At 49.2% G+C, this 70,441-nt stretch overlaps 3 protein-coding genes across 3 annotated transcripts; 2 read left to right on the forward strand and 1 right to left on the reverse strand.

Annotated features, from left to right (window-relative positions):
* Window positions 1–12,269: 12,269 nt before the first annotated feature.
* COG1 (component of oligomeric golgi complex 1) lies at window positions 12,270–22,162 on the forward strand. Its single transcript, XM_006872301.1, has 14 exons — window positions 12,270–12,593; window positions 13,588–13,823; window positions 13,961–14,142; window positions 14,256–14,426; window positions 15,195–15,351; window positions 15,715–15,925; window positions 16,226–16,984; window positions 17,502–17,648; window positions 18,442–18,603; window positions 19,431–19,558; window positions 20,324–20,432; window positions 20,789–20,898; window positions 20,977–21,055; window positions 22,025–22,162. The coding sequence occupies exons 1-14, from the start codon at window positions 12,270–12,272 to the stop codon at window positions 22,160–22,162; spliced, it is 2,913 nt and encodes a 970-aa protein (XP_006872363.1).
* A 929-nt stretch (window positions 22,163–23,091) lies between these two features.
* FAM104A (family with sequence similarity 104, member A) lies at window positions 23,092–50,157 on the reverse strand. Its single transcript, XM_006872302.1, has 3 exons — window positions 49,937–50,157; window positions 41,910–42,009; window positions 23,092–23,328 (listed from the first exon to the last, which is right to left on the reverse strand). The coding sequence occupies exons 1-3, from the start codon at window positions 50,155–50,157 to the stop codon at window positions 23,092–23,094; spliced, it is 558 nt and encodes a 185-aa protein (XP_006872364.1).
* Window positions 50,158–55,549: 5,392 nt separating this feature from the next.
* Window positions 55,550–63,145, forward strand: LOC102817444 (chromosome unknown open reading frame, human C17orf80). Its single transcript, XM_006872307.1, has 4 exons — window positions 55,550–57,086; window positions 60,535–60,642; window positions 61,626–61,730; window positions 63,123–63,145. Exons 1-4 carry the CDS (start codon window positions 55,550–55,552, stop codon window positions 63,143–63,145), a joined length of 1,773 nt encoding a protein of 590 aa, XP_006872369.1.
* The last annotated feature ends 7,296 nt before the right edge of the window (window positions 63,146–70,441 follow it).

Genomic DNA, 70,441 nt, shown 5'->3' on the forward strand with positions numbered 1-70,441 from the left:
CAAAATTTTATAAACTGGTCCAAGGAAACATCTTTTTATCATCTAATCTTCAATCAAAATCAAAGCATAGGAAACATCCAGCTCTTTAAAGCTAAGTTTTTTGTTTTTTAATTTAAGTTTTTATTGTGAATTGAGTGATAGTTTACATGGGAGAACATTGGTTTTACACTCATCATTTCATTACAATGATTACAGTCTCCTCTGTGCATCCTCGTTCATGTAGCTGAGTTTTAACTATACATTGGACTGCTAACATGAAAAAACATTATTAGCTACTACTTCAAGCACTCATTCTGTGCCAGCTCCTATTCCTAGCATCTTATTATCATCATCTCGTTCTGGTCCTACAAGGACCCTCTGCAGAAGGCTCTGTTGTGACCCAATTCTGCCAGGGAGGGGGGCGGGGGGGGACTGAAATACAGAGTGCTCATGTTTGCACCCAGAACTTGCACGCCCAAGCCTCCCTCCAGTGATGAGTGGCCTTGGGCAAGTTCCTAACATTCTGGAAACAAAAAGCTAGCACCCCATACTCCACCGTATTCTTAAAATTTTGTAAAGATGAGGTGAAAGAAAATAATGTATGACAATGGGGTTCTGGTACGGACTGTGGGTTAATGTGCTGGACGGCAAAGTCAGTTTGAACCTCAAGGTTGGTGGTTCATGCTTACCAGCCATTCCTCGGAAATCCTCTACAGGGTCACTGTAGGTCGGAACCCACTCAATGGCACTTAATAACAAGGACAACAATGTATCACAGTACTAGGCATAAGACCATTGCTGTCAAATTTATTTGGGCTCACAGCGCCCCCTGGTGTGACAGAGCAGAACTGCCCCATAGGGTTTCCTAGACTGTGGTCTTTATAGAAACAGGCTGCCCACAGCCTTCTCCCAGGGAGTGGCTGATGAGTTTGAACCACTGACTTTTGGGTTAGCAGCCAAGCACTTAATCACTGCGCCACCAAGGGATCCTTAGTGGGTATTTGTTCTTGTTGTTAAGTGCTGATTCATAGAGATCAGTTCTGGCACATAGAGATCCTGTATAGGATTTCTGAGGAGCAGCTGGTGGGTTTGAACCACTGATCCTGTAGTGAGTGGTCCAGTGCTGATCCTACAGCGCCACACCAGGACCCCAGCAGACATAGGGTGCTGGTGTGTTGTGGAGTCAGTTCCCAGTCATAGTGACCCTGCACAGGGTTTATGAGGCTGGAAATGTTTACAAGAGCACAAAGCCTCATCTTTCTCCCATGGATCAGTGGGTAGTTTTGAACTGCTGACCTTGGGAGAGGTACCCAGTAACTCCTAGGAGTCCTGGTGTGGTGCTGTAGGGTCAGCCCTGGACTGCACACCACAGTAGTTTAAACCCACCAGATGCTCCTCAGAAACCCTAAACAGAGTCGCTATGAGTTAGAACCGAGTTGACGGCACTTAACAATAATAATTACTAGACATCCTGGTGTGGCGCTATAGGGCAAGCACTGGACTGCTAATCACAAAGTTAGTGTTTCAAACCCACCAGCTGCTTCTCGGAAACCCTATACAGAGTCACTATGAGTCAGAACTAACTCAGTGGCACTTAACAACAACAACTATAACTATTAGGTTCCCCTCACCTTTAACTGGAATATAAGAAGACCAGAAATTGTTTGATTGTTAAACAACTGACCACTTTACAAATTGGCTAATGGTAAACCCTGGTGCCTAATCCTGGCAGAGTGGGAAGCTTAGCTAGCACTAAGAAAGTTAAGCATGTAATTCAAGATCAAAGCAAACTGGGGTACAGACAAGGGAATGTGTCTGTCTGGTTTTTTTTGTAGCTAACCTTTGGTCTCCTTCAGAATGGGCCACGAGTAACCTCTCACCTTCCTAAACAGAGCCTCAGCTTTCCAAAGCCACCTAGAAATGAAGCCCTTCACAGCACCACTGCCAAGTGTTGAGTTCTATTTTGTTCTCCTCCAGTATGAGACCATGGTTGGCTTGGGTCCTGGTGCTAACCAGAGGGAGAAGATGGTGCCATTGATGCTGGGGGTACAACCATCCGCATCACTCTGGTACGTGGCTGGGAACCATTGGCACACTCCGGAGAGTTTTTCCAGAAACAAATGCAATGAAGGGGTCTCTGTACAGAGGTATGGGCAGGTCTTGAGGGAACCAACAGGAGCTGGGTAAGGTGCCTGGAGACTAGGGGAGGGTTTCTAGTCCAATGTGAGTCTAAAGCTAAGAGGTGCAAGTGAGGGATGATGTGTTGAATGTAAAACTGATGATCTGCTCTGTAAACCTTCATTCAATAAAAAGTTGGGCGAAAAAAACAAAAGTGTCATAGATTTCAGCATTGCAGCCACCTGCAGATTACCACAGTAGGACAGATTGACCAACAAGTGATCTGGGCTTTAGGGTCTAATCTGAAACACCCACTGTTTCAGTTTAAGAGACTGTATGTAAAGCACCCGGGCTCCTGAAATCACACCTAGGCTGTCTGTCAACCAGAGCAAGCTGTCAAGGTGAGATCCGAATCGGACTTTCCATCTGTTATCTTGAATTCTCACAACCATACCCAGGGCAAAAGTGCTATGGTGTTCATTTCAGAGGTCAAAATGATGCTCAGCAAGACCAAGTAACTTGTCTGAAGTCAGAGATTGTCAATGGCTGACCTGGTCTTCAGAGCCCAGTCAGTCTGACTCTAGTGTTCTGACCTTTCTGCTTTGTTGCATTATTAGCTTCTAAGAAAATTCCAGAACATTAAGAGACAGATGGGGTCAAGCAATTCTAAGCAACATTTAGATGATGTTTATGCTGCTCCCTGTCTTCTACCCAAAGTGGTGGTGGTGATGTGCTGTAGAGCCGGTTCTGACCCATAGCGACCCTGTACAAAGCTGTAAATCTTTATGGGAGCAGAAAGCTTCACCTTTCTCCCATGGAGCGGCTGGTAGATTTGAACTGCTGACCTTGTGGTTAGCAGCCCACCTTGTAATCCACTATGCTCCCAGGGTTCCTTCTGCCTAAGGTTGTTGTTAAGTGTCGTCAAGTCAGTTCCAACTCATAGCGACCCTATATAGGGTTTCTGAGGAGTGGCTGGTGGGTTTGGACTCTGCAATTGTGAAGGCAGTAGAGGCCCAAACTGGAAGGCTCTCCAGGGGTATGGGAGGGGATGAGCATCCATGTCTGGTAGCCAAGTGTCTGTACACTGGTGTCCGTCCTTCAAAACAGTCCTGTAAGCTCACCTCCGCTTTGTCTTCACTCATTAGCATTCCCTTATGTCATTCAGAACACCAAAGAGGCAAGGTTCTCCCTTCTTTCCAAGGAAACAGAAAGCAAGCCAGCATAAGACTACTATCCCCCTGCCAGCAAGCTCAATTCCAACTCATAGCGACCCCATAGGATAGAATTGAACGGCCTCTAGGGCATCCGAGGGTTTCTGCAAATCTTAACAGAAGTAGACTATCTCATCTTCCTCTCATGGAGCAACTGGTGAGTTGAAGCCACCATCCTTTTGCTTAGCAACCCAATGCTTACACACTGAACCCTCAGAGCTCCTAATGCCTATCATACTGAAAACCAAAAACCAAACCAACTGCCATGGCCTCCATTCTCACTCACAGCAACCCTGTGGAGAGTTTGAGACTAAATCTTTACAGAGGTGAGAACATGGCTCCTTCTAGCTGCCCGCTGCCCATTCTCCTCTTCCATCACAACGGAGCGCGGTGGCTTTTGTGAAATTGCTGTCTCTACACATCACTTCCCATGAGAGAGCTTCCTCAACTCCATCCATAAGGGTTTCTCACATTGCCACTCTGTTCACGCAAAGGTTCCCTCCTATCCATTTCAATACTAACTTCCTAGTGACAGGGCATTTCAGCCCCATTCAGCATGGCTGACCGGTCCCTTCTTGACAGACTTGACTTCCAGACACACACCCCGAGCTTTCTTCCTGCCTCACAAGATGCTCTTTCTGCATTGTCTTTGCTGGTGTGTCTTCCTTCACTTGGTGTCTCAGTGGTGGATGCTCCAGGCTTCAGACCCAGCTCTGGTCTCTTCTGGGTCTGCACTCCCTGTCTGGGTGACCTACTCCTGGCCCACAGCCTTCAGAGTTGGAGGCTGGCTTCAGTGGGAATTAGGATGGCAATTGAAGTGGAGGGAAATGAACATACATTGCCAGAGAAGTCTGCATGTATTTCTTCAGCCCTCAGCTCCTGGTCTGCCTGCTTACCATTTCCACCTGCAGATGCTAATATTTCCAAAATTCCTAACTCTTCTTGACAACCCAGTCTATCTATACCTGTCTCTTCTCAAGTCATCTGTCCCTCAGGACATGTTACTCATGGCTAAAGCCCAGAAGTAATCCTTAATCCTTCTTTATCTTATCCTCCATGCCCAACCTATCTGCAAGCCATATAGATTCTTCCAGCAAAACATGAGTTGACAAACTTTTTCTACAGTGGTCTAGATACAAAGGTAACCAAGCAATATTGCTACTAGGGTTGCATACAAGCAGAGGTATATTCCAAATAAAACATCTTTAAACATGTCTCTGTTGTCTTTCAAGTGATATTTTTGTCTTAGTCTCAAAAAAACCTTCCCAAAAAAGGTCCAGTCAAAACTGGCTTCCAATTGTTATCAGGACTGTGAGGGTTGGAAATGTAAAGGTAGACGTTTTGTAGCAAGGAGGGGAGTGATTGACTTTGCAGTCCAGGAGCGGCGGTCCCAGGGACCATTACGGGAGAAGAGCGGAGAGCAGGACCCTCCCAGAGAAGCAGTGATCCCTGAGATGGAGGCAGAGATGATGATGTGGAGAGATGGAGCAGCTGGAGACTTTAGACACAGAGAGGGAGAGGGACTGTCTGCTGATGACAGGGGGCAGGCTTGTAGTGTATACCCTTTGGTTGGGTGATGATGCTTGGAGGGAACTGTAACCATGGTGATGATACAATATACGATAGGATGAATGTAAAACTAATCTTCTCCCATGTAAACTATCACATAATTCACAATAAAACATTTAAAAAAAAAACTGGCTTCCAAGGAATCTGCTGGGTCAGGTAAATTCAAGGCAGAGGGGCCAACTCAGAAGGTTATAGCGACTATCTTTTGAAATCCCAGAGAGGTGATCTTGGTAGATTTTCTAGAAGGAAACAGGACAATCAGAGGGGCTTCTTTAAGAAGAAGTTTTAAGGAAAAATAAAAACTGCATTGTTGAGAAAAAGAAAGAGCAGGAAAATTTCAATGAGACTTTTCCCCCCATCAAGACAATGCATATGTTCATTCTCCCAGGATAGCAAGGGCTATCCTACAAGGATGTCATTGGGTGACCTTGCTCTATCTACCTTTGTTGTTGTCGAGTCCGTTCCAACTCACACCTCCCCTACAGCCTTGATATTGTCCCTTCAGACTTCTATTTGTTTCTAAAACTCATAGAACATTTAAAAGGAACGCAATTTGAGTCTCTGAAGCCAAAGCTCTTGTTTGGATGTGGTGACAATTGAAGAAAACAGGATTCTCTGGGGAAGTGTGAGAGAGACAGGGAAAGACTGACTTCAGAAGCGTACAGCCCTAGCTGGAGGCTATGTCGAGAGACAATAGGTTCATATTTGGATATTTTTGTATTGCAAAGGTTTCCATGATTTTGTAGCAATACTTATTACTCATAGTAAATGCTTTGGTAGGCCTTACTGTCTCCATTAGGGATTGGCAAAGTGGCAGCATCAATGGGCTCAAGTGTGGCGACAATTCTTTGGTTGGCCCAGGACTGGGCAGTGTTTTGTTCTGTTTTGCACAAAGTCACTATGAGTCGGCACCGACTCAATGGCACCTAACAATAACAACAACTGTCTCCATTGGAGTCCTAGTGTGGTGCTGTAGGATAAGCATTGCTAACCACAAAGTTGGAAGCTCAAGCCCACCAGATGCTCCACAGAAATCCTATACAGGGTCGTGGCTTTGAGTTGAAACCAACTTGGTGGCACTTAATTACAACAAATGTCTCCATTGCATTACTGAATTCTGGCATCTCCACCAGACCCAAAGCTGTCGAGTCTATTCCAACTCATGTTGTCCTAGTAGGGTAGAGCAGAACTACCCCACAGGGCTTCCAAAGCTGGACTGAAGGACACTACATCCTTCTTCCACCTGTTGTTATGATTGGGTGCCATCAAGTCATTTTCAACTCACCATGAACCCACGTGACCGAGAACTGCCTGGTAGGGTTTCTTTCCAAGGCTTCAATCTTTATGGAAGCAGATTGCTCCATCTTTCTTCTGCAGAACAGCTGGTGGGTTTGAACCATGGACTTTCCTGTCAATGGCCGAGAGCTTAGCCACTAAACCACCAGGGAGGGCTCCTTGAGTAGAGACCATGAAAGTCAAATACTGTGCCTGTGAAAATGCTAACATAGCAAACAGTTACATATATATTTACCATAATAAAAAGAAAGAATTCTGCGCCTAAAGATGTAAGAAGACCCCCAAGGAAACGGGCTGCCACTGTGGCAGCAACAATGGGCTCAAATGTAGGTTCACTTGTGAGGACGGCGTAGGGTCAGGCAGTGTTTCGTTCTGTTGTACGTCGGGTCGTTATGAGTCAGAACCAACTGGATGACACCTAACAATGAAAAGATTGGAGGTAGAAGGGGAAAAGATCCACAGCAGAAGCTATCATACAATACACACATACACAAACACAGTCACACCTTAGCCAAAATGTAACCCCCTAAGATCGTGAGAAAAGAGACTAGTGTTTCTTATCGTATACCTTCTACCCCAGAGCACTGCCTGGTCCGGATGGTGGAACTGGACTCCCTCCCCACGTCCCTTGGTTTTGAAAGGACCAGACAGCAGGAGGCAGGAAAAGAGGCAGACGCTGCACCAAGGAAGCAGCGGGGAAATGAAAGGATGGAGAGTAAAGCATTGGATACATTTCCTCAGGCCTTCATACCCTGCCTGGTTCAGGATAAGAGCAACATTTCCCACCAACCTCAAAGGACACGCCATCTGCAGACAGAGGGCAAGAGTGGCCTCTGCAGGACAGACCATGAACTTGGCCTGTGTTATGGATTGAATTGTGTCCCCCCCACTCCCCCCAAAGGAGTCCCGGTGTGGTGCTGTGGGTTAATGCGCCAGACTGTGAAGCCGGTTGAACTGCAAGGTTGGCGGTACAAGCTCACCAGCTGCTCCTTGGAAACCCTATACAGGGTCGCTATGGGTTGGAATCGACTCGACGGCACTGAACAACAACAACAACAACAACCCCCCCCCAAACGAGCTCTGGTAGCGTAGTGGTTATGAATCAGGCTGCTAACCTCATGGTCAACAGTTCGAAACTACCAGTGGTTCTGTGGGAGAAAGATAAAGCTTTCTGTTCCCGTAAAGATTTACAGCCTCAGAAACCCTGTACAGGGTCGCTATGAGTCGGAACCGACTCCACGGTAGTTAACAACAACAACAACAACGACAAAGATTGTTGTTATGTTGTTAAATGCTGTCAGGTCGATTCCAACTCATAGCAGCCCTGTGTGGGGATTCTGAGGAGCCACTGGTGAATTTGAACTTCCGACCTTGTGGTTCACACTGACCTTGCAGTCCTGCGCTTACCCTACAGTGTTGTAAACTGTATAACGGCCCTTGGGAATGGGTTTTCTTTGCTATATTAGTGAGGCGGTGTTAGAATTGTTAAGTGCCATCGAGTTGGTTCCGGCTCATGTATAGGGCTTCCGAGGCTGTAAAGCCTTAAGCAAGCAGAAAGCCTCAACTTTCTTCCGTGGAACGGCTGGTGGATTCTAACTGCTCACCTTGCAGTTAGCAGCCCAACATGTAATCCACTGCATTACCAGGGCTCCTTCCCAAAGCACCTTGCTGTTGTTGTTGTTGTTAAGTGCCACTGAGTCAGTTCCAACATATAGGATTTCTGAGACATGGCTGCTGAGTTTGAATCACCGACCTTGCAGGTCAGTGCTGATCCTACAGGACCACACCAGTTAGTTAAGTGCTGTCGAGTTGGTTCCAACTCATAGTGACCCTGTATAGGGTTTCCAAGGAGCGGCTGGTGGGTTTGAACCACCAACCTTGTGATAAGCAGTCCAGAGCTGATCCAATAGTACCATTATTAGAGTAGGATGTGTCTTAAGTTAAACTCTTCAGAGATAGGAGGAAGGCAGATGGCAAGCCACACAAAGACCCCCTAAGGAATCAGGAGTAGTACTGGAAAGAAAGAAGGGCCTTCCCCCCCGAGAATGGACAAAGAGAGAGAGACTTCCCCCAGAGCCGTCACGCTAAATTCACACTTCGAACCCCCTAAACTGGGAGAGGATACATTTCTGGTTGTTAACATCACCCAATTGTGGTCTTGCTGTATAGTAGTAGTATATGAGAAAGCTGAGACAGCCAGGGGCCAGAGGCACAAGGTGGGGCAGGTTCTCCCCGATGTTGGGAAGATTTCCCCCAAACTCAAGAAGTCTCTAGGATGAGATGCAAAGCTACCTTTGAGTTAAAATGAGATGACGTTATCAATGTGACATGGGCAGCTCTCTGGAAAGCTGGAGCAGTGGGCTCAGTGGACAGGCAGGGAGACATTCAGAGCCCAGAAGAAGTCTGGGTAGGACATCACATGGACACACACAACTGCCACCGGTACCTCTCTTGGCTCTGCACCTGTGCTCCCTGGGAAATGGCTATGCCACCAAAGTGGAATCTCCCTTCTTCTTGATATCACGAGCTTGACATCAAAGTCCAAGATGCCTGAGTCTGACTGACCACGGCCTAGCTAGCCACAGGCTTGCACGATAGCTCTGATGGGCCCCAAGAGTGAACCTTTTCTTGCAGAAGCGGATTCCCACACACAGCAAAGACAGCCTGCAGATCCTGGGCAGCCGACCCAGGCCAGTGTCCCCTACAGAAATGGATCACAGACGCAGCAGGCTGCACACCTGCCACCAAGGAGCATTTTGAGTTTGTGGGAAGTTGTGTCACAAAGTAGAAAGAAGTTCCAAAATCTCCATCCAAGGACTGACTCTGCCATTCTTTATGCGGTGCTGTAGGTCAGTGGTTCAAACTCACCTTGCTCCTTGGAAACCCCTAAACAGGATCGCTGTGAGTCAGAACTGACTCCACAGCACTTTAACAGCAACAACAATGCACTTTTGGAACATAGTGGGTTGCACGTTGGTTTGCTAGCAGCAAGGTCAGCAGTTCAAATCCACAAGCTGCTCTAGAGAAGAAAGACGAGGCCTTCAGCTTCCATAAAGATTTGAAGCCTCAGAAAACATAGCCATAAATCGGAACTGACTCGATGACACACCAGCATCGCCACCACCATGCGCTGTGGGCAGTAAGCTTCGTGGGCTTTTGTCATGCACTGAAGAGGAATACGTGTGTCATTTGTGTCCACTTTGCAGAGCTGCCGTGTATATCTAATTAGATTATTTTGTGGACAGACTTTGAAAATTCTATTATTACTGAACAAATCTGTTTGTCTCTCTGATTTCCAAGTGATTCATCTTTAGAATGAGAAGGATATTCCCTACATTGTAGGGTTACCAAGGAAGGAAACTAGAATATAATAAATGATTTCTTAACAGATTAAAAATCTTTGATGCCTGGGATTTGCTTCAAAACACTGGTGGGAGAAAGTAGGAGAAAGAGAAAGCAGAGGATGATGTAATAAAGAGCTTATTATATCATTCTCTACAGTAGTGGGAAAGGAAATTTCCCAGAGTACACTTTAAAACAAACACAACAAAAAAAACAAGTCTTGGAAATTTTAGAAGGAACAGGCCACATTCCTTTCAGTTTGTTGTTGGAGGTTTCCATTGAGTTTTCTCAGACGCCAAAACGTTTCCTCCTGGTACACCACCCGTGTTCCATGAGGAACTACATCTTCAATGGTTAAATGATGGTTTTAAACAAAAGTAAAAGTCCAAAGAACGAATCAACACTAACAAAAGTAAGACCCAAACAAACACGTGTTGCTGGGTGTCAGAGAGTGAACGGACCTTTCCAGTGATGCCCTAGGGTTTTCTAGGCTATCAACTTTATGCAAGAAGATTGCCAGGTCTTTCTGCAGCAGAGCAGGGCTGGTTAGGCTGTAACTACAAAACTTTAGGTCAGCCGCTCAATGCTCAGCTGTTGCACCATCAGAGTGACACCAGACGACCCAATCCACTACCCCTGAGTCGATTCCAAGTTGTAACGACCCTAGAGGACAGGGTACAATTGCTCCTTTGGGTTTGGGGGGGCAGATGGCCTCATCTTTCTCCCACAGAACGGTTGATGTTGTGGTTAGCAGCCCACTGCAGAAGCCACTACGCCACCAGAGCTGCTTCAGAGCTCCGCTAGCATAACCCCCAAACGCCACCACTGTCCAGTGAGTTCTAATCATGGAGACCCAACAGGGACAGAGCAGAACTGCCCCATGGGGACTCGAAGGCTGTAGCCTTTACGGAAGCCAACTGCACATCTCTCTCCGGTAGAGAAACCGGTCGGTCCAAACCATTGATCTTTTGGTTAGCAGCCCAATGCTTACCCACTTGTTGTTGTTAAGTGCTTTCAAGTAGGTTCTGACCCATAGTGACCCTGTATAGGGTTTCCAAGGAGTGGCTGGTGAGGTTGAACCACCAACCTTGTGATTCAGATGGACCTTGCAGTCCAGCGCATTTACCCACAGCACCACACCAGGACTTCCTGTTGTTGTTGTTGTTGTTAGGTGTCATCGAGTCGGTACCGACCCATAATGACCTTATGCACAGCAGAACGAAACACTGCCCGGTCCTAGGACAACCTCACAATTGTTGCCACGCTTGAGTCCATCGATGCTGCCACTTGGCCAATCCATCTCGCTGGGGTTCTTCCTCTTTTTCTCTGACCCTCCACCTATCAAACATGATCTCCTTCTCCAGTGACTGGTTCCTCTTGACATGTCGGAAGTATGAGAGACGAAGCCTGGCCATCCTGGCCTCCAAGGAGCACTCTGGCTGCACTTCTTCCCAGGACTCCTAAAAGCATGTGGATCCCTTCAATGGTCAGCCTGTGCTTATGATTCAATCAGGTTCAGAGCAACCATAAATTAACTTTTTCTCCAATATACAAAAATCCACCTGGCGTAGTCCATTTCCAAAACTGCATTCAGCTCAGACCTTAGTCATGAACACGCCCCATGTCAGGCTGCCTCCCAAAAAGCAAGAGAGGTAGGGAGTAGTGTGCACAGAGTTCGAGTCCTACAACAGCCTGCAGTTTAGCAGCAAAGGGTCGTCACTGTGAGTCCCCAAAATGGGATTGCAGAAGAGGCTTCCTGCAGACCCACCACTTGGGAGCCTTTGTTGTTTGTGGGAAGTTGTGTGTCAGAGTAGGAAGGTAGTTCCAAAAGCTCGGGTTAATTAGGATAATTAACTCCTCTGGACTCTTGATGGTGCAGGGGGGCTAAGCATTGGGCTGCTAAATACAATGTTGGTAGTTCAAATCCACCAGACCCTCCTGGGAAAAAATGAGACTGTCCGTTCCCATGAAGCGTTACAGTCTCAGAAACGCTATAGAGTTGTTATGTGTTGGCATTGACTCCTTGGCGGTGGAAATTTTGGAGAGCAGTCCTAGTGGCGTAATGGGTTAAGCGTTGGGCTGCTAACCCAAGGAATGTTGGTTCAACCCCCCGAGTCATCCATTGGAGAAAGATGAAGCAGACACCTTTATTAGAGCTTTAACGTCTCAGAAGCCTTATAGGGCAGGTCTACTCTGTTTTATAGGGTCACTATATAAAGAGGGACCAGTCGCTGGAGGAGGATATCATGCTTGGTAAGGTGGCGGGTCAGAGAAAAAGAGGAAGACCCCCAACGAGATGCATTGGCCAAGTGGCAGCATTGATGGACTCAAGCGTGGCTGCAATAGTGGGGTTGGCCCAGGATCGGGCAGCGTTTCGTTCTGCTGTGCATAAGGTCACTATGAGTCAGTACCGCCTCGATAGCAAATAACAACAACAACAATGTAATAATCCACTCAGCGGGTTTGGATGCTTGCCCTGGTCCCCAATTCAGGGAAGGCTCCACTTTTTTCAGGAACTTCAGACCACGGTAAGGCTTTGGCTGGCCAGTGTGCAGTCATTCTAAGTGACCTAACTACTTAACAAATGTCATGAAGATTACCAAAGCTTGGCTGTTCCCAAGCGGGCGCTCAGCCCAAAGCAAACATGGCACCCAGCGGGGCGGAAGTGGGCCTGCCCCCAACCAAGATGGCGGCGGGGCGGGGCGTGGAGGCCGGCGGGCGGAAGTGGCTGTCCCAGCGGCTGACGGCTTCACCATGGCGGCCACTGCCGCCTCCTCGGCTTTCAAGCGGCTGGACCTGCGCGACCCCGCGGCGCTCTTCGAGACGCACGGAGCGGAGGAGATCCGCGGCCTGGAGCGCCAGGTTCGGGCCGAGATCGAGCACAAGAAGGAGGAGCTGCGGCAGATGGTGGGCGAGAGGTACCGCGACCTGATCGAGGCGGCCGACACCATCGGCCAGATGCGCCACTCCGCCGAGGGGCTGGTGGGCGCCGTGCGGGCCACCGACCAGTACTGCGCCCGCCTCCGCCAGGCCGAGCCGGCCGGGACCCGGCCGCCGCAGGCCCCGGAGGTCAGTCCCGCCCCACCTGTGCCCTCCCCTGCCCGCGGGAGGAGCCCCGGCCGCCTTTCCCGGGGTCAGCCCGCACTTCCTTTGGGGGCTTCCCCCGATTTCCTAGTGTCCCAACTCGGGAAAGCGCCAGGGGGGCTCTCTTCCCAGTCACTGCCACCCCACTGCCGCCACGTCAACTCGGAGCACTCCTGTAGCTCAGGGGAGAACTGCCCCATGGGGCTTTGCAAGGCTGTAGTCTTTACAGAAACCTACTGCCAGAGCGGGTGGTGGGCTCGAACCGCTGACCTTCCGGTTAGTCAGAGCTTAACTCATAGCCACTATGTATAGGGTTTCCGAGCAGCAGCTAATGGGTTTGAACTGCCGACCTTGTGGTTCACAGTCCAGTGCTGATCCTACAGCACCACGTGGAGTTCTAAATATACTGGATATGGGATGACAGGGAAATATGCAAGGGCCTGTGTTCAACAGCAGCAGAAGAGACTGGAGTAGGCCTCGGGAATGGTGAAGATGGGGTCCTGGCTTAGCGAGTGTGTTTGAGGATAGACTGAGAGGAGAAGGAGCCTGAGGACTGAACCAAGGAAGATGTGGTGGTTGTGGCGGCAGCGGTGGTGGCAGTTGGGGTGGAGGTGTGAGAGTGATGAAGAGAAGCAGCCATCAAAGAAGTCCAAGCCGGAGAACATTAGGAAGGCGGAACAGGAGAGCAGGAAGGAGAAAGCCCTGTGGGGGTTACTGGTCAGCAGCGCCCCATGTTCTCAATATATCCAGAGGATCGCTGGTCACCAGCCTGTGGGATGACCATACTAAGGGTAGGAAGCCCAGTGGATTTTACAGCATCTCCACCTGTAGGAATTGAACGACATCCAATTTCTCTTCCCCACTGGGTGATACTGAATCAGACTTACTGAAAGCTTGGTACCCCAAAATGCCCCACATTTCTCGTCCACTGAGGATGCTGACACGCTTTGTTTGGCCTCCTCACTTGGTTCTGTGCCCTTCCATGCAGCCATCCCGAGAGAAATTCTACAGCATGGCCGCCCAGATCAAGCTGCTCCTGGAAACCCCTGAGAAGATGTGGAGTGCGCTGGAGGCCTCCCACTACCTCCACGCCACCCAGCTCTACCTGCTCTGCTGCCACCTTCACAGACTGCTCCACCTGGACACGTCCACTTCTCCTCACAGCCCTGTCCTCTCCCGATTCCCTATACTCATCCGGCAGGTGACTGCAGCCAGCCACTTCCGGTAAGTTGCATCTGGCTGAGAGACTTCGCGTTCCTGTCACCGTGTTCCACTATGAGTTTGGGTGGGAGTGTCTTCTAACCTGGTGGGCTCCCAAGGTGGGAAAAGCTTGCTGCTGACCAGTGCCACGCCTTCTCCAGGTCCACCATCCTGCATGAAAGCAAGACGTTGCTTCAGAGCCAGGCTGTGTCAGACCAGGCTGTGGCCGAGGCGCTGTGCTCCATAATGCTCCTGGAGGAAAGCTCCCCTCGCCAGGCCCTCACAGACTTCCTGCTGGCCAGAAAGGCCGCCATCCAAAAGCTTCTCCAGCAGCCACAGCAGGGTGCGTGTGCCCTCTCCCCCGGGGCCAGGGAAGGGGAAGCGTCCAGGGCGCCTTCATTCTGTCTGTCACGTCACCACAGGCCACGGCTTAAAGGAGGTGACTTCTGCTCGTAGGTGTCAGCACCAAGACCCAGGTCTGCATGTTAGTGGAGCTGCTGACTGCCACGCTGAGCCAGGCTCACACCCTTTTCTACACTTTGCCTGAAGGGCAGCTGCCAGACCCGTCCCTGCCATGTGGCCTGCTCTTCTCCACTCTGGAGACTGTCACAGGGCAGCACCCTGCCGGTGAGCTCCTAGCCAAGCGTTGGTTTTCCTGGTTCAGTCACGACTGCCTCATGCCACTGGACACACACAGTCTGGGGGTGGGGTGGGGGTGGGGTAGGGTGCCTTTTCTGACTCTGACCCCACGTGAGTGTCCTCGGGTGCTATCTTGATGGAAACAGGTTGCCAGAGCGTTTTGGTTACCAGCTGAGCATTTAACTCCAGGTACTGAGCTCATGACTATGCAGATGTTTAACGTTAGTACTGATCATTGCTATGAAGGCCAAGAATGAGTAGGCGGGGAGAAGTAAGTAAACGGGGCCCTCGCCAGGGAGGTGATAACTTCAGCTGACCCCCGAAGGTTGAGCGGGCGTTAATCGGCCAAGGGCCCAAGTCAGAGGCTGTCAGTCATGGGAGCTGGGTTGCGGGAGGGAAGGGTAGCCGAGGACATGGAGAAGACATGGCCAGCTGAGTAGAGGCCCCAGGAGTGGACTATGGAGGTAGGACCCCATCCTGAACTGGGGAGCCCTATAGGCTTAGTGCAGTCCCTCGGGTAAATGAGGGAGCTTCCAACAACCTTGTGGGGAAATCCCATGGTCTTTTCATGCCGTTTCTCAAAGCCCTCTGGAGTGTGCCCATCTAACCCTAACCCCATATATTATATGGGAGCACTGATCCTAGTTGGAATCACATAAACTGAACTGACTTTTTCTGGGACAGGGGGTCCTGGTGGGGCTCCCACAGGAGAACCATCACCATTATGCAGGTGAGTTCACTGGGACTTCTCCCTAGGAAAAGGCCTCGGGGTTCTACAGGAAGGGATGAAGCTCTGCAGCTGGTTCAAACACTTGCCAGCGTCCGTTGTCGAGTTCCAGCCAGTGCTTCGAACCCTGGCACATCCCATCAGCCAGGAATACCTGAAGGACACGCTGCAGAAATGGATCCACATGTAAGTGGCCAGCACTAGCCCTGCAGGGCGAGCGAGGGGAGGAAGGATGATAGTCCATGTGCTCCCCGACTCTGCCCACCAGCCATTCAACTGCAGCTCTGAAGTTTTCATTGAGTGCATGGTTTTGTAAAGCCATCCCACAGGGCTCTTGAGTTCCTTGTGGGTGTTCCAGGGAAGCAGGGTCAGCCTGGTGAGAGGGCTACAGACCCCACACTCCATCCAAACCCAAGGAGCTCTGTAGTGGGGTGTTCTGGCTATCGGCACCCAGGTATGGGGTTGTCAAGTTAGGCCCTGTTGTTTTCCTTAATGGAAGTGTGACATCCCCAAATCTAAGGGAGCCTGGGGTACCTGGTCTTGTTGCAGTTGTAGTGAAGACATTAGAAACGGGCTCACCGGTCTGCTGATGTTCGTGAAGAACATGAAAGGCCTTGCGGGAGCCCGGGATGCCATCTGGGAGCTGCTCACCAGCGAGTCCACCAATCACAGCTGGGACGTGATCTGCCAGCGGCTTCTGGAGAGGCGGCTGCTGCTATGGGAGGACCTGATGCAACGGCTCTTCCTGGACCGACTGCAAGTGAGCAGGGCCCTTCTTAGTGCAGGCTGCCTTGCTACCTTACCCCAGGGGGATCCTCTGGGTAAAGGAGCCATTGAAATGACTAGAAATCTGGCTCTAGGCTGAAGAAAGAGCAGGACTCCATCCATTGGCAGGCATGTGCCCACATCCGACAGTAACGGCGTCTTTGTTCTCTGCCAGTACCCATGCCCGCTTTCCAAGCACAAAGAACACTCTGCATGCTCGGAAACACTGCTGCTGTAATTCTTATCTTAGTTTCCGTTAGGGAATTGTGATCAGAACTCTCTCATTCTCTTCCAGACTCTGATGCAGGAAGGCTTTGGGGCTATCTCCAGTAGCTCCCAGGAGCTCCTGATACCAGCCTTGCAGGAGCTCGCCTCCAATGCCCACAACTCCACTGCAAGCAAGCACGTCCAGTTTGAGCACAACATGTCTCTGTTTCTCTGGACAGAGAGTCCGAATGACCTGCCCCCTGATGCCGCCTGGGTCAACGTGGCCAACCGAACTCAGTTTTCCAGCAGTGGGCTTGCTATGAAAGCTCACGCCATTAGCCCCTGTGTACAGAGCTTCTGTTCTGCCTTCGACGCCAAACTCAAGGTTCAGCTGGACGACCTCCAGGCTTACCTCCCCGCTGAGGACCCGTCACGGCTGTCCAAGGACATGTCCCCCCAGAGCTCTGCCTTTGACCGGTATGCAGATGCTGCGACTGTGCAGGAGATGCTCCGGACACACGCCGTAGCCTGCGTCGAGCACGTCATGGACTGCATCCGCGCCCAACTGCAGAGCACCCAGGAAGCCATGCGCGGGCAGGGGGAGGTCCTCTTCATGGCCCGGCTCTGCCAGTCCCTGGGCGAACTGTGTCCCTACCTGAAGCAGTGCATCCTGGGGAGATCGGGGAGTTTGGAGAAACCAGCCCGGGAGTCGAGAGCCCTGAAGAAACACGGGAAGGGTAAAGGTCAGGACCTCAGGCCACTGCAGAACAAGTGGCAGGAAGTGCAGAGCCGCCTGCTCCAGCAGAGCGTGATGGCATACCGCGTGTGGAGCTCGGCGGTTGTGGAAGTGAGTGGCTGATACAGCAGGCGACACACAACCCTCCCTGTCGTCCCCACCGTAGCCAGAGCAGGGCCGGCTCCCCACATTGTGCCTCCTCCCCATTCTTGCCCTGCTCACCTGGGGTCCCCTCACTTCATCTTGAGCTCATCATGTGGCGACTTAAGCTACATCCTTTAGTGGAAAGACAATGCCAGTTCCTATTCCCACTGGTTACTTCCACTCTTAGACCGCAGAAAATGAGTATCTTTGTATCGGCCTACACTCCACAGTCTGTATTTTGATGACGTGGAGATTCTCTTTATGTGACAAATGTCTCTGAGTGTCCTCTTCCCTAGGTCAACCTTGTAGGTTCTGGTAGTCTCTTACAAGATGGGAGCAAGGATGCCCTTCACGAATCCCTGGTCCCAGTAATTGGGCAAAAGCAGATATTTGCCTCTCACCACCCCACCCATGCCTATGTCCACTCTAAACATCCTCAACAGAGGCCCTCCGTTGGCTGTCACTGCCTGCCTTTGATACCCAGGTTCTGGTCTGTGGATTCACCCAATCATTACTGCTTGATGAGGCCGGCTTGATCCTGGCCACGGCCACCAGCTGGGATGAGCGAGAGGTCCAGGAGGAGACCGAGTCAGGCAGCAGTGTCACATCCAAGATCCGACTGCCCGCTCAGGTAACAGGGTCCCTGGGCCAGAGACTACAGGCTGGAAAAGAAGGGTGTCCTGTGGGGAGGGAGAAGGCTTGAGACAGCATATCCCAGCGAGCACTGAGGAATGGCAGGTCGACTTGGTCACTTTCTACTTCGGTGCAGGGTGGATGGCCAGCGGCCAAATCCATAGCAAAGCGTTGTCGAGAGGGCATCCGTGAGGGGCTCAGTTACAGAAGTGTTGTTGAGTGCCTGTGATTGGTTCCCACTCATAGCGACCCTGTATAGGGTTTCCAAGGAGCGACTGGTGCATCTGAACCGCCAACCTTGTGGTTCTGCTGACCTTGCAGTCCTGCGCTTATCCTATAGTGAGTGCCACACCAGGAGTCCATTATAGAACTACCTGCCCTGACACAGGAACCCTGGTGGGTCGCTCACTGAGACCTCCAGTCCACCAAAGGCACCTCCGGGGAAAGACATAGCAGTCGGCTTCTGTAAAGATGACAGTCTGCAGCACCCTGTTCTGTCCTGTTCAATAGGGTTGCTGGGAGTCGGAACGGAAGTTTGGTTTTAGTTAGCCTGAAATAAACACAGGGGAGAGCCTAGCTTACGGAGTTGGTCCCTCTCAGGCTAAGGAGGGAAAGACAGCCGACTTCGCTTCACAGAGGAATGTTTGTCTGAACTGGTTTACCTGTCTGGACATCTGCTCTGAGGCGTCAGATGCCAGGGTAGAAGCCTTACGAGGTTCAGTGGATCCACTTTGAACACATCTGGTGTGACTGGGGCCAATTGGCAACCTGACTTTGCTTTGTTCTTTCAGCCGTCCTGGTATGTGCAGTCCTTCTTGTTTAGCTTATGCCAGGAGATCAATCGGGTCGGAGGCCATACCCTCCCAAAGGTGACGTTGCAGGAGATGCTGAAAAGCTGTCTGGCTCAAATAGTAGCTGCCTATGAGAAACTTTCCGAAGAAAAGCAGACTAAGGTAGGTCTTAGGGTTTTTCCCTGAAAACATTAAAAACCTCAGAGTCTAGGGCTGGGCAGCTCCATCAGGGACCGGGATGGTTAAGGTCACCCAGTGACTGCCTGTTCTGTGAGTGATTACACCCACTCTCAGCAGGTAGCAAAGGGTGCACGCTTTCAGCACGTGGGGCACGGGCAGATGGAGGGAGAGCTTGCTGCCTCAGGGTCAGGCATGACCTCAGAGACTGGGGTGGTTGAGGACGTGGGATGGGTTGCATAGAGGTCCCTGTGTTGGGGAGGTAGGCATCTCCCAGCTTTCCCTTCCCACTGGCTCTGCTGTGACCAGATATCCCCACCTCCATGACATTTGTTCACCTCTTGAGTAAACTATCCAGCTCTTGATTTCTAGAAGTATCCAGGTTGGTGTTCTGTGCCCTGTGCACCAGAGTAGCTCTCTTCCTGCTAATAGGTTTTTCTCAGTCCAGTCCAGTTCGCCCTCCTCAGCTCCTGCATGGCCTTTTTGATGGGCTCGGTCCATCTCTTCCTTGCTGTTAGGTTGTGAGTTTCTTAAAGACCACATATACAGCATAAGCTGTTCAATTTCTATTGTGGCCATTATTGTTAAATGCCATCAAGTTGGTTCCAACTCCCGGTGATTCTGTGTAGGGTTTCCCAAGGAGCCAAACTTGGTTGAGTACTAGGCCTGCGGCACCATCCAGGACTCGGCTGTGGCTCTACGTGTGTGGGGAACAGCTGCTCTGACCCTCTGACCGCTTAGAGCAGAAGCTGTCTCGACATCCCCCCTAACCAGTCCTCTCTCTTGGGGCTGGGCTGGGAATCCGTTTGCAGAAAGAAGGCGCGTTTCCTATAACCCAGAACCAGGCGCTCCAGCTCTTGTTTGACCTTCGCTACCTCAGTGTCGTTCTGACCTCCAAGAGTGAGGAGGGCAAAAGTGGCCGCAGCCGACATGACTCCAGGTAGGGTCCCTCCCTCTGCCTGCCTCCAGAACCTTTCTCATTGCACGTGAATCCTGTTTGTCCCAACTAGGGGCCGCAAGCCTCAGTCACAGCCCTTACAAAATAGCAAACTTAAAAATTAGCTTGTTTTATTTGATCAAACGTTTAATTAGCTCACCCCTAATGTGATGGCTGGACTTTGGGGTGTAGCTGTAAAATCAGCACTGGATTGCAAACCACAAGGTCGGAAGTTCAAACCCACCAGCTGCTGCTTGGAAAGCCTACACAGGGTTGCTGTGAGTCAGAATAACTCAACACCAGTTAACAGGATGACTGGAACTACGGTTGCCTTGGCAGGGTGCACATATCTCCCTGTTTTAAACCCTAAAAGCTGTTACCAGCATCTTAAACACCTGCTGGAGAAATCCCAGGTCAGGTGGAGGAGGTGGAGACTCTTTATCTCTTCTCAGTCAGTCTAGCAACTATTGGCTAGCATTTGGGCCCTCAGTCCCCTTCCTCAAAGCAGAACATGGGAAAGGAGTAGTCTTTACGTAGCCGGAAGGTGTCTGCCTCACAAGTGTCTGCCTTTGACAGGGTGCAACTTAACAAACTCTGCTCCCTAGCTCCATTGGAAAAGTATGTGTTCTTTCTCTGGGTGGTTCCGGCTCTCACAGGTTTCACTGTCCGGCTGAGTGAGCCCTGGGCAGCATCACTTAAAGCACAAGTGGTACCAAGCTGGGTTTAATTCTGACAAAAGTGTGGAAACTAAGCCACTCGTCTTTTCAGAACCGAGAAGGTGGTCGACTACTTGGAGGCATTTGTGGATCCCTTTGACCTGGATGTCTTCACACCACACCTCAACAGCAATCTCAACCGCCTGGTCCAGCGAACGTCTGTAAGTGACATCAGGGTGAGCCTGTTGCAGTGCTGGCCGGCGAGGCCCCAACAGCTGACTTCTAAGGGCTGAAGGCGGGATTTGATCAAAGCTCCCACGTTCAGGCACCCATATCTGGCCCCGAAGGCTGTAGGGTAGGTTAGGGTTACCCAGGCCTCAGAACACTGTCAAACAGCTGCCCCTGAGGTTCTATCCGTGACAGCGAGAAACTCATTTTGGAGTATTCGCATTCTCCAAAGAACATTCTCCCAAACACTGGATAGAACCAAAACCGTGACTGTTTAGTAACAGATGTTACTTTGCCTCTCACCAGAGTGAAGGCAGCATTTTTTTGTGCTCCTTTTCTCATCTGCCAGGTTCTGTTTGGACTGATTACTGGTACAGAGAACCATTTCACTCCAAGGAGCAGTACATTCAACTCCCAAGAACCCCACAATATCCTGCCCTTGGCTGCCAGTCCCATCAGGTAATGGTCTAAGAGGCTTTGGCTGGGCCCCAACACTTCCTGTTCACACCGCTGAAATGCCTCCATCTTGTCTTGGAGGTTTGGACTACTTCCGCTGAGCATGACGAGCACGCGCAAGGCCAGGTTAACCAGCAGAACCACTGCACCCAAAGCCCTGGTGAGTGCAAAGAACAGAGGTTCCTGCCCATCCAAGCCGCCCTGCCCCTTTAAATAAGCGATAAAAGAACTGAGGGACAAAATGCACTAATGCTGCTTTTAATGGTGGCGCGAAAGAGAATTACAAGGTCTTCCTAGGTGGAGCTATGAGAAGTTTCAGGGGTGCTCACTGGCACTACCAAGGTAGCCTCAGGCTGCCACGAGACTGCACAGGCCCTTAGACACGGGCAAAGGGGACCTCTTCCTCTGAGAGGGGAAGTGAGTAACTGGCCAATCTAGTGCTGAGCCAGCGTATTGGGGAGGGAGGCAGTTTTATATGGGGCCAAAGAAATGGTCAAGCCCCACCCATCACTTTCCGTTGGGTGGGAAATAAAGGCAGTTTGCTCTCGTCTTCAGTTGCACGTGGTGGTGGTAACACACATTTTGTTTCGGTAGGATGGCACCCTTTAAGCCTGCAGGAGCCCTCTGGTATTTCTGGATTGTGTGTGTACCCGTGTTTGAAACCTCAAACGCTTGCTCTTTACAGCACTTGGTGGTTGTTGGCTTTACTGTTTATAAGCAAAAGTATCAGCAATATAACCTTTCCCAGTTCCCTGCCACCAATCTTATTAAGATCCAAAATTGTCACCCACCATCTGGGTTTAAAATTTGAGAGATGGAAGAAGAAAGAGTTCTTGCAGACAGGCCCCTCCACCTGTGTGAGGTCTGTACTGTTCCTTGTTCCCTAACGCCTAAGTAACTGGCCTCCACGTTCTCTCACATCATGGACTTTTCCTAAGACAGTCCTCATTGTCCAGTGTCGTCCTCCTCCCTCCGTGGTATTCAAATCCTGCCAAGCAGCCCAAGTCCGACTCGAGCGACCCGCGGTGTGTGTGCTGTGTGGGCTTGCACGTAGCGCAGACTAGAGGGTGTGAGCCAGCACGAGGCTCCGGTGGTTCTCTAAGGCACTTTCCTCTGTTTCCAACGGCAGGCCGCACTTCCGGCTCTCACTAGGGCAGAAGACCCAATGCATCCTGGTGCTGTGTTCAGACAACTGGTCAGTGAGGAGGAAGACACGTCCTCGTCATCATTATTCAAACTCGGATGGCTCGCCAGTATGACCAAGTAGCTTGGAAACAGCTCCCTCTCCTCAATAAACACTACTGTTTCTTCTATGGGTGCTCTCTGCTCATTTCTTAACCAAGCCACACCAGCCTTTCTGATTTCCAGGGTGGAATGAGACCCCTTAGGGACGGTGCCAGGTGACTCCTTTCCCAGTGGCTTCAGTGTCTTCATTCCTAATGCAATGGGCCCAACTACCCACGAGACCCCAGGAGCTCCCCAAGTAACAAGTCTGACAGCGCACAGTTCTCCAGTCTGAAGTGCAGCCTCCGGAGGCGGCAGGATCCTCGAGCTATCTAGGGACACAGGAGTCGGGCACGAAGACCTGCACAGAGGGAAGGTGCGTCCCTTCCGTGGTCTCAACTGGATCTGCGTGCTCTCCTGCTGGAAAGGAGAAAAGACTTGGAACAGGACAATTACACACTAGGAGGTAGAACAGCAGTTCATTTCAGTGCCAGACAGAACCAAGCTTACCGGAGTGGGGAGAAACGTACGTTGTCTTCATGGAAACTAGATACTCTTTACTAGTTTATTGAATAAAAAACATGGAAGGTCCCGCATTTTAAAAGGCTGTTTTACACAAAGAGCTTCTAATGGCTAGATCTGGGAGTGAGCCGGAATGGGACACACTATGGGTTCAACACGCAGATAGCATTTCTTCAGACCCTTACCTTGACGTGGAATTCATACCCACCCTCAAAGAATCCTATAAAAAATTGCTTCAAAGCCCCTTTGAAATTGCAATAGTGCAGCAAAACCACAAGTAAACAACAGCCTGTTGACCTGCTCTTTCAAATATAGACTGAAAAGCCAACAGGCATTCCTATTTTTTTTTTTTTTTTTTTTTTTGTGCAATTCTTGGAAACTGATGGGAAGCTGAAACACGTGCTCCGCCCAGTGCTGTCCCTTCACAGAAGGCAGGAGGCTGCCGGGGCCTCAGGTCGGGGGCCGGCCGCGGTGCTGGAGGCTGTGGAAGTGGGCCTCCCGCAGCGTCTGGTTGATGTGGAAGTAAAGGCCCTGGCAGAGGGCAGACTGCTCGGGGGCAGGCTGGGGGGTGTGCGGACTGGAGCCGGCCATGATCGGGTTCAAGCTGCTCTCGGTTCCACTTGCTCGGTCGGGGCTGTTGATGCTGCTACCTCCGCTGCTGCTACCTCCGCTCTCACTGCTGGAAGACTGGAAGGAGAGAGGGAAACGGGTCACTGCAGGGCCCTCGGCTTCCTGGATGGTAGATGGGCAACCACAGCACAACACTGTGTCCTAGACAGGCTGTGGGATCGCTGCAGGAAAACATGCAGAGTAGGCGTTACACCTTCACCTGTGAGTTCTACCTTAGCCTCACAGCACTCCAACCCCCAGGAAGCTACCCCCTAGGCTGCACTCAGACACAGAGAGAGGCCTTCTGACTCCAAACCCCTGCAACAACATGTCTCTCTGAGGCGAACACTCATTCCTCCTCCAAAGGACAGAATCCATCTCACTGCAGGGTGCAGAAAAGGTGTGCCCACAACAGCAGCACAGGTTTCTAGGCGCGAGTTACCAAAGAGCCTGCCTGTGACCATTTTGGGATTATCACCTCTTCAGGGACACAAAATGGCATTCCATCAGCAGAATACATGACCCTTGAGATTTTTCATACATGTTTGATAGCGTCACCTTCGGAGCCTCTGAAAGCTCATGTGTGTACCTACGTGTCTGGTTTTGGCTCTTTTTTGTGTCTTGATGATCTTGAGGTGGACTCAGTGATCCCTGATCCTCCCAGGGCAGTGATGGGGAGGACTCATTCAGTAGTGATCCCTTTACAATGTTACCAGTACCTTCCTAAGAAACACCGCCCCCAGGAACTTGCCTAGCTAGACCCATCTCTACTGACATCTCAAATAGTCCTCAGCCATGTGATTACAGATAGTAGTGTATTACCCGAGGCGGCACTGGAAGGCAAACTGTACAACACACAAACTGTAAGGCCCGTGGTTCAAATCCACCCGATGCTCCTCAGAAACCCACTCATCATCACTTAACAACAACACAACCTGCTTGAGGCCTGGCTATGTTGTTTTTAAATTCTAAAAATAAGTATATAAAGGAAACACGTACAAATTGCTACAATTTGATGAACTTGACCTATACTTATGGATGTAGTAGCTCAAAATACCAACTGAGAGGGAAGGAGTCTTCATATCAAGTATCAATGCTATCCTCTCTGTATACAGAGTAGATCTGTTGTTGTTAAGTGCCATCGAGTTGATTCCGACCCATAGCGACTCTGTCCAGGGTTTCCGAAGAGCAGCTGGTGAGCTTGAACCTCCGACCTTGCAGTTCAAACGGCTTTGTAGTCTGGTACGTTAACCCACAGCACCACACCAGGGTAGATAGGAACGGGCAATTTAGACATTGGCTACCTAAAACGAAGGGGTGATAAAGGCACGAAATGACTGGCTTACAACTCTTCAAGAAGTTTAGTTCAGAGTGTGGGGGGGAAAGGTAGAATCCCCACTGAAAAGATTGCATCTTGTCTAGAAAGATCTGGTGAAAAGAGATGGGGATAAGATTCTTGGGATTCAATAGTGAGTCACTGTTATCATGACTAATTGCAACTGTCACAACTGTAAACGTAGAAGTTTTATAACAAAAAGGGGGGAGTAGTTAATCTTACAGTCCAGAAACAGAGGACCCTAGGACCATCAAGGGAGAAGAGCATGAGCGGAATGTGGGACCCTATCCAGAGAAGCAGCAACACCAAAGATGGAGACAGAAATGAGGACATGGAGAGAGAGAGTAACTGAGGACTCTAGACTCATGGGAAGAGAAAGGCTGTGTGCTGGTGGCCAGGAGGCAGGCTTGCAGATTGTGCCCTTTGGTTGTTTAAATGATTGTATATTCCTGAGTGTTTTGTTTTGGTATACATTCCTACCCTTCCCCCCGCAAAAAAAAACCCCCCAAAATAACAGAGGGAATGGAAGCAAATACTGTTCAGTGATGATGCATGGAGATTGTAATCATTGCAATGAAATGATGAGTATAAAACTGAAATTTTCCCATGTAAATTATCACTCGAGTCACAATAAAAACTTAATAAATATCATATCAATGTTTCCAGTTATACACAAGGAGACTTCAAAAAGCTCATGGAAAAATTCCATCATCTTTTCATTCCATTTATCCATAATTTATAAAAGTGATTTTTGAAATCTTCACTTGACCTTTTTTTTTTTTTGTCCAAAAGCTACATTTAGCATCATGAACAAATGTGACTCTTACAACATTAGGGAAAACTAGGCTCACAAAAGGCATCATTAATAGGACTCAGAACAAATATCATCCTGGTCCAAAGACTGGTTTACTTGGGACCACTTCACATACGTAGATCACCTACCTCACTCCCTAGAGGTACTGAGGGGACAACCTGTCTTTATCTTCCAACAATTAACAAGAAAACATTTCACAAAAGGAGTATCATGGGCCAAACGAAGCTTGATGACACAGTTAACAACAAGTAAAATTACTTAAAAGATTTAAAAAGTCAAGGTCAGATCTGGAAACGAACTCACCCCCACGGTTCAATTTTCAGCTAAGTGATGGACAGGTTTATAAAGCGCACTGGAGTCATGTCCTGGTGACACGCTCCATGTAGGATCAGCACTGGACTGCAAGGTCGGCGGCTTGCTATCAGTTGGCACTGACTGGACAGTACTTCACAACAACAACAAGGGAAGCAACACTAGGGAGGTGCAAGTCCCTTAGAAATCATCAACCATTTGAGATCAAAAGGGCAGGAATTACCCAAGGACAAAGTTCAGAAGGGTTAGGAAAACAGTAGGAATGCAAATGGAGAACTCAAGGGAGGAAGTGGGATGAATGATGAGTGATATTCCTAGGTGGGGACTGCTGCTATCCAGGAGCTGAAACAAAATGTGTATGCATCGTTCAATGGAAAACTGATCTGCTCTGTTAACTTCTATGCAATTCACAATAAAAAGCCAAAATAAAATAGGCCAAACGAAAACGAATTTGTTTTTCCATACAAGCCTCTCCTAACCTAGACCTCGAGAACCCAGGCCTGGCCCTGGCATACCAGCTCATGCGTATTTAATCAAAAGGTTACTACTACACTTGGCAAGAAACCCACACAGCACAGCTCTTTGTTTCCCCGTAATCTGTTCCCTTTACCTGTAACAAGAGGTACAGGTACTGTCTGAAAGTTGAGGTGAGCACTAGAATCAGTCTCTACTAAGCCAAGTTTTCATCTCAAATTAAATCTACGTACTCAAAAATGATGAGGTAGGTGACTATCCCACAAAAAGGTTAGCAGTTCTTTAAACAAGCTATAAGATTTCTGCATAAAAATTACTTCAACAAAGGCAAATGCACCAATCATTTCTAGTTCATTTAAAATATCTTGGAGCTAAACTGCACAGAGAGACAGGTACAAGAACGGTTGCTTTGTTGTTGTTAGGTGCCTTCGAGTCGATTCTGACTCATAGCAACCTCAGGCACAACAGAATGAAACACTTCCGGGTCCTGAACCGTACTCACAATTGTCGTCAAGGCTTGAGTCCATTGTGCTGGTGATCCATCTCCAGGGGGTCTTCCTCTTTTTTTGCTGACCCTTCACTTTACCAAGCATGATGTCCTTCAGGGACTGGTCCCTCCTGATAATAGGCCTGAAGTATGAGAGACCAAGTCTGGTCACCCTGGCTTCTAAGGACCATTCTGGCTGTACTTCTTCCAACAGATTTGCTTTTGTTCTTCTGGCAGTCCCTGGCACTTTCAGTATTCTAAACATCCTAAGTCAAATATATCAATTCTGCTTTGGCCCTCATTATTCATTAGCCCACTTGCACATGCATATGAACCTATTGAAAATACCCTGACTTGGGTCAGGCACACCTTAGTCCTCAAACTGACATCTTTGCTCTCTAACATTTTAAAGAGGTCTTGTACACCAGATTTGCCTAATGCAATATGTCTTTGACAACTTCAATCTTTTCTCCATTTACCACGATGTCAAGTGGCCAGGATTTTTGTTTTCTTTATACTGAAGTGCAACCCATATTGAAGGCTGTGGTCTTTGATCTTCATTATGAAGTATTTCAAGTTCTCTTCGCTTTCAGCAAGCAAGGTTGTATCATCTGCATATTGCAGGTGGTTAATGAGTCTTCCTCCAATCCTTTTTTTATAGCCTGGTTTATAATAGCTAAACATTAGAGACCTACTGTCTCACAGTAGGGACTGATGATATTATAATACATCCATTCTTACCATGAGGTTCTATTCAGCAGTTCACAATGAAAGAAATGGGTATGTGCTAAAATAGTCCTGGACATCTTTTGAAAAGGTTACAAAATTGTCAGTGTGTGTGTTCAGCTATTTTACAAAATATTTTTCTTTAATGTACCACGTGTATCTGGTCTGAACTAGATGGTGGCCAGTTACCACTAGCAACTGCTCCGAAAGGGGTCCCATTAGGGAGTCCTAGATGGCGGCCTGGTGTGGCACTGCCGGTTAATGCACTCGTCTGCAAGTTTGGTGGTTCAAGCTCACCAATCGCTCCTCGGAAACCTTAATACAGGGTCGCTATGGGTCGGAACCGACTCGACAACACTTAACACGAACAGAGCAGCAGGATGTGTGAAACAAAACTCAAATTATTTTTTATAAAAAGCCTGGTCTACTGGTCAGAAAGATACTGGAGAGACCTACGACTATGGCCCCAGACCACCCTTCAGGTCTGGAAAGGAACACACCCTCGGGATACAACTGTCAGCCAAGCAGTAGGTAGGTTTCTATAGGGATACAACGACACCACTACATTCAAATCAAAGGGGCAACAAGTACCTAAGGACCAAGGTGAGAAGGGCTGGGAAGGAGGGTGGAAGGAAGTAGGGACCCCAGGGAGGAAGTAGGATCACTGTTGTTGCAGGGAGGGGATTGGAATCAGTGAGATGAAACAAAGCGTATCATTGTTGAAGGTAAAACTGATGATCTTGTCTGAAAACCTTCACTCAATTCACAATAGAAAAAAAAAATAATAATAAAGTAGTCTGAAGGAATATATATACACAAGAAAATGCTAAGATTTGGGATCTTAGATATTTAAAAAAAAATTTTTTTTAAACATTATTTTCTAAAACTTCTTTCAGGAAACAAATTAAATTTCTTTTGAGAAAAACTACAACTTATCCTGAGTATACAACCACAGAGCCAGTCCGTCAGCGTGAAGCCGAGGTGCGTGCGTAGACCGCCTGTCAGGAGGACCTGAGAGCTTGCTCTGGCCTCCGGAGCCCTCAAGCTGCTTGCTCCAGGTGTGCGCACCTGCGTTGAGCAGAATGACGACACTTTACCCAAAGAGACACGAGAGCCCACCGAGAAGCCGCAGAGCACACTGTAGGTGTTATTCATAATACAAACGTTATTCCTTAAAAGATGGCTTTGGTAAGTGAATAGAGGTGCATGGAGGGGATTCAATCACTGTAATGAACTAAAGTATGTGACTGGTTGAATGTAAAACTTAAGATCTGCTCTGTAAGCCTTCACTCAATTCACACAAAAAAATTTAAAACAACACAAAACTTTGGTTCCTACTTCCTACCAATTCAGACCATCTGTCTTCTCATTCAGGAGGCTTCACAGATTAGGACTCACATCTATGGAGAGCTGTTGGGTGTCATCGAGTGACTCCCGGAGACTACAGCACAGGACAGAGCTGCTTCATGAGGCTTCCACACTCTCATCTTTATAGGAGCCGAGAGCCAGGTGGAAGCAGTTGGTGGGTTCAAACCGCCAACCTTCTGGGTTAGCAGCTGTGTGCTGAACCACGGTTCCATCATAAAATCCCATGAGTCACTTGGGGACTCAGAGCAACCCCCGAGGATCCACTCGGTTCTCCAAGGCTATAACTGTAGCAGCACCTACACAGCAGAACACTTGCCATTTCAGTCGTGTTGTACACGTACAACCGTCACACCAACCACACTCCCCATGTGGCATAACCATAAAAGGCCGGGAGTATTCTAGACACAGACCACCACATCTCTCTCAGAGTGGCTGGTGGGCGTGACTCACAAATCTTTCAGTTAGCAGCTGAGCCACCACAGACCAGTGTTTTTCGATCTGAGGGTAAAATCCCACTGACAGGTGGTGGTGGTTATGTGACACCTAGTCAGTTCCGACTCATAGCGACCCTGAACAGGGTTTCTGAGGCTGTAAGTCCTTACGGGAGCAGAAATCCTCATCTCTCTCCCGTGGAGCCACTGGTAGATTCAAACTGCCAACCTTCTGATTAGCAGCCCAGTTCATAACCCACCATGCTGCCACGGTTCCTTACTGGCAGGTAGCAGCTCCCATTAAAAAAAAAACAAAACAGTGCAACATGGTAGAGAGGAACTGTTCTGGAAAAAATCCCACCCTCACCACCCCCAACTATTCACCAATATATTTCACATGGAGTCTTGGGCTGGTGTCAACGGTTAACACATTTGGGCGAGGAGCCTTGGAAGAAAGATCTGGCAATCTCCTTCTGAACAAGCAGCCATTGGCAGCTCCTGGAGCACGTTGTTCTCTGACACGCATGGGGTCACCATGAGTCAGAAACAGTCATCCTGACAGGCGCTGTGGTCACACAATGCTGTCGTTGGCCAAGTGCCATCTAGTCGGTTTCGACTCATAGCAAACCTTATAGGGGAGTGGCTGGTGGGTTTGAACTAGAACTACTGACCTTATGGTTTGCAGTCCAGCACTGGTATACAGCGCCACACCAGGGCTCTGGTCCTCTTTACTACACCAGGGCTCTGGTCCTCTTTACTACCGTGGAACAGCCAGAGGTGAGAGTTGTACACTGGCAACAACAGGGTCCGCCATCAGAACGGTCAACTTTATGAAAGTCCCGCAATTACTTTTAACCCTCAAGGCCTAAATCTGCATTTTAGGGTCAGCCCTGTAGGGTCAGCACAGGACTGCGAACCACAAGGTCGGCGGTTCAAACCCACCAGTTGCTCTTTGGAAACCCCATACAGTGTCGCTATGAGCTGGTGTGGACTCAATGGTACTTCACAACCAGGACCAGCGCCTTACGATATGCACAGAGGGAAAATCATTTTACCTCTTGTTGTTGTCGATAACTCCGAGGAGTTTGAACTGCAGACCTTATCCTACTGCGCCACACCAGGTTCTGTCTCTTATAAAACTGAAACTCTTGAGAAAGCAAAAAATCTGATTTCCCCCACGGAGTGAAGCTTCTTAACATCAGATTGCTGTGGTAGGGTAGGCGGGAAGGTCCCCAGTATTTGATGGTCCATGATTTCAATCCTGGTCTGGTGCTGCGGGATATGCCCTGGACTGCAAGGCCAGTGGTTCAAACTCACCAATCCCTCCTCGGAAACCCTATACAGGGTCACTGTAAGTCAGAACCAACTTAACAGCACAATCTTAGTGCCTAATGTTAAACATATTGCACCTGTTCTTAGACAGGCAGCCCTCCCCACCTTCCCCCCCGGATGCAGGGACGGAGAGACCCATGAGTCCTAGGATCCGGATTTCCTTCTGGAGATGACTCATCCATTTCTCCAGAACAGCCTTTTTATCGAGCTTATTTCCTCTTCCCTGAATTCTCACTTTAGTCTAGGTGCAGCTGACAGCGGGCCAGAGTGTGTTCTTCACAAATATGTGTTACAAGTCTAAGAATCTAGAACTGTGAAATCAAACCCCTACAGGACACAAGGTCCTCTGGGTAAGAACTGTGTGACAAGCCAGGATTTAGGTCCATGTCGGCAAGAATGCAATCTCCAGTAGAGCCTGTAACCCCCGAGACCTGCCTCAGACCCGGAGGAGATTTGTCACAACACATTCTACTCTGGAATCACCTGTGGGCTTTTCTTGTTTTACTTCACTGTGGCCATGTCAGAGACCCACCTCTGGAAAACCCGCCCCAAGCAAACACAGGGGGCTGTGCTGATGTCCAAACAAGTGTCCGTGTGCTTACTGTGTGCCATTCAGCCCGTATTTACCGAGGGCGCTCAAGAAGCACATGGCGGCAGGACAAACAGCAATGAAGAGCAGCACAGCGCTGGGGCAATGGTGGGCACCAGCCATGTGTGATGCCCGAGCTGGGACGGCAGGCTGGGCAGGACACACTGCAGGAAAGAGACGTGTCGGACCCACCCCAAGAAGAGCTGGTCAGACAAAGCCTACACAAGACTTTATGACTAGGTTCTCAAGGCCCTTGCAGTGTGGTGAACCAATGAGTGCGGAGCAGGCTGGGAGCAAAGGCCCTGAGCTCAGAATGAGGGGTGGGAAGGTCTTCTGATAGGAACACCAGGAGCCCAAGGACAATGCAGGCCTGCTGACAGGTGGGGTGAAGGGAAAGGAAAGGGTGTGTGGAAGGGAATCGGAGGGAGGCAGGGAAGCGTCTAGGCTGATTCCCAGTAACCAAGGCAACGTTTGGCAAATAATAGATGCTCAGAGAAAGATGAGGCTTTCTGCTCCCGTAAAGATTTACAGCCTCGGAAACCCTGTACAGGGTCGCTATGAGTCGGTTCCGACTCCACAGCACCATAACCACCACCACCTATGTCTACTGACCTGGTGGGCCTGGAGAAACCTTTTAGGGGAGTTAAGAAGGAAGCCAGGACCCAGAACCCAGATGAAGGGAGGAAGACGAGAAGTCCAGAAGAGGCTGGGGGGTGCGCCACAGGAAGCCAAGACACACAGTCACATGAGAGGAAATGGCAGCATGTGGGCCAGTGAAGAAAGAAAAAGGGGTAGAATGAGCAGGCACGTGAACGCACCAGTGGGCTCCAACAATCTGAGAGGGGAGAAGTACTAGAAGAAACTTCCAGAAGCCTGGAGAGAATGTGGCAGATAAGAAAAGGCAGACACTGCATTCCCTCTGGTGGAAAGAAGCTGAAACATATTCAAACTGTGACGCGGAGGCCCAGGAAATCGCAGAAGTACATTAGTCTCGTCCTCGAGTCTCAAATGATACGGCAGACACGTAGCGCTCCCGGTCCCCCACTCGGGGCCTACCTTGAGTCCTCTTTCCCCAGGCCGCACACTCAGCAAGGAAACCGCACTAAAGATAGTTTCTGCTAACAGTCTTCACAACACCCTCCAGACAAGAGTATGAATATTAATTACCAAGTGTCTCCTTCCTAATAGCAGAACTGTAACACAGGAAACAGAAAGACAGTGGAAGTTTTCTTTAAATTCTATTTTTCCATGATCTTTTTATTTCTACACATTTATTATTATATAAACCTGTATGCTTCCTCTTCTTAATTCGATAAGCAGCTCAACATAGCATCCCACCCCACCAAGCCCTGGCTTCCCCTGGTAGCATAGTGGATTATGAGCTAGGCCGCTAACCACAAGGTCAGCAGTTCAAATCTACCATCCGCTCCATGGGATAAAATGAGACTTTAAGATTTCAAGCCTTGGAAAGGGCTGGATGGTCTAAGTTTAGGAAGATGTGTGAATCCTGAGCCCAAGGGCACTGAATTAGCCTTGGGGGCTAGGGCTGAGAGTGAAGCTGCCCGCTGTTCTGAAGTGCAAGGAGGTGTGCACGAACTCCCAAACTTGCAGCTAGGACCCATGTGACCTAGTTGAATGGCAAGTAGACCAGAACTCGACTGCAGGAAGATAAAGATGTTTGATACTGTGAACAAGTGCAAACTGCTGATGAATACAGTGACTCAAAATTCCAAGTGGAATGGAAGGGTTCTTTGTATCAAGGAACAGCCTTACTTCCTCAGTGTACGGGGTTGGTAAGGATGAGAAATTGAGACACTGGCCATCAAAAATGGGCACGAAGCAGCTGGCTTACAAGCTTTCATGAGCGTGCTTAGTTGCAGAATGAGGAGGGTAAGGTGGAATCCCCACTGAAGTTTCCCTCTTTCCCAGATGGATCTGAGGAAAGGGGGTGGGGGACGTGGAGATAGGATTTTATGACTCAATTGTGAATCCTTGTTAGCAAGATTAATCTTGATTTAAATACTCTTTGTAGAAGATGTGTTACTAAGTTCTACAATTTGTCATTGTAGAGATGTATAGCTAAGAGGGGGAAGACTTAATCTTTCATTTCAGGAACACATGATCCCAGAACCATCAAGAAGTTAGAGCACGAATGGAGGGTGAGATCCTACCTAGAAAGTAGTAACAGCTGAGGGTGGCTCTGTGCCTGTAGGCAGGAGGCAATGAATATTATTATTTTTTTTTTTGTAAGTGTACATCAAAGACTTTTGCCTTGTTCATTTGTGAAATATAAAATATAAATGGGGAGCCACAGGAAGGAAGTTGTTGTTGTTGTTGTTAAGTGCCGTCGAGTCGGTTCCGACCCACAGTGACCCTGTACAGGGTTTCCGAGGGTGTAAATCTTTACGGGAGTAGAAAGCCTCATCTTTCTCCCGCGGAGCGGCTGGTAGTTTCGAACCGCTGACCTTAAGGTTCGCAGCCCGATTCGTAACCAGAACGGCATTAAAAACCGGAGTTCAACACAACAGCTCCTCCCTCTGGGAGGCTCATGGGAACCCTGTGTGTCTGGCGCAGGCCGCAGGCTGAGGAAGGAGAAGGCATCCGCCTGTTTGAGTCCCTCCAGGTGGCCATGAGTCTAAAACTACGTGGGTTCAGCTTCCCTCTTATTTGCCCTTGTAACCAGGTCCCCAAAGTGTACATCTGATGCGAGTGTTGATGCTGCGTCAAGAAAAGGAAAATGGCCATGACGGTAAAAGTAAGCGGCCATAATAAAGTGACCAGAGCGGGAGCCCCTGGTCACTGGAAAAGTGTTACGGCCTCAGGGGGTCAACGAGAGGGGCAATTTTCAAGGAGAAAATGGGAACTTAGGGAGCCTGTGAAAGGCCCTGCCCCACAGCAGCCAAACTTACTACTGAGCAGTGCCGTGGTTGGATGACTGAAAAGGAAATTTCAGGAGTGCTGGTGGCGCAGTGGGTTATGAGCTGAGCTGCTAACTGGAAGGTCAGCAATTCGAATCCAGCAGCACCCTGTAGGAGAAAGATGGAGGCTTTCTGCTCACGTACAGATTTACCACCTCAGAAACCCTACATGAGGTTGCTATGAATCAGAACCAACTCAATGGTACACAACCACCACAACTGATAATTTGGTTAGACGATCAAAATGAACGTTAATAAGCCTACCAGTCTTAATTTGGTGCAGGAAAGGCCTCAGAGCCTTTTCAGTGATTTCAGTTGCGCACAGGCAGCAGGTGAAGGGACTGTGATGAGGGTCTGTCGGGAGTATGGGCTGACTGGTGCTGACGGCGGCAGGGCTGTGTGCCATGTAGTCTGTTTCCAACACACTGCGACCCCAGATAGGGTTTCCGAGGTTGTAAATCTTTATGGAAGCACAAAGCCTCAGCCTTCTCCCACGGAGCAGCTGGTAGATTCAAACTGCTGACCTGAGGATAGCAGCCCAACTCATACGTGGGTGGCATCGCCAGAGCCAGGCGTGGACAGTGGTGGATGTAGGTCGTCAATGGCGGCTGGGCATCTGTGAAAATGAAGCTGCAGCATTACTAACTTCCCATGCCCAAGAACTAAGCCATGAAGGCCTGATGGCCCAGAGCAGTCCATGTGCACATCGGAGGGAGACGAGGACCTAGAGACCCTAGAGCCAGAAAAGTTTCTGATGGAAGAGTGAGCTGAAGCCTTTTGTCTTGTTGGAGCAGGCAACGTCGAGAGGGGCAGGATCCCAACAGAGGCCACCAAGGTTTACAGTGCCCAAGGGTCTCAGCGCTGCCAGGCCACTAATGAGGAGGAAAGAAAGGCTCTGGACAGGTCTCCTTTGGTGCCAAGAAATGGACCCCAGTCGTAGCCCCCAACTCTCCACCAGGCCCACCCTCTCCATCTTCTTCTGCAGCCTCCTCTAGTTACTGATGTCACCCTGTCACTCACGAGCGCCCCTTTCGTACACAAGACATCAATGGAATGGGAGTAAGTGTTCCCCTATAGAACTCATTATCTTTTTTCTTTTATTCCTTTATCTAAACTGCTTGAAGAGCTGCTTCTTTAATGCTACTGTTCAGTATTGTATAGCTACACACACACACACACACACAAGAACGCTGTAGTTTCTGTAGAATAAGCACTGGACTACTGACCACAAGGTTGGCAATTCAAACTCACCAGCCACAACTCAGGAGAAAAGATGAGGCTGTCTGCTCCCATAAAGCTTTGCAGCCTTGGAAACTCGATGCAGGGTTGCTATGAGTCGGAACCCGCGTGAAGGCACCTAACAACCACCACACATACACATTCTCCTATCTTCAGTGTAGTGCTGTATATAGTTACTGTTAGTATTACCATATTATTATAATTATTCTACACTTTATTATTATGTCTAATTAGTGTATTTGGAAGGGTTTCTTAAGTGTTTTTATGTATACAGAAAGGTACAAGACAAGCATCTGGTGCTAAATAAGTCCAGTATGTACCTGTTTCCACCTACCTACAAGTCTGGTGTGCAGGCGGACTTAGGGTCGGATCTAGTTTATAACCCGGGGCTTCATGTGTTATAGGCATTTCTAGGATTCATCTATGAGCCAGGTTTACACACACGCCACACAAGACAAATTTTTGAGAGGACTATTCCTCCGATCGGAATAAACCTTTTAAGAAGTTAATCTGCTTCAGCAGAGTGAGGAACGTCCAGCTTGAGGGTCCTATGGTGGTGGTGGTGGTGGTGTGCCGTGGAGGCCCGTGAAATTATTCGGTCTGGTCCTGCTAAGGCAACTGTAGTTCCAGGCATCACATTTTGTTGTTGTTAAGTATCTTCGAGTCGGTTCCAAATCATAGCAACCTTGTATGGATGGGGTTTCTGAGGAGTGGCTGGTGAGCTTGAGCTGTCAACCTTGCACTGCAAACCACCTTTGCAGTCTAGTGCATTAATCCACAGCGCATACCAGGACGTTTTGTTGTTGTTAGGTGCCACTGAGTTGGTACCGACTTATAGCGACCTCATGTACAACAGAACAAAACACTGCCCGATTCACCTCACTATCATTGCCACACTTAAGCCCATTGATGCTGCCACTTTGCCAATCCATCTCACTGGGGGTCTTCCTCTTTTTCTCTGACCCTCCACCCTACCAAACATGATATCCTTCTCCAGCAACTGGTCCCTCCTGACAATATGGTCGAAGTATGAGAGACAAGTTTGGCCATCCTGGCCTCTAAGGAGCACTCTGGCCGTACTTCTTCCAACACAGATCTGTTGGTTCTTTTGGCAGCCCATGGCACTTTCAATATTCTCCTCTAACACCATAACTCAGAAGCATCAATTCTTCTATGGTCTTATTCACTGTCCAGCTTTCGCATGCATATGAAGTTATTGAGGGTGAGTTAATTAAATGCTGCACCAAATATAGCAGGCTAATTTTTAAGTTGATAATTTTGTGTGGCCCACAAATGATGTCATAAATGTCCAAACGGCCCTTGGCAGGGACAAGGCTTCCCACTCCTGCACTTCACGGTTTTTAAATATATAACCCTAACTAACAGCTTTCATGGAATCCTGGTGTGGCACTGCAGGGTAATGCACTGGACTGCCAGGTCAGTTTGTACTGCAAGGTAGGTGGTTCAAACCTACCAGCTGCTCCTTGAAAATCCTGCCCAGGGTCACTATGAGCCAGAACCAACTCGACAGCACTTAACTACAACTAACCCTTTCACCCAACATAAGAGGCTGCCCAAACCATCTAAGTCTTAGACAACACCTACTACACTAACGTTAAAGAAGATGAGAATGGGCAGAAACTAAGAATTTGAAAAATACCTTTAAAAAAATTACATGAAATAGCCCAGTTACCATCTCAATTTACATTATTAAAAAAACAAATTACCTTAACAGATTCTTCTAATCAACGAAAACATGGATTTGTGGAATACTAACTTTAATTAAGAGTCCTGGTATGGCGCTACAGACAATGCACTGGACTGCAAGGGCGGTTTGAACCACAAGTTCAGCGGTTCAAGCTCACTAGCCGCTCCCTGGAAACCCTTTATATACACACAGTCCCTCTTTCGGTAGGTTTCCCATTTGTCAAACACCTCTGCACGTTCACTAGGCACTGCTGTTATGTGCTCTTGAGTCCGATCCAACTCACAGTGGCCCTGGAGGCTTCCCAGGGCTGTCAATCTTTAAAGGAGCGGAAAGCCTCATCTTTCTCACGAGTAGCAGCTGGTGGGTTTGAACTGCCAATCTTATGGTTAGTAGCAAGCACAGTGCTTATCCGACAACGCCAAGAGAGTTCCACTACGACTACCAAAACCTGGCCCCTGCAACTCCACCAGAACAACAATCGTTGAGGGTGGCAAAGGACACACAGGGCAGTGTTTCCTTCTGTCGTGCACAGGGTCCGGATGAGTTGGAAATGACTCGATGGCACCTAACAAGGACAAGAGCAGGCCAGACAGGAACAAGGCGGACAGGCTGCTCCAGGTAAACCCTCAGTTCGGTCTCCACCTCTCTAGCTTCCTCTTTGTGGTCTTTCTCCTCACTGTCCTCCGAAACATCAAAACCATCTTGGGAAAGAGAAAACAGAGGGGTGGGGGAGAGTTTTTGTAGAATAACCAGAATGCCTCATTACTCAACCAGAAGCCTCTTTAATTAGGCATTTATCTGGGTGCCCCAAGCCAATTTCCAGGGAAGCCTCCAGGGTCATTTACACTCAGAGATTAAAATGGGAAAGGGGCAGGGCGGGGCGGGGTGGGGGTGGGAGCAAAGTGTGAACCCAGTCAGCCAGTCCTTAAGAGAGCAAACTCAGAGGAAGTCAGCCCAGCTGGGTTCCCCCATCCATCCAAGTAAGAGCCCTGCAGAGGATGATACATGTGGATCATGACACTGCTTGCTCACCAAGAGAAAACTGAGCCAATGTAGACAGGAACTCCCAGGATTCATCTAGAAGGATCTTACAAAATGATTGCTTTTGCTAGTTGGTGGGGAGAAGGCTCTCCAATAAAGGCTGACAGCCCCAGAAATGCTACACAGGGTCGGAATTTACACCACTGCAGTGGATCTGCTTCTGTTTTCTAATTATACTAGTAAATTACACCTCAATTTAAAAACAGAACACAGTACCTAAGCTTCAAGTCACGAAGTCTTACTACAATCAGAATTTAAGGTCTTCAAGCACCTATTAAAGTTTCTGAGGAAAAGCACAAGACTCCAATTTCTTCTTCAGGACTTTGAAACTCCACATTTTATCCCCCCCCACCCCCACCCCCGTACAGGCCAATATTATTTAAGAGAAAAAAACTTAAAAATTTTTAGAAATTAAATTATCAGTAACAATTTGGAACTGCTCATAAAATTAAACAAACAGCCTATCTTTGTGCCGTAAGCTCCCTGTGTCACCAGGGTGAAACCCTTGGCTGCTAGCTGTAACGTTGGCAGCCCAGACCCGCCAGTAGCTCTATGGGAGAAAGATGGGGCCATCCACTGCCCGTAAAGTGACAGCCTTGGAAACGCGACGGGGCAGGTCTCCTCTGCTGCTGTGAGCCAGAATCAAGTCAGAGGCGATGCCCAGCTGTGAAGTCTCTGCCCTGCCTGTTGCTTCCTGGGCTCCCTCTGCCTCCTCCCCCGTTCACTACTAGCTAACACTGCCAATGGGGAAGTCTGGCACAGCGCAGGGCACTGCTGATTCAGCAGGCTGGTTCCTGGTCAGGAAGGAAGGCTGACAGGAATGGCTGTAACATCCTGGTAGGTAAGGAACCAGTTGGCTCAGATTACCAGACATTATCAGAGAGAGAGCTGAGACCATCCTTCAAATGAAACATTAGAATGGTTCAAACCTGAATCCTTCTGGTCAACTAAGAATAAGCTACACGGACCCAGAGTCTCAATAACAATGGGGTTTGCGTCTCTGATCCCAATGCGTAGATTTAAGGTGATTTTCTACCAACAGCAATTAAAAACAAAATACCCTAACACTAAGAAGTCCTGTTTACTTAAAGAGATCAGAAACAGCTAACTTTAAATTAGCAAAATAAGAGGACAATTTGTATTGCTCTGCACGGGCATCAAATTATAGACACACAGAGGAATGGTTGATGCCCAGTTGGGTCTCTGATATGCTTGAATTAAGTGACCATCAGAGGGGCAGGGCTTACAACCAGACACAAGTTCACAGTGATTGGCAGCTAACTCTGCCTAATGAGGATCATTTAATTGTAAAGAAGGAATACTCAATTACAACTACAGAGTTTTATCATTAGACAAGTCAGCCTCTTATCTTTGGGGTTTTTTCCCTCTCCCTGAGGAGTTATCAATTATCACATTAAACAAAAACTCAATTACATTTCTCTTCAAACAGAGAGGTAGGGTAGCTAGGTGTTGAGTGAGGAAAGGAAGCTATAGAAACCCAAGCCTCCACACAATAGGGCTCTCAGCAGGGCAGGAGCTCATTCATTCTACCTGAAGGAGTGTCACCTACTTGAGAATCACCTCTCCCCTGGGGAAGTGACTCTGGATGATCTGGTCACTGTGGCATTCCTTTGTTAGAGGACAACTCATGAGGACTGGCCCTTCTCTGTGAAGGGTCCAAACCTTTAGGTACAGAACTGAACAGCAACATCACCTTCCTGTCAGCTTCCTTCTCCGCCTGCACATGGAAACTTCTCTACTCTACACTGGCGTTGAACTGGAGTTACGAAGTGCTGTGGAGTTGGTGCTGACTCACAGTGACCCTGTATAGGGTTTCCGAGGAGCTGCTCGTGGGTTTGAACCACCAACCATGTACATGGAAAATTTTTCTCTAGGCTGTATCTGCTGGACTTTTTTCAGAAACCCCAAATTATAGAAAATGTGGTGAGATCTTTGCGCCCACCCCTCCCCCCACACACACACAAAGGAGATATCTTTGTAGAGTAACAAAATGAAAAAGTCGAAAGACTTCAAAATGGGTGTTGGCAAGCAAATACTTCATCTATTCTGCACATTTAAAGTTTCTCTTAGTTGTTCAATTAAAGATGTGAGAATTGAAGTTACAAAACATGCGTCTCTTCAGGGATCTATGATGGCTGTTAGACTACTGGAGAATGAGATGGTTTAGGAAATACAAAATGAGGGTTTTAAAAGGGTTTTTAAAGGCCCAGGAAGCTTCTAGCAAATACAACTTTGGGAATGAGTGTGAATAAAGGTCACTGCTGACGTCAGATGGATCTTGGCTGAAAGCAGAAAAAACTAGAAAGGTGATTTATGAACTATAAAAAGGCTTTAGACTGTGTGGACCACGACACACCATGGATCTCTGGGAAGAATGGGTATCCCAGGACACTTCATTGTTCTCATGAAGGGCCTGTACACAGACTGAGAGGCAGTCGTTCAAACTGAACAAGAGAACCTGGCTGCTTTCAAAGAAAAAGATGTGTACAAGGGTTGCATTTTTTCAGTCTGTATGCTGAGCAAACAAGGCAAGAAGCTGGATTCTATGAAGAAGGCCATGGCATCAGGATTGGAGGAAGACTCAGTCACAACCTGTGATATGCAGATCATACAAGCTTGCTTGCTGAAAGCCAAGAGGGCTTCAAACTACTGATGAAGATCAAAGAGCACAGCCTTTGGTAAGGATTGCACCACAATGTAACAAAACAAAAATTCTCACAACTGGACCACGACATATCATGATAAATTGGAGGGAGACTGTAGCTGTCAAAGATTTCATTTTGCGCCGATCCACAATCAATACACATGAAAGCAGCTATCACTATCAAGACATCAAACACTGTATTACACTGGGCAAACAGGCTGCACAAGGCCTTTTAAAGTGTTCAAGAGCAAAGATGTCAGTTTCAGGACTAAGGTGCACCTGACCCAAGCCATGGTATTTTTCATCACCTCATAAGCATGTGAAAATTGGACAATGAATAAGGAAGACCATAGAAAGTTGTATGCATGTGAATTATGGTGTTGGCAAAGAATACTGAAAGAACTACGGACTGAAAGAAGAAACAAATCTGTCTTGGAAGAAGCGCAGCCAGAAGATTCCGCAGAAGCCAGGATGGCGAGACTTCGCCTCTCATACTTTGGACATATTATCAGGAAGGACAAGTCCTTGGAGAAAGGCAACGTGCTTGGTAAAGTGGAAGGTCAGTGCAAAGAGGAAGATTCCTAAAGACGGATTGACAAAGGCAATGGGCCCAAGCTTAACAACTGTGAGGATGGCGAAGGACCACGGGGCACTGTGCCCTTTTGTTGGTATGCGTAGGGACACACTCGACAACACCTCACAACAACAACATGAATAAAGGAGCTTGGTTAATTAAGTTGGCTGACCAGTTGCAGCAGGGGAGAAAGACGGGCTTCCGTACACACGGCTGGCTTAGCAACCTTGTGGGACAGTTCAACTGTGTCCTGTGTGGTCCCTATGAATGAGGACGAACTCTATGACAGCAGGTTTGGTTTGGTTTTGTGTGTGACGGTGCAGAGACAGACTGCTTACTGGGGGGCGGGAGAGGCAATGCTCAAAGGCACCATAGCTGACGGGAAATCAAGGTGAAAAACCTCTGCAAGGGATTGTAGCCATGGCAATGAAACAAGATGCGATAGGATGGACATAAAGCTAATGTTCTCCCATGTAAACTAGTACACAATTCACAATAAAACATTAAAAAACAAAAACAAAAAACCACTGCAATTGAATTAGATCACTTTGTATTTACTCTCGGAAGACATTTCTTTCAGGTGCCTGGCATAACAGAAATGAGTGCAGCTTAGACACCACGTGAAGCCGACACCACGTGACCTACCTCTGTGTCCCAGGAATCCTGGAAGACAGGGTTCCTGCTACCCCGTTTGGTCTGGGGAGGGAGATGGTTGTCTTCTTCATTGCCATTCCTTCTCCTTTTCCTGAAAGCAGATCACAAGAGGAAAAGAATGGTAATTCTTGTCCCAGAAACGAAAATCCACCTTCTGATACCTCAGGAATTTAAACCTTGGAAGCATTCCATCACTTGACACAAAGAGCAAAAATATAAAATCACAACAACAGTAAAGAAACTTATGAGGTGAAGCTTTTAAAAGAAGCTGATGGTTTTAAATGCTTCTGGAAATCAATTAGAAACAGCAGAGGTTAAGACTAAGCTTTCAGACTCTCTTACACCATTTAGTGAGGCGTGGCTGCCCTTATAATTACTCTTAAAATTCTTATAAAAAAACAGGGTTACTTGGTAGTATCATTAGATGTTTCTGGTAGCCACTCAGAACTGGCTTCCTTTCTTCTAGCTCACTGGTGTGGTGCTGCAAGATAAGCACTGGACTGCTCACCATAAGGTCTGAGGTACAAATACACCAGGCACTCCTGGGAAACCCTATACAGGACGGCTACGAGTCCCGTAAGTATCAGTCACCCATGGCTCCAGAGCATGGGGGCCTCACATTCTTTTTGTGGGTGATCACCAATCACCCCGCAGGTTCTTCTTGGTTATCTAACCCCATTACTCCTGCCACACCAGCTCCCATTATGGGGGTTACCTATGCTGAGAGTCTAGCACAAGGTCCTCAAAACGTTCACATTTAAAGAAACATCACATCCTTCTCTCAGTCAACTGTTGTCAGAGTCTGTGCGAGACAAAATATGTTCAGAGGAAAATCCCATCACCTTTTCATTCCATTTTTCCCAGGAACTTTTTGAAGCTCCTTTCGTATATACTCTATGCAAATGAAGCACTGTCAAAAAGACTCCTGAATTCTGGGTTAAACCCAAAGGTGCAAACCCACTGCCACTGAGCTGATTCAGACAGACGGGCATCCCGGACTGAAGAGAATATGAACATTTTAGTTCTTTATCTGGACTGCTCACTGTTTAGTGCTGTCGAGTGGGTTCTGACTCATAGTGACCCTGAGTCAGAAAAGACGCTGTCAATCTTTGTGGGAGCAGAGAACCTCATCTTTCTTCCGCAGAGCAGCAGGTGAATTTGAACCGATGACCTTGTGCTCTCTACCATACTAGAGAGCGCAATAGTCAAAGTTCCCGCCATTTAGAAAGTGCTACTGGAGACCAAGTCCTGGTGTGGTGCTGTGGGTCAATGCACCAGACTGCAAAGCCGTTTGAACTGCGAGGTGGGAGGTTCAAGCTCACCAGCTGCTCCTTGGAAACGCTACACAGGGTCGCTATGGGTCGGAACTGACTCGATGGCACTTAACAACAGCTGGAGAACAACTGGTTCAGCGGCCCACAGGACAAAGAGGCAGAATCACTATAATGAAATCTGTCAAAGGTTCAAATGGCTAGTTAGGAGCAGGAAGGCCTGACTGAGCAGGAAGTGAGGGAGAAACACTTTGTAGCAAGCACTTGGTTTGAACACAGTGAACCTTCTAGACCATGACTGCCCAGTGCTGCTATGACAGAAATGCTATGCCAAGGTGGTGACGTCAACAAACAGAAATGTATTCTCTTACAGTTGTTGTTGTTCCATGCTGCTGAATCGGCTCCGAGGAGCAGCTGGTGAATCTGAACCACCGACCTCACAGTCCAGTGCTTACCCTTCAGTGCCAGATCATGATTCCTCTTACAGCTTGTTTCCGAGGAGCAGCTGGTGAGCTTGAACCACTAACTTTATGGTTCAAACCGACCTTGCAGTCCAGCGCATTAATCCACAGCGCCACACCAGGACTCATAGTTCAGTGGCTAGAGATTCAGCGTGGCTCGGACGAAAGGTGCTGGGCCCCTTTCAGCAGGTGCAGGCCCAGTATTCCTTGTGGAGATGGCCATGTGTCTTGGCATCAACCTTTCCCCGGATCTAGGAGCTTCAAAGTGCAGGGTCCAAAGGACACACTCTACGCCCGGCTCTTCGATGATCTTGGTGCTAGTACGGGTCTCAGCTCACTTCTCTCTCCTGACATCTCTCGTGAGATTAAAGCAGCTGCAGACCACACCCCCACAGGATGGGGTGATACTGGGGTGGAGGTCTTGCAGTCCATCCTTTATCCTTACTGGGGGATCATCACATAACTGCCAAACCACCAAGAGTCACGGTCCAGCCCAGCTGACACATATTTTGGAAGAGACACAATTCAATCCATGACAATGACCTTATAACCCTTTCTATAAATAAAGTGAGTAGAGTGGCTGGCCTAGTGAGTGAGGGCCTTTCTTAATCTTAAAGTTCTCAGTTGAGGACTGGATCCTGGAGACACTTTAAATATAAAAGACTTTGGCACCCCAATTCCCTTCAGTGCCTGGCTTTCTGATTGAAACCTAACTTTACGAATAGAATAGAAACCCCACTTTCAGCCTGGACTGATGGGAACAGTGGGTGTGAGGTCACGGTGGAGCTTTATCCCACCTGCAGCTGGCAACACCGTCTACTCCATTCTGAGAAGCCCTTGTTTATCAAATAACATCCATCTTTCTGCTTCCTTTCTCCCAGGAGATACGATCTCACCTACACATTCTTTTGCAGTCCCTGGAGGTTAAAACAAGACGAATACCAGATCTATTAATCATTAAATGAATGGGCTATTATCACAAGAAGCAAGGCACCGTCTACATTCTTCCTAATTGTTGTTGTTAAGTGCCGTCGAGTCAGTTCCGACCCACAGCGACCCGGTATAGGGTTTTCGAGGAGCAGCTGGTGAGCTGGAACTGCTGACCTTGCTGTTCAGCACATTAACCCACAGTGCTGTACCAGGACACTACATTCCCTGATAAGATCAGAGAATTGCCAGGGAATGGGCTGCGAGACGACAACACTCGAAGGGAGGGCAGTGGCCACTGTCAGAATGGTGACTGACCTCCTCTAACTTCAGGAGGGGGAGAACCACATCAGCCTCAGCCTCAGGCCCAGGTCAATTCCTCTAAGGTCAAACAGACTCCTACTTTCCAGCCAACCTGCTGGATTCCATGATTCCTGGCAATGGCTACACAGAACCCACAGGATTACTAGGGAAGGAGCAGGGTACAACGCAGGTGCAGAATTCATCAGGGCACAGCTCTTCTCAGCCACAGCAGGTCTCTGGGCCCCTCAGGTTTCCCCTGCTCGCATGGTTACACCACTCCTTTTGTTGCTGAGAAGTGCCTTGAGTCGGCGATGCTAACTCACAGCAACCCTGTATAGGGTTCCCAGGGAGCAGATGGTGGGTCTGAACCACCGAGCTTGTGGTTTCGCAGTTCAGTGCTGATGCTAGAGCACCACACCAGGAGTCCACAAAGGTCCTTTAGGTCCACTGATGAGTGCCCAGAGGCACCCCATTCCCCCAGTTAGCCCAGCTCCCCGACAATTGCCCAGAGGCACCCGGCTGGACCAGAAGGCTCCGGCCCTAGGCCACTCAGCTCTTACTCCCTCAGTCCATCTCCAGCAGCTGCCTTGGTCTGTGGGCCAGGAAGTCCGCTGCCCATCTCACCGGCCGTCTCAGGTATTAGAGCCCACTGTTTTTGTCTCCTGGGTTCGAAGGACTTGCTTTGTGTTTGTCTCGGCTTTCTGGTGACAGGGCTCATTTTAAGCCTGGTGGGAAGTTAAAACTGACCAATCCCCTCATCAGTGTTTGTGTAACCACACCACCAATCGCTTCTCGGAAATCCTATATGGAGTTGCTGTGAGCTGGAACCCACCACTCAGCGGCACTTAACAACAACCCAACAACCCCCCACCCCCACCCCCACCCCCAGTGAGAGTGCCGAACACCATCCCATTCCCTTGTTGTTGTTGTTAAGTGTCATCGAGTCAGTTCCAACTCATAGCGACCCTGTACAGGGTTTCTGGGGCTGTAAATCTTTACGGGAGTAGAAAGCCTTATCTTTCTCCCGCGGAGCAGCTGGTAGTTTCAAACCGCTGACCTTAAGGTTCGCAGCCCAATTCGTAACCACTAGTGGGCCACAAGTGACACATTTGCATAATCCCACCCAATCATTTGATGGAAGTTATAAAACTTGGTGTCTGGAGTCCTGGTGTGGTGTTGTGGGTTAATGCACTGGACTGCAAGGTCAGCAGTTCAAGCTCACCAGCCACTCCTCGGAAACCCTATACAGGGTCAATCTGAGTTGAAACCAACTTGCTGACACTTAACAACAACAACAAACATGTCTTGGTAATTATCATACTTGGTAAAGTAAGACGGTCAGGGAAAAAGAAGGGAAAGCCCCAAAGACATGGCCTGGCACAGTGGTCGCAGCAATGGGCTTAAGTATAACAACAACTGGGCAGTGTTTTGTTTCGTTGTTCACTGCACTACGGGTCAGAACCAACTTGGCAGTACCTATAAGAACAACAACATAAGACGTAAGACAACAGCAACGAAGGCCGGATGCAAGTGATCCCATGTACCACAGCCAGCCGTCAAAGAAAAACCCAGTCATCGCAGTTATGGCGGCCTCCCAAGTCTTGATTTTGCCAGGGTGCCAAAGCTGACTGTACTTGGGCTGCTGGGTCAAGCAAGGCAAACATATCAGGCTGTTCTTTAACCCCAAATGGCAACTTCTTTACTTATTATGGGGACATAGCTTTCAATGTCAAGGAGGTTATGACCACAAGCAAACCTGATTTGGTCTCGTATGTGTGAGAGTAGAATCGAGCTCTACAGGGTGTTCAGTGACTGATTTCTCCGAAGTCGATTGCCAGGAGTTTCTTCCAAGGCACCTCTGGGTGAACTGGAACATTTTAGTTAACAGCACTGTGTGCTAACCATTGGTACCACCAAGGGACTCTGCCAAGGGGGCTACGTAGTTAAAAAAAAAAAAGGGGGGGTTATAAAGAATAACAGGGCGGTGCTGGTTTTGAGAATGTCAACTCAACTCAGGGAAGGTCACATCAAACAGCACCGTTTTACAATCGAGTCCTTCTCGGGCAGCAAGAGAGCCATCTCTTTGGCCTGATGGGGGCCCTCTCCTCTGGATGGATGGATTCAGAAGGGGCCCTGCCCTGCCTGTTCTTCACTCTCCTTGTTCTCGGCTCTGCAGATTCCATCCCTGAAACATTCTTCTTTCAAAATATTGTGAATAATTGCCCAGAGTAAGCTTCAGCCTCCACCCTCTCACTCTCAGTACAATCTATCAGATTAGCGCTTCTGACACCAACGCCATAGAGCAGGTTATAATTTCAGCAGACACCCTATCATTGGCGAGACCTTCTTCCCTCGCCAGCTCGTTACAGACTATTGTTTAGCACCTGTTACTTCTAAGGACAGCTGATTTCATTACTTTTCATCATTTCTTTGCTTGCCAAATCTCCTGTCATTTTCGAGAAGCTGAGCACAGAAATGATTTCAAACTTCCTTTTTTAAGTAACAGCACCCTTTCTTTTTACTAAAAACAACAATACTTCAATTTACGTTAAGTGCCGTCAAGTCAGTTCTGACCCATAGCGACTCTGTATAGGGTTTCCGAGGAGCAGCTGGTGAGCTTGAATTACCAATCTTGCGGTTCGAATCAACTTTGCAGAACAGCACATTAACCCACAGCGCCACACCAGGACTCGACTTCAATTTACAGGAGGGCTAAAGCCAGGACCTGCCTCCTGGTGTGGTGCTGTGGGCTCGGCACTGGACTGCTACCCACAAGGGCTGCTCCTCCGAAACCCTATACAGAGTTCACTATGAGTTGGAATCGAGTCAACAGCACTTAACAAAACAACAGGACCTGCTGTAGTTAAAGTAGGAGCTGGGTGACCACACACCTACCCCTCCACATCCATGCCGACAGCCTGGTGCAGTCTGAAAAAACACTATCTAGACCAACCCTTCATCTGAAAATTGAGGAAACAGACCTAGGGAAGTGAGGTGACCTGCAGAGATGTAGGCGCTACAGCTGACAGAGCTGGCCCACCATGCCCCACGTGACACTGGTGGGGAGACCACTGTGCCCCACGTGACACCGGTGAGGAAAGCCTGTCCAAATCAAACAGTTGCTTTTTTGTTACCGGTCTACGCATGCTCAAATTATGTGTATCTAGATCAAAGGAATTTGCTACCAGTATAAACACTGTATTTGTGTACAGGTCTGGGCAAAAGGAATCCTATTTGTAGGAAGTGGTTGGACTTTTTTCCAGACACTCCAAAAGAAGTATCAGAAGTACAGATCGGACCTGGAATGAGCAAAACCATACAGTCCAAACAGGCTCATTACTCTGAGTCCTGTCTCCAGTTCCCACTGTTGGGGTTGTTACGTGCTGTTGAGTCGGTTCCCACTCATACTGACCCTGTATAGAGTTTCCAGCGGAGTCCTGGCGTGGCGCTGTGGGTTAATGCGGTGGGCTGCAAAGTTGGTCTGAACCGAAAGGTTGGTGGTTCAAAAGCCCTTTCAGTCCAGTGCATTTTCCCTCAGAGCCACAGCAGGACTCCCAAATGCCATAGCATGCTGGACATTGGACCCTTAATTTCAGATGTATCCACGCTTCTGCTCTATGCAAGTAGAGACTTTATGTCCCATGCACTACAGTGCAGCCGCTTAGAGAACCCTAGATTATGACTATGAAAGTCTTCTATATATAACCTCAGGAAGCCAAAATCCCAATTCCCTGAGTGGTCCAAAACAGGGTCCTCACTGAAAGACTACATTCCGTGCCAATGAAAGCATGACTCCAACGCCATCTACCAAGGCAAACTTACGTACTTCTGCCTCACTATTATGGGATAAGGAGTCCTGGTGTAGCACTGTGGGTTAATACGGCAGACTGCAAAGCCGTCTGAACTGCAAGGTCGGCGGTTCAAGCTCACCTCGGAAACCCTACACAGGGTTGCTATGGGTAGGGACCAACTGACAGCACACTTAACAACAATATTATGGGATAAAAGGAGCCCAGGGCACGCTGTAGGATGAGCTCTTGACTGCTTATCAAAGTCAGTGAGTCAAACCCACCAGTAGCTTCAAACAAGAACTGCTCTGGTCTGGATTTAGTCTTGGAAAACTTATGCAGGGTTGCTATTCACCGAACCAACTCAATGGCTGTACGTTGTTGGGTTTGGTTTATTAGAGAGTCAAGAAAAAGACCAGCATACCTGGGGAGGCACAGGTAAATCTACTGATCTCTACATCTCTCTCTTCAGGAAAATGAAAAGGAGTGGGCTTGGTGATCTTTAGGTTTTCACTACAAATTCCAAGATAAGCGTTTTTTTCTCAAGTGAAACAGAGCCTCTTCATTGTGGATACCCAATCCCAACTTGCAGCTCCCCACCTTCTGGCAGAGGGAAAAAAGCGGGGTAAGGGAATCAAGAAATTCCGGCTTGCCCTATCGTTAAACCCTTGAGTTCGGAGCGCCGTCCGGGGGCCAGGCGTGGTTTCAGGGTAGTGCCTCCCGATACCATCCTACCTCCCGCCTCCGGAGCCAAACGGCTCGGCGTCCTAACAGTTTAGAACCCGATGCTGCAGCAAGGGAGGCTCCATCGCCCACCACGGCCACCGGCGCTCTGTGCTCACCGGCTTCCGGGCACAAGTGCTTCGGGATCAGCCTAATCCTTCTTTCTGACCTTGGGGAGACGCCAGCTCCCCGGGCCGGTTCCTTGACCAAGATGCTTCCCATCCCCCCACCCTCATAAATTTGGGACAGTCTCTCTCTCTCCCTGAACTGACCAGACTTTAGTCCCAAAAAGGAAAAACAAGGAGAGAAATATGGAAACGGGCGATCTGGACCCTGGAGGGTCACTCCTCCTGCTAACCACAGTGACCAGGTGTCTGATCACTCGCGCATCCCTTCTCCTCCACCGGACCGCCGATCAGCCCAAGAGGAGACCTCCCACAATGTCCACACTCGCTCGGACCCCCGCTTCGTGTGACCCCCCCCTCGGATGTGTCCCCCAGATCTCCAGGCAAGAGACTAGGAAGGAAAGAGGTCTCTTCTCTCACCTGGGGCGGAGGCGCTCGCTCATGGCAGCTGGTGGAGGGGAGCGACCCGGCGCTGATCCACGAGAAGACGGAATGGAGGACGTCGCGTTTCGGCGGCCGCCACGCCCACCCCCTCGGGCCTTGGCTCTCGCCGCCGCTCTGGTGGACGCTGCCGGCGGTGAGTACCCCTCGGTAGGACCCGTACCACCGCTACTTCCGGCGTCCCCTCCGCGCCCCCCCATGTCGCAGCCGTCGTGGCCCCGCCCTCTCGCGGCTGCGCAGTGGCGCGAACCCGGACGCGCCGAGCGCTAACCACGCCCACAAGAAGAGGCTGGCTCGGAGAGGGAGGAGCGATAGGGGGCTTCTGGGAAAGTGGACCTCATTAGAGCTGGCCCGAGCTTTTGCCTGTTTATGGAATAGGCAAACAACCTGAAAGTCAAGCCACGTATAAATTAAATTAAATTACATCATCGTCATTTTACACAGAGATTTGAAGTACATCCCTGAGTGGTAACTTTTTTTAAATAGAGCTGAGAGCGATCAGGGAGTTGTGGAGACAGCCTGCCAGGGTCCGGGACCGGGAGTTAGGAACGGGGCTCGTGGGGCTGCCCTGAGGGGCTTGTTGCCGGGGTTTCCGGGACGTTTAAATGTTGAGGACGCCGTTCTGGGGTAAGTTCCAAACACACCTGGGAGAGACTGTTCTGGGTGAGAGAGGAGCAGGTGGGGTCCCGGGGCCGGACAGAGGGGCATCCCGGAGCGCGGAGAACCAGCTCCCCCCGCGCCCACACCGAAGTGCTCGGCGGTCTCGGTCCACCCGGCAGGAAGCGGCGGGGCAGCTTTCCGGAATCTGGAGGGCGAGCATGTTGTTGCAGTTATTGTTAAGTCCGACTCGTAGCGACCCTGTATAGGGTTTCCCGGGAGTAGCAGCTAAGCTTGAACCGCCGACCTTGTAGTTCAAACGACTGCGGTCGGGCGCATTAACTCATCCCAGGACTCCGGTTACTGCGATTGTTACTGATGTTAAGTGCCGTCGAGTCGGTTCCGACTTATAGCGACTGTACAGGGTTTCCGAGGGGCGGCTGGTGTGCTTGAACCACCGACTTTGCAGTTCAATGCATTAACTCCCAGCGCCACCCCAGGACTCCCGCTACTGCGATGGGAGGAGGCCGGTCAGGTCTGACCTGGGCTCTCCAGGTCATCATAGTGGAACTGCCCTGGAACGCACCGATTGTATTTGTTTCTGGACCATGCACCCGTGTGTGCGCCCTGTCGAGGTTCTGCTCTGATTGTGTCTAATACAGGCCGACATCAGACTCTACTTTTGAATCTGCGGAACTCCGGGGACCGTGACCGTGAAGTGTGGGGGTTAGGAAGTTGTTGGAGATCTTAACAGTGGGTCTCGGGGTCGGGGGGAGAAACCTGTAGTAGAGCTCGCCTCTTTCTTCCAAATTTGTTGCTCTGGGGTCCATCCGTGGACGTGGTTTCAAGGCTGTGAATTGTAACTAAAGGTCCTAACTGTCATCATAGTGGTGATGGTGGTCACCTGCTGCAGAGTCGGTTTCGACTCATAGCGACCCTGCCTAGGAGTTCGGAGGCTGTAAATCTTTAAGGGAGCAGAAAGCCTCATCTTCCTCCCACAGAACGGCTGGTAGTTTTGAACTGCTGGCCTTGAGGTTCACAGTCCGACTTGCAAACACTACGATACTGGAGCTCCTTTACTGTCATCCTGGTGCCTCGGAAAAAGTGAGACTCTAGTTGATGTTAGATGCCGTCCAGTCGGGGAATGGACTCATAGCGACCCGGTGTAGAGTTTCCAAGGAGTGACCAGTGAGTTAGAGCCACTGCCCTTGTGGTCCAGTGCGTATCCTACAAGCTCCTCAGAAAGACTATTGGCAGAAAATACAGCTTTGTTTTACCTGACCTGATGTAGAATAAAGTAGGTTGCTTGCTTAAAAAAACGGTTTGACAAAGGATTGCTAGCTATTTAACTTGTAAATTGTTTGTAAGTCTTAATTTTTCTACCCGTTGAGTAGTTGGAAGAACTTATTCTAGAGAAAGCATGTACTGAACAAATACATGTCAGGCTCAGTGATAGGATTTAAGGGGACAGCAGAGCTCAAGGCACACGTGAACTCTCTCCCTGGGAACTTTATGGAAATCAGAAAAGTAAAACCCAGAAAGAACTTTGAGCTGGGCTTGGGAATGAAACGTTTCCTTTTCCTGATGGCTTTGGAGAAGAATGGAGAGGTACCGATCATTTCTTGTGTACATTTCACAAAGATACCAAGCTGGACTAATGCACCGACAGTCCACTCATCAGCCAGAAGATGTAGGTCCATGCCCTTCCCTGTGGACATATTCACTATAAAAAATCCCCAAACCAAATCTCCTGCCATTGAGTTCATTCGGACTCCTAGGGACACTGTAGGACAGAACACAGCTACCCCATAGGGTTTCTAAAGCTGTAAGCAAACTGCCACTTCTTTCATGAAGCGACTGGTGGATGGATGCAAACTGAAAACCTGCTTAGCAGATGTCTTCGTTCTTCAGTGCTGCTATAACACGTTTATTTTCTCATAGTACGGAGCCTCCACGTCCAAATTCAGAGCACCAGCTCTAGGGGAAGCCCCTCTCTGTGTTGGCTCCAGAGAATGGCCCTTGTCTCTAGTCAGGATCTGTAGGCCCAGCCTTCCTTGCAGATCTCCGTGTATCTGTCTTAACTAGGCACAGGAGTTTCACAGCGCCTGGAGCCCAGGCCTAGAGGATGCACTCCACTCCTGGCTCTGCTTGCTTGGTGGTAGAGGTCCCTCTTCTGGTCAATTTTCCTTTGATCTCTTCTAAGATAAAAGGTACAGCAGGCCACACATCAGATAGGGCGGCGATGGGATTAAGGGTGTAGCAGCCCACCCTTAGCCCTTTTATTCGTTTATTCCATCAGATCCATCATGGGGTCATCGCATAACTGCCACATGACTACATTCATTACGTAACTCCAGATGCATAGTTTGGGGGGACACACGGTTCACTCTGTGCCAACAGGTGGTTGTTGCTTAACCACTACATGTACACTATACGTACATTTTATCTACGTCTGCATATGTTTATATATGGAGCCCTTATGTGGTGCTGTAGGATAACCACAAGGTTGACGGTTCAAACCCACCAGCTGCTCCTTGGGAACCCTATACAGGGTCGCTATGAGTCGGAAACGACTCTACTGCACTTCACAATAGTGTACACATAAGGAACCCTAGTGGTGCTGTGGGGTAAGCACTGGGTCGCTAGCTCACCAGCTGCTCTGCAGGAGAAGGCTGAGGGCTGTCTGTTCCTGTAACGATCACAGTCTCAAAACCATTGAGTCCACAGCACTGAGTTTGGTTTTGGGGTGTGTGTGTGTGTGTATGTATACATACACACAAACATACATATATGATGGTGGTTATGTGCGGTGGAGTCGGTTTTGACTTATAGTGACCCACTGCAGAGCCGCTGGTAGTTTCGAACTGCTGACCATGGGATTTGCAGCCCGACTCATAACCACTACACTACCAGAGCTCCACAGCCAGACAGCCCTGGTGTGGCGCTGTGGGTTAATGCGCTGGACTGCAAGGCTGCTTTGAACCTCAAGGTTGGCAGTTCAAGTTCACCAGCTGCTCCTCAGAAGCTCTATACAGGGTCTCTATGAGTCGGTACTGACTCGACAGCACTTAACAACATATATGTGTGTGTGTGTGTATATATATGTGTGTGTGTGTGTGTGTGTATATATATGTGTGTGTGTGTGTGTGTGTGTGTGTGTATGTATATATATAAATAAATTTAAAAACCTGGACTCCCAGTGTAATGCTATAAGATAATCACTAGACTGGTAACCACAAGATCAGCAGTTCAAACCCACCAGCTACACCTTGGAAACCCAATACAGGTTTGCTATGAGTCGGAACCGACTCCACAGCACTTAAGAACATATAGGAATCTTGGTGGCACAGTGGTTTAGTGCTTCACTGCTAACTAAAAGGTTGATAGTTCAAACTCACTAGCTGCTCCAAGGGAGAAGGATGTGGCAGTCTGCTTCTGTGAAGATTTCCACACCTGGAAACCCTAGGGGACAGTTGTACTGTGTCCTACAGGGTCTCTAGGAATTGGAGTCAATTCAGAGGCAGTGGGCTTGGCTTTTAGTTTGGGTGAATGTGCAAGGGGGCTTCAAAAGTTAGTGGAATTAATGGAATTTTTCTGCAGACTTTCTGAAGCTCCCTAGTGTATGTGTGTGTGTTACTGACATGCTAAATATTAGTTGTTGTTAAGTGCTGTCGGGTCGGTTCCGACTCTTAGCTGCTCTGTGTAGGGTTTTGTGGGAGCAGAAAACCTCATCTTTCTCCCAAGGAACAGCTGGTGGGTTCGAACCGCCGGCCTTGTACTGCACTAGTAGAACTTCATTTCTTGTTTTAAATAATAAATACAAATGATAGTTCTAATACTGTCTTTTCGCATCCCAGTGGTTACACGTTGAAAACCACTGCTCTAAGTCGACAGCCTTCAAATCCGGACCTGAGTTTTTATTCCTCTCCTTTCTGCCCTTGAGAATTGGGGTCCAGGGTTTTGTGTGTATGTGTGTGTTCAAAGGTTTTTACTAGTTTCTTTATGTTGGTACCATCCTCCGTTGACTTGCTATAATCTTCAGTAGTGAACCTTTTATTCTGACTGGTATTTTGAGCGTCTTTTCCTCTAACCATTAATTTCTTAGACCCACATCTTTTGGCCTTGTCTCCGCCTTCTTTCTTATCCTCTCATAACCCGCGGTGCATGTAAGGACCACTTCTGTTTCCCATTTTGGGGTTTTCTCGGCAGGCCTTTTTCCCACGCACGGTACATGCTGGTGTTGGTGCTTGAACCCGTAGCACTGTGTTGTGTGGGGCACTTTGTTGTGTTGAAAAGTTACTGTATGAGGCAATGCATCTGGATTGTGGGAAACTTGAGGCTCTCAGTGGGAAGGTGTGATGTTTCAAGTTAGGTAATAATCAAGTGAACCTTTTTTTCCATGTCTCATCCCCACCCCCCAATCCATCCACCAGAGTCCAGTGGAACATAAGTGTCCCATGTAACATTTATTGAACTCAATCACACATTATAAACATTCAATGATTCACCATGTATTTCATTAAAATAAATACTTCAGTGGTGATAGGGTGAAGGTTGTTGAAAATTATCTGTTTTCTTATATCACTGAGTTCTAGAAGAATTTTGTTGTTATGTGCTGTGGAGTTGGTTCTGACTCCTACTGACCCTGTGTAGGGTTTCCGAGGCTGTAAATCTTTACAGGAGCAGAAAGCCTCATCTTTCTCCCGTGGAACAGCTGATAGGTTCAAACTGCTGACCTTGTGGTTCACAGCCCGATTCATAACCACTACGCTACCAGAGCTCCTTTAAAGAAGTGTGAAATACAGTACATAAACCATGTCTTGGTTTTTTTGTTTGTTTGTTTGTCTCACTTTCTTTTGTTATTTTAAAATTTTCCTTCAACTCAGTTTGTCCTGAATTAATAGAAAAGGTACATAATAGATCATTTTATTAGCATCTTAATCAACAAATTCTGTGATCTACCTAATCTGACATTTGCTTTTTTTTAGGATGAGGATGAGTGACAGTCCACCCCGGCTGGAAGTTTGTCCCCACTGTAAGAAGTCATTTAAACGACTGAAATCCCACTTGCCATTCTGTAAGATGAATGGAACAGCCTTACCTGCTGATCAGAACGTCTGTCCATCCAAGCCAGCTGTCCTCTCTCTGGCCAAGAAAAGGAAGGGGCCGGTCAAGCACTTACTCAAAGCTAAAGAGACCAGTTTAGATAGCGAGAGAGAGAACAGAAATACCAAGTTGATAACAAACAAACCAGAAGGAAGAAAGGAACCCCTTGCACTACTAGGCATGGGCACAGTAAGTAATGAAAAGACAGAGAAACACAGCAAGAGTCAACTTCCACTCTCCCTTCAGATGTTAAAAACTGCTACACCTAAGAAAACGCTCCCGGGAGAGACTAAGGCTCAGTTTTATGCATCTGAGAACATCTCTCTTCAAAGAGAACTTGACAGAGATTGGCCTAAATTAAGGGACAGCAGAAGCAATCCTTCAGAAATAGAAACATCTGTACTGCTCCTTCCCATTCCAGTGGAACCCTTTTCACCAAATCAAGATGGAAAACATTCTTCAGGCTTACCTGGGCATGTGCACGCCCCTTCTACGAATCTGAAATTGGACAAAATTGATCTCCCAAGACAGGAGCTGCTAGTCAGACCGTTAGATGTACCTCTTGATTATCCTAGTTCTGTGAACCCCAGCCATGGGGTTAAAACAGTCAGAACGTCATTGTCACAAAAGGAGAAAGAGCCCAAACCCAGAAAGAGCCCAGAGTGCTCAGGAATTCCCACCACTGTAAGATATCGCGAGACTCAGGAGAAGAACACAGAGTCACTTCTTTCAGGCCTCGGAGTCAGCCCATCAGGTAAAACCCGACTTGAGGAGAGCAAGGCGGTCACGCTTGCCTTGAAGGAACGAGGACTTCTTGGCTTTGAGGCTCGTGGGAACAGAGGGAGCCCAGAGAAAAGTCAGTCTGTGCAAGAAGCACAGGTGTGCTCTCTTAGGAGCTGTAACCCCAAGAGGAAGCCCAGGGCTGCTGATTCTGCCGCAGAGAACGCGTCTCAAGATGAGGGTCCGAGTGGAAACCTGGCTGCTCCAAGGGGGGCAGTGTTCAGTGAGCCCCTGGCTGTATCAGAGTCGGGACATCCAAGTCTCACCTCGCTGGCTCTACGGTTTCTTCAAGAAGAGCGAGCAGGAGGCTGCCGTCTTCATCAGGTCCCTGCTCTACAGACACTCATGGGGCGTGAGGGACAAGCCTCTCTGGAGCCCAGAGCTGCCCATCAGGGCCAGGCGCTTCCCACTGGATACCAGCCACCTCTCCATCCCAGCTGGCACCACACTTCTCAGATTCCCGTCACCAGTCCTGTTGATGCTACTGATAGCCGGGCCCACCCCTGCGCCATGGGGCTGGAGTGGTTTCCAGAGCTCTACCCTGGTTATCTTGGACTCAGGCTGTTGCCAGGGAAACCTCAGTATTGGAATGCTATGGCCCAAAAGCCTCAGCTCCTCCGTCCCAGGGGGGAAAGGCTCCCACAAGGTAAGCCAGCTCATTTTCCAGGGTGTGTCTGCCCGTCCTGCTTACTCGGGGGCCTGTTGGGTCAAGAAGGTTCTGAGTGCTGGCGTTTGCACTCCCTCAGCTGTTCTTCTCTGGGGTCATGCGTGCACTGTGCTGCACTGATCTCGGACTTTCTGCTGCAGAGCCGCTGGCGGAGCTTTCTTACTCTCCCTTTCCAAGAGGTGGGCGCTGGACTGGGCGGAGGGTTGGTAGCAGTTGAGTTTCTACGTTGGGAAGAAGCATGAGTAATAGAAATTGGATGGAAACTTAAGCTAGACAAACTGAGGAAGAGCGTCAATCCACCGAAGTAGAACGAGTGCTTTGTTCCGAGTGCAGACTGGCCCTGATGGTGCTGGAAACCAGGTCTATCAACACCGAGGAACGAGGAACGGGGAGCAGGGCAGGGTTTCAGCTGCCGAGGGAGGAAGACAGCCACGGCAGCTCGGATCGTGAAAACCAGTCTCCTGGAAAATCAACCTCTCCCAGATCATCCTAGATACCACTTGTTAGTGACCAGAACAGGTTATCAGTGGGCCAGAATGAGGTTCCCTGGGGAACGAAGAAATTTCTCATGGTCTCCTGTGAAAGTTCATTGTCCCTTATTGGACCATCTCAATTTAGAATTATATGCAGTTTGTTCATTTCCCTTGCCAGGAAACTGGATTTTTTGTAGGTTTTCCAGGTGGTTGTAGCTAAAGTAGCATTTAGTCCTATGCGATTGAGTAAGGAAGAAAAGTAGATTTTTTTTCCCTGAACCCTAAGCTTCCTTGTTGTTGTTAAGTGCTATCAAGTCGGTTCCGACCCATAGCGACCCTGTACAGGTGTTCCATGGAGGTGCTGGTGGGTTTGAACCGCTGACCTTGTGGCTCACATTCTGTAACCAGTACTGTGATTCATTAGCACGTCTCCGCAGAGAAGTGTTGTGTTCTTTGGTGTTGTCAGATTAATTTTGACAGAAGACCTAAAGACCTTCCGAATCTGTGTGCAGCAGAAAAATGTGTCGGAGCTGGTGTCTGAGGTCTGGTTGAATCCTTTTTTGTTAACCCATGTTGTAGAACACACGCCATCAGTAAAGACACACATGTTGGATGCGCCTGCTCATGTGTGGGTGTTTCTAATTGTTGCACCCCCATTCAAGGAGCCCCGAGTATCAGGAGCAGCCACCGATGATAGCAGGAGACAGGTTGGCTGTAGATGGTAGTGACCTGTAGCCGTGTTGTTTGGTGCCGTCTGGTCAACTCCAGCTCAGCAGCCCCATTACAACAGAAGAAAACATTACCGTCTGTGTTTGAACATTGCCAACAGCCAGGTCAGTGGTTCAAACCCAGCAGCCACTTACAGGGATGAAGATGGGGTTATGTGCTCCTGAGAAACTGACTCTCTTAGAAACCCAGAGGAGCAAGTCTCTGGCCTGTGAGGTGGTTCGGAGCTGGAAACCACTCAGTGGGTGTGTGGGCTTTTGTTTTTTGTGTGTTTGTGGCAGTGTGTTTGTGGTTTTTGTTTCTTTGTTTAAACACACTCCTCATAATAAGTCTTCAGCAGTGAGATGGCGTACGTGCTGGGCTCAAAACACTGGGGCTAGGGAGGTAACAAGCCAGGAGGGGTCCCTTAGCCAGAGGAGTGTTTTAGGAAAACAGCATGTGAGTTACCTGTAGTCAAGAAAGGGGTAAGTCAAGTTCTACACCTGATATTCTGACTCTCCCAGAGGGTAGAGTGTTTCAGAGGTCCGGGGGCTATGTAGAGGGTCACTGGAGGCTTGACTGAGTCCGCTGGGGGTGAAGTGGGAGGGCGCTGGCACCAGCTGGTGAAGGAAATGAGACGGCAGGGGTGAGGCTGTGTGTTAGCAGTTCTGGGCACACAGGCTGCCCAAGGGTTGGGACCCAGTAAGGCTGTGAGGGACCTAGGTGAGAACCCACAGTGTGTGGGCAGCAGACGAGACAGCATTGAAATGAGCAGTCACAGCTTACCTGGGTATTGGCGTGGCCTCTGTAGGACGAGGACTGTATAGAAGACCCCAACTCACACTGACCAGTCTGACTGACCCGGTAGCTGCAGATAAACAGGTTTCCCTGGCTAGACAGGAAGTCCCGCGGATCCGGACTCTGCTGGGCGAGGCCTAGTCTGGGGCCCATTTTCGTGGGCTTGTTTCTCCCCATCTCTCCCAGACATTTTCCTAGGTGAGTTAAGCCCAGTCAGGGTCTTCAGTGTCCTCCTCTTGCAAGAGAAGTATGTGTCAGTCCCCAGAGACCAGCATGCTTCTTCCGCTGTTTAGTATGATGATCATTTGGACCGTGGTTTTCACACCTACGTACCTGCTGAAAGCTGTCAGAAGTATTTGCTTAATTTATCCTTTATTCTGAGGAATCAAAGTAAGACCAGAGACCCAGCCATCATAGAGAATGGCTGCCCATTGTCAAACATGCAGAGAAATATAAGTAGCATATAAAAGTAGCATCAGCTCACCTTCCTGGCTCTGTTTCAGTTCTTCACGTATTAAACATAACTGCCAAGTGTTTGGCCAGACACTATAGTGGTGGGCTAGCAGACATGAACGTAGCCGTGGTGGTGCTACCTGAAAGGTTGACAGTGTGGACACATCCAGCAGCCCCAAGGGAGACCGACCTGACCTGGCCATCTTCCTGTAAAGATGACGGCCTAGAAAACTCTGCTGTCACGTGGGCTTGCTGTGAGTCGGACTCGTCTTGACAACACCCAGAAATAATAGTCAGACTGACTGTAGGTAGTAGTGACTTGTAGCAGTGTTGTTGTGTGGTGTCGTCAGGGTGACTTCAACTCAACAGCTCCATGAACAACCGAAGGCAACAGTGCCCGACTGAGCACGTTTCTGCAGCCATGGCATCAGACCATCTCATTGAATGTCTGATCCTTTACCAAGCATGCTGCCTTTCTCAGGGACTGGTCCCTCCAGAAAACGTGTCCAAAGTGCACGAGATGGAGTCTTCCCATCCTCACTAATACAGACATTCTGATTGGTCCAACAAATCCAACGAGATTTGTTCATTCTTCCAGCGGTCCGAGCTGTACTCAGTATTCCTTGCCAGTACCGTGATTGAATAGTCAGTGCAGCAGTTAACACGACAGTAGTAGAAAGTCATGTTTTTGACTAAAATATTCAGCAGATATAAGCTGGTCATCCCGTGGAACATATGCACGGACTAGTATATTCCTGCCTTCGATAGATCCATCACACCCAAAGTGTGCATTGATCCTGATCCCGAGACTCCCCCAGCCTTCAGAGGGCCTTGGGTGACCCAGAATAGATTGCTTTGACTTTCAGCAGTCCAGAGTACACCGCATGAATCCCCTTTTTCCTGAGGCCTCGCTTGCCCTGGGACCCTTTAACACCGAATGTGGGGGGAGGGGATGCAATAACATGAACGATCACAGCAACTTCTCTTTGGAACCCTAGTCCCTTTGTTGGAAAGACGTCCAACTGACAGAAGGATCTTGGAACCCCCGACCTGGCTTTCAACCTCCGGCTTCTCTCTAATGAGGCTCTTGGGAGCTCTTCAGAAAGGTGAGGCCGGACCTCTTGACTTTTGTGTCTCATGCTGGTTCCAAGCCTGGGGTGACGGTTCTCTTCCTTCAGCCATGACTCTTGACCCTGAGGCTAAAGAACAGAGAAACAAGTTGTAGTCTTGTCTGTGTGTGTTACGGAGTTTGACATCCTAGAAAGGAAAGTGCCAAGGATAACGTCATAGCAGCTCCCATAGCTGGGACAGCTTTCCATCCTGAATTCCCACCTCCATCTCTCCTTTGCCCATGTTGACATGCCTTCTTCCAAAGCCACCAAAACCCTACATCTCAAGGTAACCAATACACATGGTAACCATTTTAACCCAGCCCCCCACCCCCCAAAAAAGCAAGTGTATCTAACTGATTCTGGATGCACCTTTTCATCTGTTTTCAAATATCCATGGGGGTTTCAGAAAGATTGTGGAATATGGAATGGAAACATCATGGAATTTTCCCACAAGCTCTTCTGAAGCCCCTTCGTCTGTACAGTTGGCCCTTGAACAACACGCATTGGAGCTGCGCAGTCCACTTAGAACAGACGCTTCCCCGTTGCTACGGCAGTGAGCTCAAACATGGCGAGTGTCCGCTTACAGCCCCGTGTGCTGCTCGTGGTCTCCACATGAGAGGGTCTCTCCAGTGACTTCTTCCTGATGCTGCTGCTTCGTAAGCAGCTACACCACTTCAACTCACCACCATTGTTAAGGTGCCGTGAGTCAGTTCCAAGGGTTTCTGAGGAGTAGCTGGTGGGTTTGAACTGCCCACCATGTGGTTGGCAGCCAAACGCTTATCCTACGGTGCCACAAGAAGGAACCAATGCTGTACGAGTTAAGTGGACTGTGCTGGTCAAACCCGTGGTGCCCAGGGCTCCACTGTGTCGTGGCTTGGGCTCGATTCTCAGACTTTGTCCATCAATTCCGTGTCTGAACTGTGGCGTCTTGGATTACTGTCCAGGCCTAAGCCAGCCTTGTGTTTCTCTCTCGGCAGGGTGGAGCCGGTGTAGCAGCAGTGTGAGGAACGGCGTTGGTGGCATCTCGGTGCTCTTCACTGGGTACTTCGGCCTCTGCTGGAGCTGGAGCTTCCGGAACCTCAGTAAGCCCCTCAGTGCAGTCACCCTAAATGACGGGGCTCGTCCCTGAAGGGACCTCCAGGGAGGCTTCTGGGTGGCTTGTTAGAGGACATTTGTGCTGTGTCTGACCTGCCTCTGCGAATGAGGCACGGCATAGGGCCCTGGGGTGTTTTGGTTTCGAGGTTGGTGTTGTAGTGGATTTTATAAGACTTGGCTGAGACATAATAGGCCTTGTGCGCCATTCGGTGTAGTGGAGAGCTGATGGTGACGGCTGTGAGCCTTAATGCTGTCTCCCTGTAGCAGGTCAGGGTTTGTCCCCTCCTGGGTGACTTTAATCCCTGCCTCTGAACTGCTTTTCAGAAACCAAACGGCTCTCTTTACTCCAAAAGAGACAGACAAGCCAAAGCTGCTCTCCTCCGTCTGTCTCCGAGTAATCCACTGTGACTTTTTAACTCACCCCCACTGGTATTAACTTTGTAGCTTGCACCCAGACTTATCACAGGGAAAATACCCACATTATCTTTCTCTTTTAAGCTCGAATAGCTTGTGTTCTCCTTAGCCCACCCCATTACCTTCAAGTCAATTCCCCAACATGGCATTGCTCCAGGCCCCACAGGCTGTCCGTGGCCTCCTTTCTGTGGAGCAGTCAGTGGATTTGAACAGCTAACGGTGTGGGTTAGCAGTCAAGCACTTTAATCACTACACCACCAGAGCTCCTTATGTCCTTCGCAGGATATCAAAAAAGCGCAAACATTTTCATATGAAACTTTTGGTATAAAGAGCGCTAAAACCCAACCCACTGCTGGCAGTCCATTCCCACTCAGCGACCCACTTGCTAGGCTAGGACACGACTGCCCCCGAGTGTGTCCGTGACTGCACGTCTTTGCGGGAAAGGGCTGCCTCATCTTTCTCCTGAGGGGCAGCTGGTCTGTTCAAACCGCCAAGGGCTGCACCTCTGCACCATCGGGCTCCTGTGCTCACCAAAGGCCATCGTCACCCGCAAACCGGGAACAACTTCCAGAGAAGTCGAGATTTGGCTCTCTGTATAGGTTTGCTCATTCCGTGCCTCCTGACCAGGAAAGGCAGATGGCAGCGGCACAGGCGACATGGTGGTTGTTGAGAACATACGGGTCCTCTGCACTGGTGGGGAGCCCTGACCTGAGTCACTGCTCCCTCAGAAAAAAGGCCTGCCTGCCCCCCAAGGTTCACCTGAGTGGAACGGATCGAGTCCTTTTAGACCTGACCTTACCAATCACATCTCTAAATTAAAACTCAGGAAAGTGACCCAGAGCTTCTCGTCCGTACCTTTCCAATAAGTCTAAGTTTACAAAGCAGAGTACAGTGGCCTGATGGGTCGAGCCAGGCAAGGCAGCAGTGGCCTCCCGGGCCTCACGTCTCTCTCTGTTTCCCCAAAGAGCTGCAGCGCTGGCGTAAGTAGTGCCGACTCAGGACACCTTGGAAGCGAGCGCTGGACCCCAGGAGTGCGATGGAAACGCCAGCAGACCCGTTAAAGTGCGGAGTGAAATGATGGGGACTGAAGACAATTCTGTAGACAGTAAAACGCTTCTTTGGACAGATCGGGTTTTGAGTGTTTCTTTGGCTTGCTCTCAAACAGCTCCGGTTTTGGTGACTCACCAGTAGACCATCGACCGTAGAGGTGTTCCCGGGGGTCCCAAGGCTGCCTCTTGATGGAAGCCGATAGCTTCAGCTTCATCATTCTTCTGCGGTCAGCAGCCCAGCGGTTACCCACTGCACCACCAACGCTGCTGTTGGAGACCCGGAAATGACTGAGTTCACTGTGACAGTTTGTAACTAGCTATTTTCTCAATTCACAGTAAAAACCAGGACCTCGATTTTAAGTCTTTCTCCTTAAAACTGTCTCCTAAAGCTTGGGGTTTCACCATTCTTCTAGACAAGATGCTCAGCTGCAAGTATACCGATGTTGTTGAGTGCCCTCGAGTCAGCTCCCACTCACAGCATCCGTCTACAGGAGTTCCAAGGAGCAGTTGTTGGGTCTGAACCAATGACCTTAAACGATTAGCAGTCGAGTACTGTAGCCTTCAGCGCCACACCAGGATTCCGAATATACCGATCGTTGTTAATGTCAAGTGTCATTGAGTCAGTTGTGACTCACAGCGACCCTGTACAGGGTTTCCCAGGAGCAGCTGGAGGGTTTGAACCACCGACCTTAGAGTTCACAGTCCAGTGTCCAGTGCTTATCCTACAGCACCACCCCAGGACTCTGGATATACTGATTGTTGTATAAGGCTTCCCAAGAGCATCTGGTGGGTTGAACTGCTAACCTGTGGTTATCAGTCCAGTGCCACACCAGGCCTCCCAACACACCGATAGAGGACAAGTTATGACTCGACAGGCCTTCCCCTTGGGACTGTTGGAGCACCCTCCGGTCCTTGACCAGGTCGGACTGATGCCGAACAAAGACTGAAGACAGAGTCGGGTGGACTCAGAGTTGAAGGGACCCATGGAATGCCCTTACCCATGGCCCTTCACGAACTGAAATGAAATTGCACACTAAACAGTATTAACTACCTGCTCTGCTTCTTGAGAATAAGAGTGAATAGTTTCTTCGTATTCTCTCCCTAGAAACTTTTCAGAGTCCCATTCCATCCCTCAAGTGGAATTTCAGTGAAATGCATACACAGCCTTATAAATCCCCCGTCTCCTGCCCCATGAAAATTCTCAGTGCTTCCTCATTTGATGAGCCCGCCTCTGACCCTCTAAGGTAGAGAGTAGCCTGGATGTGGAAAGAGGCGCTCTTAACCAAACCTAGATAGTGTGGGTAGAGGAGCGGGGGTTGGCTGTCGGCTTTGCTCTGCCTGCCTGACCACCTCAGCCCAGCGGTCAGGAGGCCAGCCTGGGTGGCGTGTGGCCTCCCTCTGCCCTGCAAACAGGCATGCCACTCCATGGCCCCGATGCATTTACACCTGCGTGACTTCCTTCTATCTTCCCCAAACTTGAATCAGTTCTACCTTCGGCGTTAACTACGTTTTCTATTCCTGGCCCCCTCGCTTGTTCTTCCCTTCTCTCATTGTCCCCAGTGGGAGTCACTTAATTCTGCAATAGATGGGTGACTGAGAAATGTCTCCTCGATACTAGAATTCTACATCAGGAAAAAGTCTCGGTGGAAGGGGGGGATATGAGAAATAACAAGTTACAAACTGTCAGTGTGAACTCTGACATCGCAGAATCTCTACGAACAGCAGCAGCCTTGGTGGTGCAGCGGGCTAAGCGTGGGGGCTGCTCATTGCCAGGTCGGCAGTTCTTGTCATTCCTTTGTTAAGTGCTGTTGTCAAGTCGGTTCCAACTCCGTCAGTGGCCTAGAATAGGGTTTCTGAGGAGCACCTGGTGACTTTGAACCGCCAACCTGTGGATCACACTGACCTTGCGGTCTAGTGCTTATCCTAGAGTGTCCCCCCAGCACTCCCTCTTACCATCTCTGTGCCCTTACAGGACCCTGTGTATGTCCATGTGCTGTCCTTCTCCTTGTCCCTCCCCTTTTATCTTTCTATAGATCAGAAACGGGGTGAGAGGAGCTCAGAATTTAACCTTCCAGTTATGTCCTCTTTACCCCAGTCCCCTTAAGCAGAGGTCAGCCAACTGCAAAGGCCCTCAGGCCAAACCCAGCCCTGTACTCATGATAGAAATCGGATAAATGGCCTACAAAGCTCAGAATACTATCTGGCTCTTCAGAGAACAAGTGTTCCCACCCCCATCCTAAAGGAATATGCTCCCTCAGGCCCCAAAGAAGATGCAGGGGTGGGAAAGGGCCTGGCCACTGCTCTGAAACATTTTGGGTGAGGAAACAAATTTGGGACTTGTCCGCAATTCCAAACAGAATTTCTGTGCCTGATAACCCTATTGCAGATCATGGCTTCTGTTAGGAAATCTTTTCATTACTACGTACTGAGACTGGTTTGTCACTAGAATGACAGGAAATCTCTTCCGATTCCGGATGGAGGTAAGTTCCACAAAACACAGAGGACAAGGGCTTCCTCATCTGCTCCCTGCTGTCAGCTGGTTGGGGAATAATTGAGGTCCTTTTATGGGTCTGGATAACGTTCGGGGTAGTTTGAGTTGTAGAGAAATGTTGTTAGCGGCTCCAGATCTAGACAAACTCAGCTCGCTCAAGGGACGTCAGACCTCGCGGCTCCCGTTTGCCGTATGGATGTGAACTCGCCTTTGGAAGACCCAGGTGTGGGTCTTGTGTGCACGTCCATCAGGTCCTGTGCGTCAGGGAGGAAAGGCGGCGTCCAGAATGACCGATGCTACTCTTCCACATGGGATGCAGATGAGGTGAGAGGTGGGCTTCCAGGTGAGGCAGCAGCGCTCCTGGTCCTACCACATGCCGAGGGGAAGGCCTCAAGAAAGCCTTTAACCCAAGTGGCCAAGTGCTGAGCACTTCTATCCTGTCTCCTCAGCAGCAGGCTGCACCTCCCCTGTGGCCCTGGCGGGAACTCCCAGGTAAGCAGAATCTTCCAGTCTGTGCATGGCAATGCTGTGTGTGTCCATGCCAGCCACCCAGTAGTCTGCCGTCCGCCCTCTGTGACTCAGATGCTCGGGATACAGGGGTGCCCTGCCTTATGCCCATCTTAGGGGTTCATACTTGAGAGGTTCAATCTACTGGGGAAAGTACACTTTTTAATACACCTTAAAATACTTTGCTATTAACAATAAAACCATTTTGTTAAGACTGCCTTTGCGCTATGTTATATTTCTGGGGAACTCCAACTGCTGCCACAGCGTAACCTTTTTCTCCTGATTTAGGTTATCCACAGCCTCCCCCTCACAGCTGTTCCCCCCACATCACCACCCCCGTCCTCCCAAGCCTCAACTCTGTGAGGCTGGACAAGTGATCTCGCTTGTTGGCGCCTCAGTGCTCTGGCCTGCAGAATAGGGGTAACTACGTCCCGTGAGTCCTGGGGTGGCGCTGTGGGTTAATGCCTCAGACTGCAAAGTCGGCGGTTCAAGCTCACCAGCTGCTCCTCGGAAACCCTGTACAAGGTTGCTATGGGTCGGAACCGACTTGACGGCACTTCACAACAGCGTCCCATGAGCAGATTGGTGAGACTGGACATCTGAGATTGTGCCTTGCCAAGAACCTGCCTCGACATAGGTGTTTGGTTCACAAGGTGGGGATACCTGGCGACGATAGGGATAGCAAAAGAGACACAGAGACGCAAAGAGAGAGACAAAGAGATACCCCGAAACCAGAGCGGATGCGGGACTGGCATCAGGCGGATCCTGCATTGCAAACATCTCAGCCAGGAAGGCCGTAATATCCTGCATAGTAAACATCTTGGCTAAACAGGCAGTAGGGTTGCAAGGCTGGACTGAGCCCCCTGCATGCTGTAACGCACACCTTGCCAGTCGTAATGCTCCTGGATTCGTTCTGCGCCTCCGTTTTATTTAGGGGAGGAACTATACACAAAGCTGGGCGGGACTAAGACGAGTTACAGCTATCAATCTTACTTTTCCAGACATTCAGGCAGCTTTACATTATTTTGCAGGTTCGAATCTCATGACCACAACTTGGTTTCTCAAGCTTAATTAACATACCTTTTAGCACCTAGTCTCAAATGGGATCAAAAGGAGGATTCCCATTGTGTTGGCTGCCCAGACCCAGTTCTTCAGGAAAAGAGGCGCCTGGGTGAATGGGCTGCACCTGGAAACACTTTAGAGCGGGCATTCGTATTGTCCTTGGAACAGAGACCAGGGAGCCACCCAATTTACTTTGAATGAATTCTCTGAGGAAAGAACTTTGCCTGTTTGGAATTTTACAGTCTTGGCTTTTAGGCCTTGGCTTTAGGAGGTTTTTACATTTATCTGTGGATATTAGGGCTTCATGTCTGCGTTTAATAATAAACATAACTGAACACTAAGATGAAAAACAATTTGGTATAACTGCTAGGTGGTTAGAGTCTGTTCCTCAGAGCCTGCGGCCTGTATGGTCTGCAACACTTGGGCCCACAGGGCCTCAAACACCTGACCAAGTCTGCAGGGTCTGCAACAGTGCCTGTCTGGGAGGAACTGCATGGCCGCAGTGTTCTCCAGCCTCTCCTGCCAGCCAGCACCACACCGCCGTCCAGCCGGTTCAGCGTGTCTCCTTGGACGCCGACTATGCACCTTGTACTAGAGCTCCGGGCAGTACTGAGGCCTGGCTGCATTCAGTGAGCCCTGGGAGTATAGTGGATTGTATGTTAGGCTGGTAACCACAGGACAGCAGTTCGAACCCACCGGCTGCTTCCGAGGGAGACTGGTGAGAAGCCTTGGGAAGCATTTCTACTCTAGGCTGGCTGTGCATCAGAGCTGACCCTGTAACGGTGGGTGGGCCTGCCTTCTTCCAGGCTGCCTGCCCCGCCCCCGCCGCCCCAGGCAGCCATCTTCATCTGTCTCAGATGATGTGGTCTTCAACTGCCCGTCCTGGCCTTAGTTGGGGCAGTGTAAGTGCCGTCAAGTCCGTCCTGACTCAGCGGCTGTTAGGGTTTCCATGGAGTGGCTGGGGGTAGCGGGGGGTTGAACCACACACCTTATGGTTAGCAGTCCAGTGTCACACTAGGATGGTGCTTTTCTCTAAATCCCACAGGCAGGTTCGGCTCAGCCTCCACCACCTTTCCAAGTGGCTTAAGCTGCCTTGGTCTCTGGCCTCCCAAGACTAGCATGATAGAACCTCCAACGTTCCGTGAGCCCTTCCTCCCCGGAGCAGCCTTCAGCAACTCCCCCCAAACACACACACGTACATACGAACAGATCCTAGAATGAGCCAGGGCGGAGAAGCAGCTGTCATGCTCCAAAAAACCATCGGGTTTAATTGCCAGCACACGAGGTTGTGTACACGCACCAGAACCGCCGCCTACAGCCGGGAATTGACAACCAGCTCAGGCGCCAGCCAAGCAGAGTGATGATGTATTTCCCGTGCGTGCTGGCTGTGAGTCCAACGGATATCCTGCCCAGTTACTTCAGGGATAATTCCTTTCCCCCACCGGTCACTCAGCCAGTTCACCTCCAACTCTGCTGTTACCTTTAGTGGTCTCTGCACTCACAGGGTGGGAGGCAGTAAAGCTAAAGGAAAGTTCCGTCGGCTCCTCGGGTGCTGTATAGAATGGCAGCGGGCTCGCTCTGGAATATGGGGAACAGAGCGTCCCATAGTAACTCCATGTCTTCACAAACGGGTCTTCCAGTCCCCCAGACCATGGGCTGCTTCCTGATAAACCCTGCTGGGTGTGTGGGTCTGCACTGGAGGGCATAATGGCCCATTTTTTGACACTAAAAAGGAAAAAAAGGGCTTGACATTTCTGAAATTGGAATCTTAAGGAAAAAGCCTCGACTATCTAGGGACCCATGGGACATAGCGTGCTGGCTTCCTAAGGAACATGATGGTTTCTGCTCATAAATGAAGCTACGATCCGGGCCTGAAAGGGACCGTGGGCTTTAACAATCAGCATTCACAATCCCAGAGAACACAAGGCAATGAAGGGGTTTACCTCCCCTACGTCATTGTGAAATAAGGATTCTCTTTACAGAACACAGAAAACAAAGATTGGGAGCTCTTGCCTGGGGAAGTGATCTCAAGCATGGGTTGTTGGCCGAAGTTTTTTTTCCTTCGGATACACCAGAAGATGACAGAATTCTAACCAAAGTGCTACATTGTTTAGATGCTCCCTTGCCAAACTGGCTCCCAGATTTGAAGGATAGGGTGTGCAAAGAATTCAGAATGATTGTTCAAAAATGACTGGTGGGTTTGGATCACCAACCTCCCACGAGCGCCCACTCAGAATTGTTATTAAGTGCTGTCACGACATTTCTGACTCAGCCACCTTGTAAAGGGTTTCTGAGGAGCAGCTGGTGACTTTGAACCGCCAACCTTGAGGTTCAAACCAACCTTGTGCTCCAGTGCTTTATGCTACAGAGGAGCTCTGGTAGCGTAGTGGTTACGAATCGGGCTGCTACTCTCAAGGTCAGCAGTTCGAAACTACCAGCTGCTCCATGGGAGAAAGATGAGGCTTTCTGCTCCCATAAAGATTTACAGCCTTGGAAACCCTGTACAGGGTCGCTATGAGTCGGAACCGACTCCACAGCACATAACAACAACAACACACCAGGACTCAGAAGGCAGGACAACAGGACTTAGCTGAGACTTTGATTATCAACATTGCCCCCAAACCAAAACAACCCCAGTACATTGCCATTGAGGTAGTTCTAGGCCATGGCATCCTGAGGTGGAGAGTCGAACTGAGTTTCTTTGGTTGACCTCATGGAAGCAGATCACCAGGCCTTTCTTCCTCACCTCCATGGGCTGGGTTCAGTCCGTGGCTGTGTGCTATCTAGTCTGTTCCGAGTCACAGTGACCCTGTATAGGCTTTTCGGGGCTGTAAATCTTTACTGGAACAGAAAGCCTCATCTTTCTCCCACAGAACAGCTGGTTGATTTGAACTGCTGACCTCGTGGCTAGTGGCCCAGCTTGTAACCCACTACACGTTACCAGGGCTCCTTGGGTTGTCAGTAGCCAAGAGCAAACCATTTGTACCACACAAGCACCTTACAGTACTCTCCCATCTCTCCTAACGTCTAAAACCCCAGCGGAGTTTTCCTGTCTGTCACAGAAAGGAATCAGATGCTTTTCTAACTAACTGGTCACCCCGTCCCCATCCTAGGGGCCTTTCACTCACCATGTAGTATGGGACCTGCAGCGGGTGGCCTGGCCGCAGGCGGGTGG

The sequence above is a fragment of the Chrysochloris asiatica genome, unplaced genomic scaffold, assembly GCF_000296735.1.
Source record: "Chrysochloris asiatica unplaced genomic scaffold, ChrAsi1.0 scaffold00192, whole genome shotgun sequence".
Lineage (NCBI taxonomy): Eukaryota > Metazoa > Chordata > Mammalia > Afrosoricida > Chrysochloridae > Chrysochloris > Chrysochloris asiatica.

Coding starts and splice junctions, on each gene's coding strand:
- COG1 (XM_006872301.1), top strand. CDS start 12,270: ATGGCGGCCACTGCCGCCTCCTCGGCTTTCAAGCGGCTGGACCTGCGC. Junction 15,352..15,714: donor CTGCAGAAATGGATCCACAT/GTAAGTGGCCAG, acceptor GTCTTGTTGCAG/TTGTAGTGAAGACATTAGAA. Junction 20,899..20,976: donor TTGGCTGCCAGTCCCATCAG/GTAATGGTCTAA, acceptor CTTGTCTTGGAG/GTTTGGACTACTTCCGCTGA.
- FAM104A (XM_006872302.1), bottom strand. CDS start 50,157: ATGGGGGGGCGCGGAGGGGACGCCGGAAGTAGCGGTGGTACGGGTCCT. Junction 42,010..49,936: donor AGCGAGCGCCTCCGCCCCAG/GTGAGAGAAGAG, acceptor ATCTGCTTTCAG/GAAAAGGAGAAGGAATGGCA. Junction 23,329..41,909: donor AGGATTCCTGGGACACAGAG/GTAGGTCACGTG, acceptor CTCTCCTTCCAG/TCTTCCAGCAGTGAGAGCGG.
- LOC102817444 (XM_006872307.1), top strand. CDS start 55,550: ATGAGTGACAGTCCACCCCGGCTGGAAGTTTGTCCCCACTGTAAGAAG. Junction 57,087..60,534: donor GGGGGAAAGGCTCCCACAAG/GTAAGCCAGCTC, acceptor TTGGAACCCTAG/TCCCTTTGTTGGAAAGACGT. Junction 60,643..61,625: donor CTTGGGAGCTCTTCAGAAAG/GTGAGGCCGGAC, acceptor CTCTCTCGGCAG/GGTGGAGCCGGTGTAGCAGC.